This window comes from Falco biarmicus, chromosome W, assembly GCF_023638135.1.
Source record: "Falco biarmicus isolate bFalBia1 chromosome W, bFalBia1.pri, whole genome shotgun sequence".
Classification (NCBI taxonomy): domain Eukaryota; kingdom Metazoa; phylum Chordata; class Aves; order Falconiformes; family Falconidae; genus Falco; species Falco biarmicus.
Window position 1 is genome coordinate 14,557,938 of NC_079310.1, and position 72,089 is coordinate 14,630,026.

Here is a 72,089-nt window from a genome sequence, read left to right on the forward strand (position 1 = left end):
TGAAGTGATGAAATCAGAGATACAAGGTATACTCAGAGTTATGAGGTAATAAGGTAATAATCTAAGTAAGGGTGCTGTCTTTTATGTCTACAAGTGCAATATGCTTTTATGTAGCAGAGAGAAACTTTAACAATAATGTTGCTTGAGCGAGATGTGCATGTGACAACTTGGGAAAAGGGATATCACAACTGGAGTGCAACAGTGTTTCTACGTCTGGCAGAGTGAAATCTTTCAAGACCTGAGTTTAGACAGTCTAAAATAAATTGTTAGTATTCAGAAAACCCATCTTGGGCCTCTTTTGCTTACACAGTGTTATGGAAGTCAACTGCTATTGTAGAGAATTATTGATTTTTTAATACATATTAACAAATACTACTATTTTAACTTGAGGCAGTTGAGCGAGAAATACTCACGTGTAGCATTTGAGGGAATGTCAGCATAAATCGCACTTACAGTAAGACTGCATTTTTAATTACCGTACTCGTTAAGATTTGATGATGCCATAAGGCTAAGGCCTTTTATCACGGACTGGTTCTGAACTAAAAGGTGTGTGCACATGTAGATATGCACATTTGTGTTATTTTCCTTAATTGGCTACAAAATAATATAATTAGGTTGGGGACTAGATCTTGGGAATTTGTCTATTATACTTCTGTTTGTTAAGGAACGTGCATAACATACAGCACCCATGTAGGCTTGGCTTGTGGCATAGTTGTCAAATTTAACATAGACATTCAGACAGATAAGCAACGTACTCTTCCTGTGTGTATCACCTACAAGCCATTATGGCTTAAGTGTGTAAATCTGTATGTAACTATTGAAAAATCCACTTATGAATGTATATAGCTTAGAACTAATTTTTCCCCTTTGTTAATTCTTTGATATCAATGAGGTATTCTTCAGAAAATTTATGGACTGGTTGGTTGCATAAGGGCAGTTGTTATTTGGACAGAAAATTGTTAATGGTCAGGGATTTTCCACTAAAATATTTGCAAATATTCCTAGTCAAACATCAGTTTGGTTTCTTTTTGGGTTTTGAGCTTGCATTAGTCCATGTTCAGAACTTTAAAATTACCTTTGAAGTTTTTAAACTTTTTATATTACTGGAACAGAAAGAGCATCTAAATTAAAGCTTCAAGCTAACTTTATTTTTCAAGTATTTCAGGAATTATACTTCTGAACTGAGATTTTATAAGTTGGCTGTGTATTTTCCTGTGTTAAAATGCTGTTATTGAAAATGGTCAACCAGGCCTATGTCGCCCAAAATAAAAACGGGGGAATTGTGGATAACTGGCTAGCTGAAAAAGGTCACATAGACATAGTCCAGCTGGCTGGACAAAAATGCACATCGCTCTCAGCTTATCTGAAGTAAAGCAAAAATACACTATCCTTGGCTGTTCTTGTTACACAATAACAGGAAGATTTCGGTGGGAAAAGAATGTTGCAGGTGGGAACAGACAACTACAGAAGAGAAACTAGGGGCGGGCTTGGTATTTAGGCAACTAACCAATAATGAGCTTAACTTTTGTAATATGTATGAGCTAATTATAAGAAGGCATAAAAGGTGACTGTAAGAGACAATAAACGAAGTCTGCTGATCACTCATATTGAGTGACTGTGTCTTCCCTCCGTCGCGACATTTTGACACTACATTTTGTTGATCAAGATGCATCCATATTTACTGTTGGTTATGTTTCACTATTTCCTTATCACTTCCATTTCCTGAATAATCTTCTCGGTGGTTTTGTAATAGAGACATTTTCCATCAAGGACCCTACTGAGCTTTCCTCGTCCATTTCTAGTTACTGTGTTTACTAGGTAGAGTCTGCTTATGACATGAGCTGAAGCAGAACCCTACCAAAATTTATCCATATAGAAATTTCTGTCCATAGCTGTACTAGACTTTTTAGTTGCCAGTAAACCTGTTATCTACAACAGTTTTGGATCTGATTCAATACTGAGTTCTGCCTGGAAAATGCAGCAGTAAAATGGTAGCATATTGAATGTAAGTAGTTAATACCTGCCGTAAACTTTGGTTTGCAAAATTTTAAATGACAGTTAGCTTAAGTCAGTAGAGAAGCACGCATACTAAAATTAAGATATATATATCCAGAAATTGCAATATATGCAGATGGTCCAAATAGGTTGACTTTAAGTCTTGAATTTCTTGCATATGATAGCTGATTAAAACCAAACCAAAACAAAAACAATAAAAAACCAAACAACTTTATTTAAAGCATTGAGCGAAAAACAGAATGGCAAAGGATGTAGGAGAGGATATCCAAGCTGACAAATCCTGTCCTCTCATAACAAAGACAATTACAACTTATAATCCACTCTATACATTTATCAGGTCCCATGTTAAAATTAGTCTATTTTCCACCCCCATTCCTTCTATTATTAACAGTATTCCAGAATATTTTTTCCTTATTGTTAAAGGGTTTTATTAGTCAGATTAAAAGTATCCATGGTCAGTAGATTTATTTTGTAAAGATATATATATTTCCCCTAAGCAAAGGAAACGTGATACTTGATTTAGCTAGCAGTTTCAAATTTTGCTCTAGCCATAACAGCCAGTTGACATTTACCTATAGAAAGGTAAATAAACAAATAAAAATGTACACAGGACAGAACAAAAAAAACCCAAACCAAAACCAACATAAAATCCCATATTGTCTCAAAGAATTACAGTAGTCATGGAAAGGACATGAGGTCTATAAATCACAATTTTGGTCATGTGTCATTTCATTCTTTGCATCTGGTTATGTCAAATGACATTTGGCACTGGGATGTTCAGAGTCTGTATGTTTGATTATATATTATGAAGTTAAGATAGCTGCCAAGTAATTAAGAAAATTTTTCTATAGTCCATAAAATATTGAAAGGATATCCAACAATGATATCCAGATCTGGAGGTGCAAGGTGAAGACTAAACCTCATGAGAATGTGAATAGTTGTCTAGTAAACAGACAAAGTTAGCATGCTTGGTAATCAGAACCAAAAATGAAGGGGAGGGAAAAAAAAATAATTGGTCTCAGACCAAATCAGATAGGTATGTCTCAAGTATTTGACCAAACCCAACACAGCCTCAGGAATAAGTTGTATAAGTATAGTTCTGGCTTGGAATACATCTGGCTAGAGCTGTGTCCAGATTTTTAAAACAGTGAGTTTATGTCAGTCACGCAGCTGACAAAAAATATGCTGCACATTTAGAAATATTTACCAGAGATGCCAATTTTGGTAGTTCTGAATTAGGAACTTCATGGGTTAGGTTTTCTCTGTAGTCAACGGAAGAGGACAAGCAGCTCCACAGACTCACTGAGCACACCTGAGATTTGAGAGACCGGCAGCTGGCAGGTATTTCTTTCCATTTTGACCAGAACAGGAAAGAGACTGTTTTAATTTAACCGCCTAAAATTAAGTGAGAGGAAACCAAAGCATACAAGGTCTTTTAATTTACTTTTTGTTTTTTCTAGGACATATTATTTTTTAAAGAAATGTGAGATATAGGTGTGTGAAATGTTTAAGGGCACCCCCAACCACCCCTCCCACTCTACCCCCACCCCACCCCCCCAAATTCAGGCTTATGAATAAATAAAGATACCTTTTTCCTTTTCAATAAAAAATGATCTCCAGCAAAACAGAGGAGGTTAATTTAGAAAAAAGTGAGCCCATACGTAGTTGACACTTTGTAGTAGAAGTGTACAGGAATAATGTGGTTTTCAACTTTGCGTCAGAGAATTCTGTTTCTGATCATGGACTGTAAAGTAAAAAAAATAATAAAAAAAAAAAAAATCAAAGCAATTCAGGGCATTGAAAAATTTCAGAAGTTTACAAAGCGTCAGGTCAAATCAACATTAATTTCCACATATAGTCTGAAAATTCAGGGCACCAGGCAAAAAGGAATGGGATTTTCAGAGGAAGAGATAAGTAAACTAAATCATACAAAAAACCCCCCCAAAAAACTAATCTTCTCTTTCAATATCTTAATAAAAATATCCTGAGGGTTAATTAAAGAACAACTAAGACATAAAGAATTCATATGTAACATCTTCAAGCCTTTTGTGAAGTGCTTTATTATATGAATAATTAATGACAAAGAAAACTGATTTCAGATTCAAAATTTAAGCTTTACCTTGAAGATTACTCACAAGTGGACAATCTATTACAGAGGAAAAAAACCTTACCTGGTTTATGTATACTTGAGAAGTACATTTCAAGGAAGGTTTTAGGACATCCACATATGTGAAGCATAGTATGAACAGAACAAAAAAACACCATTTCTGACTAGAAAATGTAACAAAAAAAATATCTGAGCATAAAGAAAAAATATTTTCTTTTTTATTCATTCTAAACTATCTTAATAAAAATGTCTAACAATCTTAAGATGTGTATAACTGTTGCTAGCATAATGTTATTTTACTGAACAGAAGACAAAAGATGGTTTGTCTTTAAGCATGCTTTCTGATTACAGTCCACAGAAATTTCCTCAGTTCCAAATTTTCCTATATTAAAAATCAGTTATTTTATTTTACATTATGACTAAAAGCAAGCAGGCCATATACTGCCCAGATTTTTACTCTCACTTTGCTAATCTATCATCCATATTTTTGGCTTCAGATAGTTTTAATATTTTCTAATATTGAATAATTGGATATTACTAAATTGGCTTAAAACAAAATGGTGAAGGTGGGGGCATTCCTTTAAGCAGTGTTAAGTCTAGCATAAAATAACAGCATTTGAGAAACAGAGGAATTGTGTGAGTCAAAAAAGATGAATTACAATTTTACATAGGTGGAGGGCATGAAACCCACTGACTTGCATCCTAGTCTAAAAGAAAGGAGGCAGATTTATTTTCTTACTTTTATTGTTGGGTGTTAATGGACAAGCTACTTCACTGCCTCAGTTCACTCTATGTTTGACTATATTCAGACTGGCTTTCTTCAAGGACATGCATCAATTCTGTCTCCTGTACAATGGTACTCTGAAACCAGCCAGGAGCTTTTAGAAATGACTGAAATATAGATAGCAAGTAAAAAGAAGACTTACATCTCAGTTGTAGTGGAGTGGGTTTAGTGTTCTGCAATGCTTGGCTGCCTTATTATTAATTAACAAACAGCAGCACTATGTTCCTTCTTTCTTTTCCCCTCCTTGATATGAGTTGCAGCATGAAGGCAGCTCCTACCAGTACCACTTTTTAACTTCATGGTATAAATTGAAGTTTTTACACTAGTTAGCAATAAATAAACAAAGAATTTCTGAATGATTGAAATGGAATTTCTGAAGGAAAGGGCAACAAATAATTAGACTTCTATATCACTAATTATTATTGGTGGCTTGAACAAAATTATATTTCTGGCCTATAGAATTTCTAATCAGTAAAGTCAGAGCATCATAATATGATCTCTTCAAACAGATTTATTTTTCAGATGACTGATTCCTAATGCCATTTTGGCATTGCACAGTTCTGCTGTTGGTTATATTTGTCTCTTGCCTTTAAATATATTGTTTACTACTACTACCAATTATTATTTGTAGCATGGTAATGACTGGAAACTACAATTGTGGGTTAAGGCTGCACTACACCAGGAATTTTACTGAAATGAAGTCAAAGCCTGCCCCTGATGCAGATGTTGCAATTTAAGAAAAAACACATAATTTTTAGATATACTAAAAGCCCTCACATCTAGTTATGCTCAACTATTGCACTTCTTCCATTTATTTGTAAAAGGCTATGGAAAATAATCAAAGGAAGAAGCCTGTGCCTGGGGACATTTTTGCCTTCAACAATAAGTAAATAAACTGCATCTGGGAGGTGTCTAGTATAGTTAATGGTATAAGCTTGGTTTTATCAGGGTTAACTTTAGATAGTTAAGGCATCTAATTTAAAAGCCTGATTACCACAGGTGATGAATCAACTTTGAGGAGCGTCGTTTCTAAATGTGAGTGATTCAACATTAAAGGAGCATGTAACATTCTCACTTATGTCTTTCACTTAGATGTAAACATAGAAAAAATCAGACATTGATATCAAAAACATCCTTCACATTAAAGATTAAAGGAATTTATAAAGGTCAGTCAAAAAGCTAAATGTGGTTTGTTTCCCTTGATAATGTGGTTCAGCCCATTTAGTTGCAACTGGAAACTCAAAGTTTTCCACCTGGAAATTCAAATTTTTTCCTTGATTCTGCTGAAACAGAAAGCTGTATATCTTGAGTCTGGGTCTCTGTTATGAGTGTGGATATCAGTGCAACCAGAGACCACTGAGACAAACAAATAGGAAACTGAGAAAGCCAGATAATAAATTTTGAGATGGTGAATGATCATATGCCTTGGGATGACAAAGAAAAATATTTAAATTTTATAACTTGTATGCTTAGACATTTATAGAAATTACTGGGCCCCCTTTTATTCACCCCCATTTGGGACTGTTAAAGAAAAGGAGAGTAAAAGTCAAATTAGGGTGAAGTGATGCATGACATATAGGTGGCAAGACATGGGCATGTTAGCAGTTTGTGTCCTTTCAATAACATGAAGAAAGCTGTGGTACTGCTCACTAAAAGACTGTGCAAAGGCAAAAAGGTGACGTGGATTGAAACACTCATTAGGCTAATTGTAGAAAATTTTCATTAAAGGCTATCAACTAAAGGCCATATCTGTGGATGAGAAATTCCCTCAAAATGCTGGAGATCAGGAGACTTTTTGAACAAGTTCTTACCTAAGCATCTGCTTTTGGTCACTCTCAGAGAAAACATGCTGACCAAGCCGGATACTGGTTCAATCCAGCCCTGTTATTTCCATGCTTCTGTGGTTCGGGGCTGCATGGGGTGGAAGAGTGGAGCAGAAGAAAGTTAAAAGTGTGTGTGGTCATGAACTAATAAAGAGGTGCTGGTAAGGAGCTGGAGATGGGGCCACATGTGAGTGCACTGGTATCCCCAACATGGAAGGAATAGCACACAGGGCTTTGTGACTTAGAACCTGTAGCACAGAGGTCCCACCAGGTAGAAAAGCCAGCACTTGGACCAGTGCAGTGCTATAAATACAGATTGCAAACTCAGAAACCTGTCTGAAGAGCCTCCTCAGAATGGGAGAAATGCTGCCAGCCATTCCCATACAAATGACTGTACCTAGCTGGGCTACAGTATACTAAACAACCACAGAAAGCAAGAAATCACCAGTCTGTTTGTGACAGGCCATCCCAGCTAAATCAAGTTGTCATTTATTTTAGACTTGCTCTTGCCCCAGGATCAGTAGCTGTTTCTTTCAGGTTGAGAATGGAGCAATTTGAAAGTGCAAAAGCCTATTAGAAAAAATGGCATGAAGGGTTAGTTATAGCAGTGACGGTTGCACTTTGTCATCTGTAGTTAACCCTTTTGCCCCAGGGCTTCAGAGACTTTCTGTGTGGTTCACAGGTCACTCAGAAGCTTTGCTGCAAGTAAGCATTTAAAGGTGAAACCTGGGAGCAGAGCTGCCACGAAGGCATGGGTGTGTGGGTGTGGGTGGCAGAGGAGAGTTGTTAATCCAGATAATATTTTAAATGCAAAACAGATTCCTAACAGAAAAAAACAAACAAACAAACAAATTTGCTTCTTGGGTTTGGTAATAACAAAATGAAATCAGTTAGGGAAAATATACACTTTCAAACAATATGTTTCAGTTAGATTTCCTGCATTGGTGCTGCTCTTTGTAGTCTTAAAAACGGCAGACCTCTGCTGAATCCTGCACTCAATTATATCAGGGGCTATGATTAAAAATAAAATAAAATAAAATAAAAATTATTAGTATAAAGTTCTCCCCATTTCTTCAGAAACAAGAGAATGCAAGAAGTGAAATGAATTGCTCTGTAAGGAAGCCAAACAACTGTCCTGTTCATCCAGACTCATATCCAGAAAACCAGTCTTTGACATCTGTGTATAAATCCACATGGTTTAGGGAAAGGTTAGTGAAACTGTAGTTGCAGTATTTTGATTTAAACTAAGCTTTTTATAGAAGACACTGTTCATCTGTTATGTTTCTTGTTTTGCTAACTGCTTTTGTCCATACTTTGTAGCTTGACTATATTTGCCTCATACCAATGGCAGTATTAGGAGAAAGATTTTCACCGTTTTCTCATTACTGTACTAAAACGTGGTCAGCCAGACATGCTTGTGCATTTGGATAGGTGTAGGTGAAAAGAGGATTTAGGAAGGAATGAGGTGTTCATGTGGTCTGTTACCTACTGGTCTGGCATAGACCTGTAATGCCAGCTTCAAGAGGAAAAAAAAAAAAAGTCAGCTTTTGTGCTTTTGTTCAGGCTTGTCAAGATGATATGTCTATCTGAGATGCATATTAAGGCTGAATAAAACAGTTCCGACAATTACACTATTTTTTATTCAAACATTCCTGCAAAAGCACATGTCAGAATGTAGGACAAGGCCTCAAGGACAAGAGTCCAAGTACCGATAGCCTGATGAATAGAGACTTGTTAGAACTTGTAGGGCACAAGCCCTGGGAGCAAAGGAACAAGCTAACCGCAGACCCCTGAGCCGTTACAGTTGAGGAGGCAACCAGATGGACAGAGAAACAAGTAGCCAGATAAGGGAACAGATGGCACCAATATGTAATCAAGAAAGCCGCATAGAAAGAAACTCCCTAACCTTGGAATAAAAATTATTGCTAGGTCAAGATAAACTAGTAAGTACCTATTGTTCTAACGGTGTGCCTTAAATATTAACCAATCAGTGTTTTTTACGCTTAAGATTTAACCAATCAGTGTGTAATATGTAGAAGGTAGAAACGTATATATTTGTAAGAAAATCACTAATAAATGGACACTTGCTTGCATCAAGCTGCGTCCCGTCTCTTCATTCGCCGCAAATTGGTGACCCCGACGTGATCCGGTGAAGGATCTGACGTGGAGGGACTCTCGAATCGCCTAACTGAGCGACATGCAGCGAATCCCACAGAACTTTGAATGATCTGCTGAAAGGAAGCAGGAGCCAGTCGGCCATAAATCCCTCCGGAGTTGAGAGGTGAGCTGTGGGAAATCTGTAAAGGGGAATCAGGCTTCATCCCCAGAAAGAGACGTATATGGACTCATGAAGGGTCTTCTAGTCAGATCAGGGAGTCCGTGCCTCAGTCTCCTCAAATGGTGACCCTGATGTGATGTTCCGAAGCCTTGGAAGAATAAGGACGGAAAAAAGACAGCTTGTGGAAGAGGGCTGCGTTCCGGAGGAGACGGCTTGGCTGAACGATCGTCTTGCTGTCTGGACCGGTCAGACAACCTAAACCCCGAGGATAACACCTGTATTCATCGAGACAGGTGAGCAGCCAAGAAACCTTAGAGATTTTAAATATTTGAAGAAATTTTAAGAAGCTTTAGAAACCTGTACTCATTGAGACAGGCGGGCAGTCAAGAAACTTTAGAGACTTTGAAAGAAATTAAAGCGGTCAGCAGACAATTGTATGATGCTGTCGCAGAGGGGAACTCCGTGTCGGGAATGCATTTAACATCTTGGTGGCAAATTCTGACTACTCTTTGCCAAGCGTGGACTAATTCTACTAATGGTGCTAACCAGAGGAAGCTGTAAATTCCACCGACAGCGCGACTCTTCTCAAGACACCGTCAGCGATGGCGATTCCGTCCACACCTCCTCTGCCCCCAAAGCTTCTGTCACTGATTGCAGTGACCCTCACAACACAGGACCAAGCACGGGAACAGGACAACTCGGACAATGATTTTATTGACACTGATAAACCTTTTGATCCAGGTCCTATAGATCTAGAAAAGGAGCTAGACCTTTTCCCCCACCCCCTCGTCTCTCCTGATGCATTGATTGTATTTTTGGGGAGGGTGAAAGGGAGTCTGAGGGATCGGTGGCAGGAATGCAAGTGGGAAACACTTAAGTGATGGGTTTTGGGAGTCGCTATGGCATGTTCAGTATTTTGTCAGACAAATCAACCTGCAGAGTGGCAGCCTGTGCAATACGAGGCTGCTAAAGAGTTAAGCAAAGCAGTGCGGGAAGGGAGGATTCATAATACATTTGCTATGTCCCTTCTTGAAGTGATGGCAGAGCCTTATACACTCACACTGCATGATTGGAAGTTACTGCTTTGTATGGTACTAACTGATACAGTATATGATGTGGTTATTTGATTTTTGTGAGCTATGTGTAGTGGCCTTGACTGAAAACCTTAATCGGGGAATTGCTGTTAACTATGAGCAGTTAGCTGGAGCAAATAACTGTGCCGATTCTGTGACTCAGGCAAGGTATCCCAGGGACAACTGTTTGCAAATGAATGAGATGGCTATTAAGGCAGTCAGGATGCGGGAGTCTTGCCACAGTCTTGCAGGGTCCTAGAGAGTCACTAACTTTAATACTAACTTGATTGATTGGCTTCAGAATATTTTGCAACAAGTCGAACATCAGGAAGCTCAAGGGTTGCTTTTAAAACAACTAGCTGTGATAATGTCAATGAAAACTGTAAACGGGCAACTTTCACAATCGCAACCCCAACATGTGTCAAATGATTGTAACGCAGAACTCACAGCAGACTGTAATTCTCAGGCTGAGTTCTGGAATGCAGCATAACACATTTTTGCTTCTCTAATCTCTTCTGTAAGAATAGTACACGCTCTTAACTTGCTTAGTAAATTAGGCTTCTAGCTCGCTAAACAAAGTAATACTACAAATACTATTTTTTTTTTCTGGCTTATTAACAGATGTTGATTCTGTCCATCATATGTTGCTACAGAACCGAGTTGCTATTGATTGTTATTATTAGCACAGGGACACAAGTGTGAAGACTTTGATAGGATGTGTTACGTGAATCTGAGTGACCACTGTGAATTAATTTACAAAAGTATACAAAACTTAAAAGCCTTAAAACAAAGATCTGCAACAGAGCCAGGGGCAGGATGCCTTTGGTCTCTTCCCACGGCTGGGAAACTTTGGGCCATGACTCAAAAGTATTACAGGTTTTATTATAATTATCTTTAACCACCTTATTGATGTTTGCCTTATGTCTCCCATGCTTTTTTTTTCTGTATTCAGTGTTTAGTTGATTGTAACTTAAAGCAGATCATGGTCACCCAGCTACACACACCCTTTGCCTCCTCGCAATTAACAAGCAAAAAAGGGGAGGATAGAGAATGTCTGAAGAGAGATATAGGAGAGGAAGCTGGAGAATATTTGACCTAACAAGAGATGAGAGAACAGCTGGGTATTGTGAAGGAGACTAGGAAAGATAAACATGGTTATCTAGTGTCTAATAGGTGTCTGCATGCTTGTAGTGATATATAGCTATGTAACTACATGAATGATTTCTGCCCTGAGCCTGGTGGAGCATACAGCTGCGGTTTGTGTCCGGGCTCAGAGATGTAAATAGGGGCTTCTCTGTTATGGTAAAAGTGTTTCTCTTTGCATAAAAAAGAGAAGGAATGAAGGGAATGACCCCAGAGGTATGTTCAGAGAAGGCATGCTATGTTTCGAATTTTTTGACTGAACCAGTTCTTGTTTGGTGTGCCCTTCCACCTATGTATAATGTTAATCCAAAAGAAGCTGATATTCTTTACACTTTGAATGTCAATAATTGTCTTTCTGTAGATACTAATGTAGTAGGAGGCTATGATGGGAACGTGTCGCAGCGGTTCTTCTCTTATCCAGAGTAACAGCAGGGAAAGCATTAAAGAGTTAAATCACCTTGTTTGTTAGGCAGTTAAGAATGTGAGTCAAAATTGCCACTGCTTTTTGTTGTTGGTTCAAGGACACGGCTGTGAGGATTTTGATGGTATGTGCTGCGTGGATTTTAGGCGCCCCATTGCAGCAACATGTTATCAAAATCTGAGAAAATGTCAGCCTTTTTGGCATTCATTCACTCAATTGGCAGTATTGTTTGTTTGCTATTACCTTGGTTGCTGTCATGTTTGCAAGGGCCCTGCAGAACATGGCAAACCTGGTACTAGCTGTTCAAAAACAAAAAGGGGAAATTGTAAAATTGTACGGAACAAAGACAGTGGGTTATTTTGACATTGATAATATGTCTTAGTTGGTTTTTTATTTGTTCTATTACTTGTGCCTTGCTTTTGCTCGATTTCAGGGGTTCTTTTTGTGCAACAGGAAGGGGGAGATGTAGGACAAGGCCTCAAGGACAAGAGTCCAAGTACCGATAGCCTGATGAATAGAGACTTGTTAGAACTTGTAGGGCACAAGCCCTGGGAGCAAAGGAACAAGCTAACCGCAGACCCCTGAGCCGTTACAGTTGAGGAGGCAACCAGATGGACAGAGAAACAAGTAGCCAGATAAGGGAACAGATGGCACCAATATGTAATCAAGAAAGCCGCATAGAAAGAAACTCCCTAACCTTGGAATAAAAATTATTGCTAGGTCAAGATAAACTAGTAAGTACCTATTGTTCTAACGGTGTGCCTTAAATATTAACCAATCAGTGTTTTTTACGCTTAAGATTTAACCAATCAGTGTGTAATATGTAGAAGGTAGAAACGTATATATTTGTAAGAAAATCACTAATAAATGGACACTTGCTTGCATCAAGCTGCGTCCCGTCTCTTCATTCGCCGCAAATTGGTGACCCCGACGTGATCCGGTGAAGGATCTGACGTGGAGGGACTCTCGAATCGCCTAACTGAGCGACATGCAGCGAATCCCACAGAACTTTGAATGATCTGCTGAAAGGAAGCAGGAGCCGGCCGGCCATAAATCCCTCCGGAGATGAGAGGTGAGCTGTGGGAAATCTGTAAAGGGGAATCAGGCTTCATCCCCAGAAAGAGACGTATATGGACTCATGAAGGGTCTTCTAGTCAGATCAGAGAGTCCGTGCCTCAATCTCCTCATCAGAATGGCTTACCTTAACGGTGCTAGTATGCTATTCCCTGTTAAGGGATGTAGCCATTCCAAAAGACTGCATCACAGTAATCACTAACAGCATCAGAATAATTACAAATTTGCCCATGATCGGTGTTACGGGTTTTTTTTCTTTTTCCCCAGGCTTTTTTGGTCTGCATAAGCATGTGCAATACTGCCTCTTACTCTGCTAGTCTGGGATACTGGTAATGTCTTGAATATCCTAATCCAAAGAACTAAAACATTTCCCTTTCTCTTTCCTACTATTCCCAGGAGAACATGAATGCCTATACTGTGACAGTCCAAGTGTCTATACTGTTCCCTTTATAGTCTCTATACAGGTTTGTTATAGCTTTTCTCATCCCTTTAAACTTGGCTTTTCTAAAACTCCTTAGGAATCTTGACTTTACTCTCAAAATAAAACAGGGCTGACAGATTTGGGCTCATCTCTGATATTGTGAGGAAACAGTAGGAGATAGAAAACAACCTTTGACAATTCAGAACAAAGGCATTTTTTGTTGCAATCTTGATAATGGTGAGAGCTCAACTTTAGTCTCTGCTGAATTGTTAAAATGTAAAAAGCAACTTACCTAAATGGGAAGTGAATGAGGGGAGCTGGATGCACCATACAAGTAAAGTGAACACCATCAATCACCATCTCCAGGCTTGGTATTTGAGCAGTCTTTCAGATGTTCTGGAGAGATTTGCTCAGAATAAGTAAATGCCAAAATTGAGTGTCCACACATATCCATCCAGTGTGTCAGTCAAACATAATAAAATTATGATTTATAGACTGACCAGTTTGGTCCCAGCTCTATCAAGGATCCCTCAGACATAAATTTAACCATGTAGGTGAATCTGATGTCTTGGTAAAAAGTTCCTTATGCTTCAAGCAAGTTGTCATGCAGATACAGAATGAAGATATCTGGCTTGGAGATTTGACCTTCTAAACAGGCAAAGTAAATAAGAAGCTATGATGATTTTTTGCAATCATTCTGCAGATTATGTCTTGATTTCTAATACTTCATGGATCACAGGTTGAGAGAGACTGAGTTACCTTAACATGTTCGGTATCATCTATAAGCAAAATGTGAGCCCTGAGCCCATTCTCTGGATTTCACACATGATTAAAGGGGATATTCTCAGGCCATAAAGTCAATTCCTAGCCATTTTACAGAACCCCTTTAGTAAACAATTCCTGCTTTCTCATATTATATTATATTATATTCCAACTTTGAAAAATATTCTGCTTGAGGAAACAGGATCTCCCTTGGGATAAATCATTGCAGTGTTCCAGCTCGACACAAAAGGTTCGTATTCACCCAGTTCCAAAGAACTGAAATGATACCTGATTGCTCTGAGGTCTTCCAAAGCAATGCTTCTTTGGCACACTTATTCAATGAGAGAAGTTCAGCCACTGTAAACACCTAAAAATAAAATGGAGGCAGCATGAAAACTATGAGTTCTCCTATCTTGAGGAAGGTGCAATTGGCACATAGTAGGCAGAGGAGTCACAAAAGGTCAAAGGCAAATGTCACTTGCTAGGGTGTGTTTTCTCATGCTGAAGAGATGCCACGTACAAGCAATCACAGTGACAAGTCTTAGCAGGGAAAATGTCAATGACTAAACAGTACCCCCAGGAGTGCAGGAGAAACCCTCAGGGCTCAGGTGAGATTCACTTCTCATTCTGAAATAGAAGAGAAAGCAGCAGCAGTAGAAGAGAGACCTATCAATTGAAGCAGATGTTGCAAAAACAGTCCTGGAGGCAGAAAGCAGGAGCGATGGCAGTGGAAGCTAAGACCTGAGAGGGTACCAGGGATAGAAGAGTCAAAACATAACAGCAGAAGTGGTAAAGAGTAGGCAGTATCTGCATACTAGCAGAAGAATGACAGTTTTATAGGGAGAGGTGTAAAAGAGGGTGAAGTGAGGTAGACTTATCTATAAGTACTCAAAAGAAAGAAGAGGGGAAATAAAACATAGGAAGCAGCAAGCTGCAGCCATGAAAAAGGGGAAGATTTTATTCCTCAGAAAGAATAGAAGGCATTCTGAGATGTAGAAGATGGAGTAACTGAATCAGAAGAGCAACGCAAGGAAAAAGCAGGAGGCAAAAAGTAGGACCAAGCCTGCACAGGCAGCCACTTCAGGGAATTTTTCATGTTCTTCTTTTTCTCCAAATAATCATAACAACCATGCTCATGATGTGAAGCATGAGTTCATAATTACTATCCAGCAGCTCCTCTAAAGCAATATGTGACAGCTAGAAGAACCCCCAAACTGTAGTTTAGCAACACATGCACTTGAGTCTTTCAGACTTTATCAAACTTCCTTTGCACAAGGCTCTGACATCGTTCATTCCTTTAAAAGGTGGGGTAGTGGAAGTATGAGAAGCACAAATGAAACTTGCTCAAAGCCAGAAGTTTTAGAGAAAAGACAAGAAAAGAAAAATCAGTCCAAGTCCAAAATCTACTGAAAACCTGTATGCATATCACAAGAGAAGAAGCAAAGAACAGAATACAAAGAAAAAAAAAAAAGTGTTCTTTACAATATTGCCTATCCTTGGTTACGGGTTAATAGTTTGCCTAGTTGGCCAGTAATTCCTCACAGTGGGTTTTGTTATTCAAGCCTTCAAAATACAGAACTTTGAAAAGCTAAGGGCAAGCAATGGTAACACAAACATAGCTGTGAGATGTAACCGGAGGGCTGAGGCCATGATGAGGCCAGTCTGTCTGGATATTCACTGCGGTGCAAGAACAATTTGGTGACTTCGTCTTCCATTTCAGGTTGGTCTTATCAACTGAATGTTGACACTTGATAATTACTCTGCATGATTTCTGTACGGCACTGCTATGTGAAATATTCACATTTCATTACCTTCCTCCCAACTACTCTGCATAAATGTTAAGTGTTTTTACCAGGTGAATACCTCTTTAGAGCAGTATCCTTGCCTGCAGGAGGATTTTGGAGTGGTGGGGCTGTGTCGCGACAGAGGGAAGACACAGTCACTCAATATGAGTGATCAGCAGACTTCGTTTATTGTCTTTTACAGTCACCTTTTATGCCTTCTTATAATTAGCTCATACATATTACAAAAGTTAAGCTCATTATTGGTTAGTTGCCTAAATACCAAGCCCGCCCCTAGTTTCTCTTCTGTAGTTGTCTGTTCCCACCTGCAACATTCTTTTCCCACCAAAATCTTCCTGTTATTGTGTAACAAGGACAGCCAAAGACAGTGTATTTTTGCTTTACTTCAGATAAGCTGAGAGCGATGTGCATTTTTGTCCAGCCAGCTGGACTATGTCTATGTGACCTTTTTCAGCTAGCCAGTTATCCACAGGGCTGGGGATAGGTTCCAGGGTAGGTGACTCAGTCCAGATGTGTTGTAAAGACAGAGCTTTCCTTTGTGCCAGGGCAATGTCTTTGTCTTTTCTGCTTTTTCTATTCCATGCCACTGTGATCCCAAAGACTCCAAACTGGTAGTCACATCACACCATATACACGCATAACACAACATGCGTTCTTATATGCACGTGTAGACACACACACACACACACACATTTGCATACATACAAAGTTAAAAAGCATCTGAATCAGCAAGGTGATGAACTGAATGCATAATGTGAGGCAACAAGAAATGAGAGACTATGCTTGCATTAATCTTGCACTACTGAGTCAGCTGCCTTCTGTATTACACTGGTTTTACATTTTTAAATGCTATTGCTCACAATGTAGTTATTACAGTTGACTAGTCAAAATCAGCAGGGAACTAGGCGCATCAGCATTAGAGCTGTTTAAAAAATACAAGGTAATAATTTTTTGAAGGAAAAGTTGAAGTTTTAATAATCTAGAGATTTATATTTAATTTTTTCCCCATTGGTTTTTAATAACTTTTCTCTTTCAGTCTTTTAATATATTTTTCTTTAGTGTTGTTTACACTTCCTGGAAACTGTTTTTCTCCCTGGTGTCACTTGTTTGTTGTTTGTTGACTGCTCTTTAAGAAATCCAAACCCTATTGAGTGGCAAAGACAACCTCGTATTGTCAGCTTGCAGCGTCCTGTGGCTCAAACTCTGTTAAGAGGACTGTACATTAGGGTGTGAAGCTCCCATTTGCCAAGTTTCAGCTGTTATGGTGGTACGTAGAGGAGAAATAACTTATTCCTGAAATCTAATTCATTCTATTAATCTGGAGAAGCTTCTAGAGGACGGGCTAGCCTTGGCAGAAAACCAGAGGGAGCCTTGTGACAGGCAGGATTTGGAGATGAACAGTGAGTAGAGACACAGCCAGGGCTAAGAAGAAACAGAAAGAGACTTTCCTGAGGATCCTGATACAACCATGTAGAGTTTGTTGAAAGCCAATCAGCCACAAACAACTGAAGAAATGAGAGTAAGGATTCCACCCTTCTTGACACTAATTCTGTAAAGAAATAGGTTTGCTGACACTGGTGTTTAAGCTGTCTCACATTGAGGTTTTTTTTTCTAAAACATATTTAACTCTACTATATATCCAGCTAAAACTTATATGAGATTGAAAAAAAGCCTTTCTGTGTTTCTCTGATCACTTTTAAGAGACCCCTTTCCCATAATTTAGATAGGGACACAGGGAGATAGGAACTTCTCACTCAGTCTTGTGCTTCAGGACTCTTTTCTCATGTTTAGATATTTTATTTTTTGCCTATTACTTGGACAAACTGTATTATTTCTCCACCTCTAATTTGTGTGAGGCAGATCTGGAAGGAAATGCAAACATCTTACAGTTCTCAAGAAATCATGTGCACATGGAATCTCTTGGTCAGTTTTACAAGGCAGTGATGTTTGAAAGAGAGACTTCACTCATGCATGCAAATATTTAAAGATTTCTGTGAATAACAGAAAATTAAATTGTTTTGGGAGTCCCTACACACATATTAATCCCTACATAGTCTCTTTCTTTGTCTCAAGCATGTGTGAGTGTATGCATGTCATACATATGTAAATCTAATTGTGGACACAAAGGGGCACAGACTCATACGCGGTTTCTTTGGCAAACACATAGACACTATGCACAAATGCCATAGAATACAGGACGTGACAATGGTTCTAGCTGAATGCAAGCCAGAATTTACTTATTTTTATAATCTGTGGCAACTGTAAACATATGAAAAGAGGGTCTTATCCCAGATAAGGAAAATGGGATATTTTTTTTAAAATGGGATGTCAGTTCCAATTCTTTTCCAATTAATTTTTAAGATATGTTCTAATGCATTAGCTTACATCCTGAAAGGCAAACCACTTAAACCAGCTTCCCCAACTTGAGATTTTTGTTCTGTGTTGGCTTTTTTTCTTTATTTGTTTGGTTTGAAAAGCAACATATAATGTTTTGGCAGTTTTCTGCATTTCAGTTTTCAAGCTGAGAGGTTTCTGTGCTTGGAAAAAACCCTTTTTTATGGACAACTTTAGTTATGACAAACTGCTATTTCCAGAAAAAAACTTTTTGAAATTGACAGTTCTCTGAGCTTTACTTCTAACTGACAATTTTCAGGACTCTATTCATAGAGTCCTGAACTTTATTCATAAAGTTAAATAACTTTTATTATTATATTTACAGCTAAGAATATCAGAATATTTGTTTTCTAATATGCAGCTAGTCTAGGAAGACACAATATTTTGTGACCATATTTCCAAATTTAAGAGATGCAAATGCCTAAATTAGATTGCTTTCAAACTGATAGAAGGTGAGCAAAGATCTTCAGGACAGAATTAACCAGTTGAGACAAATGGAAATCTTTCCAGTAAATTTCTCTGTAATGGAAAACACTGATTTGTCCACAACAAAACTTACGATGGAAACACTTCAACAGAACTTCAGCCTGGTCCAGGGTGGGATGTGCAACAGTGGATGACAGCTCCTTGCATAAGTGGATTCATGAAGTCCCTGCTCAATCATATGCCAACACAGACTGGAATATATCTCCCTTTCTTCTCAGGCAGACACACTACCTGTTATGACATAGAGTCTCTTTGCCACAATAAGTTATAATGTATTCTGAAGCCTCAAAAAATCAGAGATATAGCCGGGATGTAGAATACCGTTCTTTCAGGAGGTGAGCTGGATGCCCCACTGCCAGCCTACAGGCTGCAAAAGGCAGGCATCTAGCCTGTGCTAGTTCCCCAGGCTCCCTCTGGCATCAAGTGGGAGGTTCAGAACCCTGCCTAACGGAGGGACTAAAAGTGCTAGCCTGCTTGAGAAGAGATGCCTCACTTAGCTAATGACAGCTAAGATTAATCCCAACCTCTGCTTTCTGTCTTCTGAAGAAAGTCACCCCCAGTCCTTGGTTGGAGGTTCAGAAGGTTATGGGTCTTTCTTCCTCATCTTCTTCTTATCATGTATCACCTCATTTTCCAGCAGGAGTGGATATACAGAAAAGCTTAGTGCACCAGAAAGTGCGGCTCAGTGCCTCTTGCTCCTCAGCACCCATCATGTCACCCTATGAGATATAAATATGTGACCTCATTTTGAAAGGAAAATCCTTCCTAGCTGCTTTGCAGCTCCATCACTTATGCATTATAGACTTTCTACTCAATTGCAGCATAATCTCATAGGAATTTATTATGCATCCTGTATATAAAACAGTATGTACCCTCTACAGAGAACATCAAAAGGTAGTTAATAGAGATGTTAAATTATTATTGGTTGAAAGGAGCTGATGCCCTAGAGTAATCAGATTCTCTCTTTCTCCCTCTTGCTTCATATACTATATATAATATATACAATTAATAGTGCACATATATCAGTCTCTATATATAGATCTCTATAAAGTCTGCTTGAATGTTGGAGGAACTGATGTATAAAACATGTGGAACCAAGCAAAGATGTCACAGTAGGGCACGTTACAAATACTAGCAAAAGAGTTGATGGATAAGGCAAAGGATACACTGCAAGTCCTAAGAAAAAAAAAAAAAAGAAAAAAAAAAGAAGCTTTTTGTTATTTCCTGTTCTCACCATTTATTTGTGGGGGAAGACAGTCAAGGTGCTACTGACTGGAATGAATAGCTGCACTATTTTTCATTAATGGCCAGAAGAAAATATCAGATGCTGATACTGAACTAATTACTTATTGCTAATGATCAGGAACAGGTGTAATATGTAAGTTACTACCCAACGGTTAGATTGAGATGGGATTGAGTTAGAATTGTGGTCTTTCAGATAAGGTTCTGAACAGGGAACTAGGAATTTTTTTCCCTGCTGTGGGTCTATTATGAAATGTTGCCAAAGTCCATTCATCCCAATTTATGACATCCTCCTCAGAGTCTAGTCTCTTCTTTTAGAGAGTTGACTTTTTCCATGTGTTTATTCAAAAAACAGTGACAACTCAATCAAGGCTAGTACCCTAAAATAATATTTTCATGAGTAGTAAATATCAGTAGTAATGATAATTAAACTCAGAGCAACCAGTGAAATCTAAATACTAAACATAGATTTTTAAATGTTTCCCTAGGAGGTAGTTTAAAATTTAAGAAAGAGATTAGCTTAATCAAAAATGTAAAATGTGGGACAGTAGGAGATGGAAGACAATATATTAAATACATATATACCTATATATGCTTAATATGGAGAAAATACTGTGACCCAGTGAAACTTGGGTATCTGGCTCCCCTAATCATGCACTGGTCTACAGTGAGATGTACATTTGCCTCAGGCATTGTGTTGTTCCCTTCTAAATTATCCAGGGCTATACAACACCTGAAGGCTCATTCCCATGTAAATCACATTGCATGAAGAACCATGCCAACAAGAAGAAAAACAATCTTGCAAAAGATTTCCTACCTGCTTCACTCAGGAGTTCCAGAAGGGAAACCCAAAATGTGTCCAAACTCAAACAGCAAGCTTGGACTCAAGCAAGACCTCTGTGTTAACACGGCCCACCACAGGATATCTGGATTAATGACCAGAGACTGTGTCCTACATCAAGACTTGAAGCACAAAAGTGTGGTTGAGGGCTACCATCTTAGCTGACAAAGTGCTTCACTCTCAACAAGTCTCCAAAGCAGAAGACATTGAATATTAGAAGATGAGCAGAAAACGGCTCACAATACATGCAATGCCTCTTCTACCTAAGAGAGTACAGCAATACGATTTCACTTTTGACTTAGACTGATGACCCCAATTCAAACCTTATTAATAATCCATGCTGAAGACTGATAGAAAGTGGATTGATCTCATCTAGCTTGAGGCTTGAGACAATGCAGAGATCTCCATTTGACTGCATAAAAATAAGTAAGCATTTCAGGTAATGACATGTATTCTTTTTTTTCTTTTATTTTTGACATCTGGATTAAAATAAAACATGAAGTAAAAGCTTTTCTCCAGCTTTTACTTCATCCAGAGGATGGATAGTAAGGTTAGACAATAAATTCAGTTGCAGATGTCTATCTTGCAAACTTCTGAATGAATCCTACCTTCTGTACCAAATGAGACCTTGTCCAAACAGCTTTGTCCAAAAGCAACTGAAATATGTTTAGTTGGTGTTAGTTCCACCAAACTTCACCAAACTTCATTTTGTGTCATATTGATTTAAAAAGCAAAACAAGACCAACTCTTGAAGATCTGAGAATTGCTAAGAATTCTAAATCATATTAGAGTTGTGTTTTGTTGTGGTTTTTCTCTTGTATATGTAACATATGTTTGGTGTCTTTAAACACAATTACTTTTGTATAATATAAGTGTTAATTTGATGATGCAACATTTTCTGCAAGTGTGTTTAAGACAGTTTATGTTTTCATAAGTTTCAATGAAACTCAATTATGTATGTGTAATAAGGCTCTTGATTGTTACACTTCTACTTTTCTGTATAATGAAGCCAGCAATTAGAATTTGGTTGCTCTATGGCATAGGAAAACATACCTGTTTTGTAGACAAAAGATCTTAATGAGAATCTTTAAAAGAAAAACAAAAAGTGTTAAAAAAAAAGTCAATAACTCACACCTTTAACATGTAATCAGATTTCTTAACAAAAAGGATTTGTTTCCTGACAATACAATAACATAACTTCAAGGGACAAACAGTCCAGATTACATAAATGTACTTTTTTACTATGGACAGAGAAATGGATAAGAAAATATTTCACCATTAAGTTTATGGTCTTTACATTGTTAAATTACATCTGTAAATTTGTCTTCTTCAATTCAAAAATACGTCTTCTTCACTGCAGGTAACTTCACACAGCTTGTATAGTCATAAGCCCTAATGACACTTATTAGCAGATGCATCTACATCAGTGTTTTACTTGGTACCAGAAGTGTGCTTCTGAAGCAAATTTCCCAATTGTCCTCATTTACCATGCCTTGGTTTGCATTACGTGACACTCTTGGAGTGTGCAAACTGTATTCCTTTTAGATTAAATTAAACTAGAAGATATAGTCCAGGAGTTCTTCAGATGCATTACATCTGCTAATGGGACTGCAGTCTGTGGGTTCAGACTATGGCTAGTCCCAAGCAAATACTCTTCAAGTGTCTATAGTGTGGCCATCAAATGCTTAGCACCAGCTGTTTTGCTTATACAGTTACATTTCTTTCATACAGCCCTCCTAGACAGTATAGATAAAGATAATGCCTCATCAGGGAGCAGGTTTACAATTTACCAGTAACAATCCCCAACAGAGTTTTATTTTTAATTCTTAGCATTTTAGGTGTAGGGCTATGAAGTTGGACTGAGTCCAAACCAACCTGCTGAAATCATGGTTTTCTTGTACCGTGAGCTAGACCTGTACCCATGTTTTGATGCTGACATGAACATGAACACTGAACGCAGAGCGGGTTTCAGTCACTTCTGGCTGGCTCAGGTGAGACAGGGCTGGGAGAAGAGACCAGTCATCCTGGAGTGCAGCGGCTGAGACAGCGGAGAAGGCAGGACTCACCGAGCATAATTATAGTTATCTGAAACTGGTAAACAAACACCAATCCAATTGCCCTAGAGTCTTTTAGAGTGAAGCAGAGAAATAGGCAATTTTAGGGTATGGTTCATCTGACAGATTTTAGACAGTTACCTCAGGATGAGATAGACTGTGACCAAAGAGTTTCTCTTTCTGTCTGTTGACTACAAGGGAGCATAGATGACTAGCTCAGATGGAAATGTACATGTTTAACCCTACGAATGATGTCCAAATTGTCTGGTCCTTAGAGGATTTCCACCCTCTGGTGAAAGAAAGGGAACCCTAAACTGAGGAGTTTTACAGGTGACTTTCCACTCAGAAGACTGAAGGCAGAAAGAGCCCATGGTAAATCTTCCTTTGATTTTAAAGGAAACCTTGGTTTACTATTAAAATTAACAAAACATACAGGTAAGATGCTGTCAACGCACATCATTACAGCATCAGTGTGACACACAGCAGCCAATGTAAATTCAGATGAACCTACAGCAACAGGGTCTCAACCGTTACACAGTTGTTTGGATCCACTCATTGCAGTTTGAAGTGACTAGGCATGTTACAAGTGGAATGCTTATGTCAAAAACTGCTTTAAAATGTTTTTTTTTCCTTCAAATAAATAAAAAAGTTCGTTGCTGATATCATAGGAGTTTGTTTGATTACTTTGATATCCATACTTTCAAAGAAAAAAAAAATACACTATTGTAAATATATTTCACTACAGCTTAATTTCTCTTTGAAATACAACTTTTTTTAGAGCTTAATAAAAATACCTATATAAATATACCCCATCTTAGGATTGTCTTTGGGGCTTTTTTTCAGTCTGTGAAATGCAAATTACTTCCAAATCCTGAATTAACTGGTTTTAAGTAATTTTCCTTATTTTTAAGTAGTTTTATAATTGTGCTTGCATTTAATTATAGTCCAAGAGGAACAAGCTTTTTTAATTATCTTATTTTTCTTAAAAACATTGCTGAACCCACTCTTTTTCTGTAAAGGCCAAGTGCTTTGATCTTTTCTTTTATTTATTTTTTTTTTTACTATTTTTTTTTCATATCATACTGCAGTGCCTGACATAGCCACCCAGGATGGGAGCGTGGCATCACACTCTGGTTCCTTTGTGCTTGGTAAAAGACCCAAAATAGTACAAAGGAAACTCAAAGCCTGTAAATTGTGATGTTCTTATTCTTCCTTTCCAGGTTTTTATCAACATGCATGTGAGATTACATGAACATGGGAAGGAGGTAGAGGTGAGGCTGGAGGACCGGAACGTGAGTTTTGTGCACCCTATGTTGCTGAAATTTGTGGCAGCACGAGACAGCCCTTGGGTATTTTCACAAAGTAAGATGTTCCTACATCATGGGCAGCTAGCCCAAAATAGCTGTAGGCTGGCTACCTCAGGGTAGCATAGCTGTGAATCTTACAGATCTCATGCACCAAAACCACGCTCTGGGTCCTGGGTAGATGTCTAGGTTATTATTACTTGAACTGACCAAATAAACCTGACCATGTCTGCATGTGTACAGCAAGTGACCCACCATATGGCAGTGTCATCACAGCCTTAAACAGGTGTTCGGCCCTGACTAAATTTAATTTGGGTCCAATCCAAAAGATATTTTGGAAGCATAAGCATCTGTTAAACTGCTTAGTCCCTTTACACGCATCCACACACATGAAGAATGCTGTTTTTTTTGCTGTGGCTTTTACATGATAAGCACAGAACGTTATGCACTGATTTTAAGTACAGTGCCTGCCTGCTCTTTCTCAAATAAATGCAATGCATGTATTTTAGCTGTTGTTGTTTTGTTTTTAGTTTCCTCTTCATTTTTTTTCTTCCCCCCCCCCCTCCCCTGCAATCTGGGTTTCCACAATTAGAGATAGGATTCATCTCAACTAACCTTCGCTGTCTGAAAGGTGAATGGCCTAAAATAATCACCTAGGGTCTCTCTGCAGTCAGCAGAGAAAAACAGACAACTCCAGATAGTGATTTGTCACAACTTGAGCCTGATGTCTGACACAGGCAGGACAAATCAGTCTCTGAGGGTGCCCATTCCTCTCAGCTGAATATAAAGAGTCCAGCTATCTAGCTTAGACCAAGTACCTAATTTTCAGGCAACCAAAGGTAGGTGAGATAAATCCTGTCCTTAGCATCTTATGATACTATTACAGGTTATTCTTTATACACCGGAGTAAAGTACTTACATGAAAGGTACTACTTATATAGGGACTGTTCTAAGAAGGAAATATAACATTCAGTAATAGAGAAAATGGAACAGTAAATGCAGAGATCTAGAATTAAATTGCAAGATTAATTATCAATGACTGTAAGATTGCCTGTTTGGCTTGGCAATACAATTACACAGCTGCAGGTTAATACAGTTAAGTACTTTATACCTGGAAACATACATACTTTTTGTCAGCTTACAGAAAAATTCCATTTTCCATTTCTGTGCTCTTATCCAATTAGATATATAATGATAGTAACATACAGTATAATGAGGTTCAACCAGGCTCAGTGCCGGGTCCTCCCCTTGGATCACAACAACCCCATGCAGCGCTATGGACTGGGGGAAGAGCTGGCAAAAAAGGACCAGTGGATCCTGGTTGTGGCCAGCTGAACACAAGCCAGTGATGTCCCCAGGTGGCCAAGAAGGCTAACAGCATCCTGGCTTGTGCCAGGAACAGCGTGGCCAGCAGGGCCAGGGCAGTGCTGTCCCCCTGCACTGGGCACTGGTGAGGCTGCCCCTCGAATCCTGTGTTCAGGTTGGGCCCCTCACTGCCAGGGGGACGCAGAGGGGCTGCAGCATGTCCAGAGATGGGCAGGGGGCTGGTGCCGGGGCTGGGGCACAAGGCTGATAGGGAGCGGCTGAGGAAATCAGGGTTGTTTAGACTGGAGAGGAGGATGCTCAGGGGGACCTTAATGCTCTCTACAACTACCTGGAAGGAGGATGTAGACACATGGAGGTAGGTTTCTCTTCCCAGATAGCAAGCAACACGAAAATAGGAGATGGCCTCAAGTTACACCAGGGGAGGTTTAGGTTGGATATTAGGAAAAATTTCTTTACTGAAAGGGTGATGAAGAATTGGAACAGGCTGCCCAGGGAGGTGGTGGAATCACCATTCCTGGAGGTGTTTAAAAAATATGTAGATGTGGTGCTGGGGGGCATGGTTTAGTGATGGACTTGGCAGTCCTGGGTTAACGGTTGGACTTGATGAACTTAAAGGTCTTCTCCAACCTAAATGATTCTTACGATTCTATGATTTATGCATGTCTGTGCTTTAGTGTTCTTTAGCACCTTCCTTCTTGTGCTGTTTTAATTAGTATCTTATTTTCAAGAGCACTGAATTTATTGAAAAGAATTGTAAAGAAGAAAGCTGGGAAAATAGTGCTGAGAACACCAACAGCAGAAATTACATCTCACTTAAGGATATAATGGCCACAGGGAACATTATTTTATAATTATTTCAGACTACTGTTAATGTTTAAAAGTTAGTATTTTAATTGAAATGTTTGATCCTGATGAAGAACAGGAACTGGCTGTGGCTTTTAAGTTGCCTTGCTCATACACCTCACATACAGACAGTAGACAGGCAGCATAATCCTCTCTGGGGCTTCAGGTACAAAACAAATCATTATAGTTTTCCCATGTATGCCAAGGTTAAATAAACACCTGTAATGCTCAGTAGCTTCAGCTCCTCCATACACTGTATTAGTGGCAGCTTTCCTTAAGGATCTGACTAAGTATATGTCTACCCAGCAAAACGGAGACATGATTTCAGAACAGATTGCCTTTAGCCTACTTGATACAGGTAAAGAGAATAGCAATGATATATTGACACAGGCTAGAAAAACTCATATGCACCCACCAAAGGCCCTGGGTAAATATCCAGACTTCCAATCCTCACAAATGGACAGGATGCCGATCAGCGACAACTGACAGAGAACAACTGACACAGTTTAGTGAATGGCCACCTAGTGAGTCCTGCGTTATAGGACTATGAAAGTTTGTGACTGAGTCAGGACAGCGTGAATCAGCAGCTTTGCCACGGACTTACGCTTGTTCCTCAGTTTGGCCACATAATCCCCTGGTATCTTTTAACCCTTTCACCTGATCTGTCTAGTAGACTGCAAAATCTCCAGCCCAGTCTACTGAGCTCTTACGGTGCAGGGTCATTTTCACTTTGCAGCCATCATTAACAGGTCAGATCTATCTCAGAAATTAGCAGTAAAATTTGATATATTTATTGACAATACTGCCTGTAAGACTTTCCTGCTATACAAGATCTGATATAATCTTATCTATTTTTATGATTTTCTCTTCATTGCAGTAGTATCCAAGGGCCCTCTAATCACTTTCCAGACACACCATCCTACAACAGGTTGTCTGATTAGAGAGGCTAAAAAATTATCAGCAGGCCTGCTTGGACTGTCATTCTCCCATTCATATCAATAGCAAACTTTCTGTTCATTTCCAGGAATCACCACCTCCGAGTCACTGCCTTTTTCTTTGTATTTAATTCTTTCCCGTTACACGTGTTAGCCCCGTGTAGCCATTTGTAACGCCTACACCGAGCTGCCCTGCAGACTGATCTGATGTTTCAAGGCTGGCAAAAAACATTTGAGCGTGAAGGCTGATCTCTTGCATAGCACTGGTGGAATATTTTTACATCTGTGTACATCCAACACTTTTGACTTTTTTTTTTTTTAAAAACACAAAATTAATTGGGGAAAGAAGGAAAAGAGCACTATTACATAAGTAAGAACTAAACATCAGTTCTTTGCTTGCCTTTAGAGCACCTGTCACAGTAGGGTCCTGATGGGGGTAGGTAGCAGTAGCAGTTATCATCAGCTTACAAAGGAGCTAATATTGTATAAAGAAAGAGTGACAACACAATTTTTGCACCAGGTATTTACTTTAGAAGAACAGATACAGCTCCAGTGACTTCATTAAAGCAATAATTATTTACATCACCTAAAGGTCTAGTCCCCCAGGAGACTGACCTATTTATTATGCAATGGTGTCTTTTCAGTCTCTCACCATTTTAGCCTGCAAAGATCAGCCTGTACAGTTTATCTCCTTTTTATTTACCTTGGTTCTGGTAGTGTTGCCTAATTTAATGATCGAGTTGTTAAATTTTCATGGTTGGGCTGTATCTTCCCCTGATTTAGTGACGCCCTTCTTGAATGCAGTTGTTGCACACTTTGCTGATTGAGGGGCATAATTGAATTTAATAAATTGAGAAAGTTTACTATCGTTTTTGCATATTTTATTATTAGGGAAGATTCATATTTTTCAGTGCCGGTTTATTCATTCCCCTTATTTATTTATTTTTGGCAAAGCCAGCTGCACAGACAACACTTGTTCAGCTGCAAAACTCTGCTGACCAAGCTGTACAATTCAGGCATTGAACTTTTGAATCTTTTCCTTATTAAGGTGCATATTCTAGCAGTAGAAATTCCAGATGCTTTTTGCTTCAGCAGTCTAGGCTTATGTGCTAAGTTGTCGAAAAATCTGTTGGGGATATCATTTGTTTTAAGACCACTAAAGTGCATTTTCTATAGTTTCAGCTATGGTTTTAGATTATTTGATAAAGCAAATAAAGATGTAATCAGTTTCTTTGTAAATCTCCCTATTTTGCATACAGTAAGTGGCACAAGCTTTCCATAACCTTCAGCTTCAATGTTTGGAGAAACATTTATCCTACTATTTGAAAGAAAACCTAAGCGTTTTGCTATCTTAGATTCTGAAGACACAGCAGGTTGGAAATACTGTAATTCCTGTTCAGTTTATTTTGCATAATATACTGGGGGAAAAACAAGCTTGCAACTGGACTGGGAAACGCAGAATGTAATAGCTATATAAACAGTGATAATAGGCGGCTCAATCAGCAAAGAATGCAGCTTGATTATGTATAAAATTTCATCCACTAAAGTTCACAGCGTGATCAGGAAAGGAGGCAGCCAATCAACAGAGCATAGAGCTCTACTGGGAATGAATATGTTTTGAAAACTCAGCTACCCAGAATATTCAATGGGATCAGCAAAGTTCTAAAAGGGACATTTGAAGATAATAATGGATATGGCATTATTAGTGAGTAGAATGATACCCCTTAGCTTGTCCTGTTTCCAGTACTGTGTTCAAAAGAGTTTGTGTTAGGTTCCTGGGAATGCAAGTTAATGTTGTGCACATCGTTCACGGTGAGAGTCCTTGCTAGGACTGGTATAAAAATCCGTTACTGCTACATACTGAAGAATTTGCTTCATTAGATCCCTACTGTGTTTTTCTTCTGTTCATATTTGCAAAGGCTGCCATCTTGACCAGCGCCCTGAGAATCAAGTGAAGAACTAAAAGAGGAGTATATGAGACCTAAATTTTCCTCTGTGAAGCAATAGCAAGTTCATTGACCTTGAGGAAAGGGCACTCAGTTATCTGTATGTTACATAAGGTACATCAGTCCCACAGAATGCTCAAAGCCTCAGTTGGCTCACAAAGCACATTTCTCACAGCATCAAAATTGCCATCTATGTCTTCCTAACCTTTAGTGTATGTAGTTTGTTCAGCATACGTGCCCAGGTGATCTGGAGATGAACTGTTGGGACTACCAATCAGGATGTCAGCTTGGATGCATACCCCGATATCCTAAAAAATAGTTGAGTAACACGCTCCATATGGACCACTCACTGACCACTAAACTCAGCTTTAAGATACCACGAGATTGAAAATCTCATTCTGTTCTGGGTTTCTGAGACCCTAACCTTTCATGTTTCTCTTTTTAATGTAAAAAGCAGGTATTAGAAACAAGTTTCTGAGTACCCCAGGACACTGCTAGTCAGTGCCATCAGGTTTTAATCTGGAAGAAAAACTTCACACCCTCTACATGTGTGTCTTCATGCATGAGATGAATGGAAGTATCCAGATTCCTGCCTGTGACATGGCAAAGGTGAAGGCATTAAAGAGCTGAAGGTAGAAAGCTACCACAGCAAAAAAATCCAGCTTTCATTTATTGATGAGATAATTATTCAGACTGTAGATAAACCATGCCCTGTGGCTGACTTCAAAGCAGGTTCCTCCCAGTGCAGGCTGAGACCAACAAAGCCAATTGGCTTGTAGATAAAGCTAAAGGAGTGCTTCTGGAGTGGAGCTGACTCTCACTGTTTGCAGAGCAGTTACTTAGCCTCAGAGCCATGCACAGGGTGGGGTGATGTGGTGATAGCTGAGGATGCATTTACATTAACAAGCAGGGTGATGCAACTTTAGTAGATATGCAGAATCAGCTGCTGCCCTAAGCCCAGTACCAACACCATACACCTTTTGGGTTTTGTTGTGTTTTTTTTTTTATTCAGACTAGCCCTAGGCTACTTTCATAAACACAAGCTACAGGAGGCACATTACCTGTTCTATTACAGTTTATGACTGGGATCAGTTTTGTCTAAAAAAAGATCCGGGTCACACCCTCAAAACTCACTCTGTGCAAAGTGTAGTCATTGAGAAAGATTCAGGTCACTTCAGAAATACACTCCTGTTCCAAACTAAATTGTCAAGGTAGACGCACCCTGAGCCATGTCAAGTCCTGAGGCTTTTCAGTCACCTAAAGCATGGAGAACACTAGCTCTCCAGAATACAGGAATTGTAATGGAGAAGATTATTTTTTTTTTCAAAAGAAATTTAAGACTGAATAAATTTAAATCTCCTGGGATGACATAACCAAAAAGCCCAGTACAAGCTAGGATCTGTGTGGCTGCGGAGCAACCTTGATGAAAGGCATCTGGGGGTCCTGGTGGACAACAAGCGGAATATGAATCAGCAGTGCACTGCTGCAGCAACAAAGGAAAATTGAATCCTGGGCTGTATCCACAGGTCCATTACTAGCAGATATAAAGATGTGATCATCCCACTCTACTCAGCACTTCTAAGGCGGCACTTCTGGTTGTGGTTCCCATAGTTCAACAAAGATATGGACAGACCAGAGGGGATACAAAGGAGGGCCACAAAGATGACCAAAAGAACTGGAGAAGCTGTCCTATGAGGAAAGACTGAAAGAGTTAGGTCCTTTCACCCTGGCGAAAAGAAAACTCAGGGGGGGACCTCATCACTGTATTCCTGTACCTAAAGGGTAGCTACAAAAAGGACAGAGGCTCTTTCTTCACAAGGAGCCACAGGGAGAAGACAAAGGCAAATGGGAGCAAGCTGCACCTGGAATAGATTCCTCTGGATATAGGAAAGAAATTTTTTACAGTAGGAGCAATTGTTCACTGGAACAGCCCCCGCCGCCAGGGACATGGTGGAGTCCCCTTCACTTGAGTTTTTCAAGATGCAATTGGACAGTTTGGTGGAACCAGATGATCTTTGTAGATTCCTTCCAACCTGCACTGTTCTGTAGTTCCATGATTCTATGATTCTATGTTTTAAATATATATATATATATGCATATATATATATACCCCCTCACACACACTTATATATCTGTAAAGGAGTATGAAAGGTTCTACCTTCCCTTATGAAAGATATGCTAAACTATATGTTATTTCACAGCTATTTCCACAGCCACCCCCAAGTTACCCCCAAACTGATGCTGAAAACAGCTGACTCTCATGTAGGCAGCACCAAAGAAGTCCAACACTTGCTGTAGTAATAGGCTGTTATGCATCACAAGATATTGAGCCCAAGGCAAGAGTTACTGTCTAAAATTCCACAACAGGCACTATGCAAGAGGTCAGAGCACATAATCATAATGTTCCCTTCTGGCCTTAAAATCTATTAATCTGAGGTTTTCATTCTACTGGGTATTGAGCACAATTTGCTACAACAAATACTGAATTCAATTTACCCAGGTCACACAGAAAAACTGTTGTCTCTAAGATCATAGTTAGACAGATTTTCACATGGTAGCAGATGAGTTCATGTACCAAAAGCAGGACTGCAGCAATCTTCTCTTACCTTTGTCTTGGATCAGCCTACTTTCTGAAATCTCTGACGAGTTCCAATGACTTCAAAAGCTTGATGTTTTAGAAAGAAAAGCCAGTCATTAAAGCAAATAAATGTAGGTGGAATCTCTTGTGTTGATTTTTTTTCCCTGGATAGCTGAAAGGGTCAATAAAACATAAGACTTCTCTCATCCTATCCTTTTTTACAATATTTTTGGCTATATCCAACTTAGTACTGAAAAACAGTCTAATTTAAAAATTATCACCATACAATATGAATAAATCATATGCTAAATGGATTAAGAACTGGCTAACTGTCAGATCTCAAAATGCAGCACTCAGTGTTGTATGATCCCAGGATTTAGGAGGGAGCTGTTTCTAATGTGGTTTGGTAATTGGTGCAGCATTATTCAATATTTTCATCAATAAGTAAATAAGAAATTGCTACAGCTTAAACCTGCAGATGACGCAGAGATTGATAGGATGGTAAGTAATGATGGGGACAGGGAAATCATTTGGCTGTCTCAAAAAACGGCAACCATATAAACATAAGCTTCATTGCAACAGATGCCAAGGTCATACCTTGAAAAGGAAGGTCCAAAACCTCTTTGCCTTCTTTCGAAAGAAGACCCTGAACACTTTTGAAAACCAGAAACTCATCGTGGATTCTCACGTTGATTTTTTAAAAACATGTGTGTAATATGCCTATGTAAACTTTCATTCAGTGTCTAAACTGGAGAATGAGGAGTAGGGATTAGGAAATGGTATTTTCTGTAAATGATACTGTTGAGATTAGAGTCGTGACAGTCCTGAGAAATGAAGGTGCTGACATAAAGCAATGGATAAAGAAGTCTTAAAAATTATCATATGGATTCAAAAATGTTCTTAATGAAGGATTAAAGATACTCAATTCACTTAATTTTCTGAAAGGAAAACCAGGAGGTGACTTGATTACAACATAGGTAGGACAAGGTAGGATATGTAGTTTAATCTAAAGCAATATGACAGAAGAAGCACAAATGACTTGACACGTTCATACTGCCAGACAATCAAATTTGGAGGGAGGCACAACTTTTTAATAGTAAGGGTCATAAACTATCAGAACAATTTACCCAAGTAAGTAATAGATTCCTTGTGTTTTCATGTCTTCAGAAGTGGTAGGGATGCCTTTTGGGAAGGTACGTAATCAAATACATTGAATCCAATGCTGAGCAGCTTGGTGACATTTAATAAATTGTGATATGGAACTACCCACAGGAAGAGTGAATGTGAGTGTCCCTTCTGGCTTTATCATCTCTGCATTTATTATTTCAGATTATAATGGGCTTCCCACAGGATTATTGGCTGGAATCCTACTTTCCTTTTAATGACAGGACATGCTGAAGACTAACTTAAAAATAATAACAACAATAAAAGGAATCTAAGTTCTAGGATTCCTTTTATTTCCAGTTCCTCCATCCCCATCCTTCACAGCCATAATGGGACACATCTAGGTGTGTGTTACCACAAGATAACTCTCATCTTGGGTCACTGAAGGCGCTTGTCTTTACCTTGTGTTTCACACTTCCCCAAAGGCATGTGTTATCTCAGCATAACACACACCTTGTTGTGTCTTATTTTTCAGCTCCAGAAGAGACCTCAAAAATAAATAAATAAGTCACCAAACAGTACAGGAAGAATTGAAGTGTGTTTTTCCCCTAGTGTTTCTTTGCATTTGTGTGTGCATGTGTGCCCATGTATGCGTGTGTGCATGTGCATATGTAGTATATGCCTCTTGGACTTCTTCAGGGGAGAGGAAGGGAGAGAGAAATGTCTGGGAGAAAGAGAGAGAATTAAGAAATGAAAGAAGCACAGAGATAAAGCAAGAAAAACGATGTCAAAACAGCAGCACAGCTTCGTTACATAGCAACAACATAGGTTTGGGATAATAGGTTCTGATGAAAGAGTCCCGAGAAAATTATAAATGCATTTGCACATGCACACAAACTAACAAAAAATTGTCTAAGATAACAAAACATACATAAAGAAGAAGACAAAAAAAAAAAAAAAAAAGAAAGCAAAGTGAGGACAAACAATACCTACATAGAAGAACAGTGTTTATAAAACCTGGAAGTAGAAGAAAACAGAGGTTTCAGAAAAAAAACCAGGATTAAGCAAAGCAAGCAGAGAATACTGGTGTCACATATTCAAGGAATACCTTCTTTCCTCCTCTTTTCATATGCTGTGTTTCAGTTGTGACAATGAGGCAGACTGGATCATACAGGTGAGTGAGAGCAGGAGAGAGCGAGGTACTGCAGTGACAGATTCATTTACATGGTTAAAAAAATGAAGGCCAGAACTGTACTGCACTTCATTTCTTCACAATCCTTATTTCTTAAACTAGTTAGAGATACCTTCAAAGGTCCTGATAAGCAAAGCATAGTTGGCAGAGACAACTGCTATCTATGAAGAAACTGTCTATCAAAATCATTAATTGGCTTCGCAAATACCAGTACTGTTTTCACAGTTGGTTTTTGTGGGATTCTTACATCTTTGACTCAGCCAATAACACACTTCAGGCCACTAAATCAAGTTCTCCACATCACAGGGCTCATCAGCACTTGCCAATAGGGTGTGATGAGGAGAGCCTTGGGCTGATGTTGGCCACGTCAGCTGCAGAGCTGAGATGAATCTGTATGTATGAACAGAGGTCTGCATTTAAAATGCAAAGCTGAGCAGCAGGACACGTGAATTGTGATGCAAAGCCACACTGACACAGAGAGCCTGTTTCTGGATCCAGTTGTGCATCTGCACAAGTTCCTAGGTTGCACAATGTGAAGAAATCCATTTGAAGGAGAATGCTAGTTTTGCTCTGAATGGACAGTTGCACCAGCTACTAAACTCTTGGGAGCTACAAAAGGCAGAATTTCTATGGAGGAGTGGAACCTGCTTTTTCTGTCCTATCAAGATACAGTCCTATCTGTACAATCAGGTTTGAAAGGTCACCAAGTTGGATCTTTGAGTGCACAGTCCTGACGTGCAGAATTAGACTCTATAACTCGAAAGTTATAAAGTAGGTATGTTTATTGCGTGCAGATGCACGGGGGATCGCTCCTCCACAAGCATGCATACCCGAAGTGACTGAACCATCTCACATTTATACAATGAAACAAATGAATATTCAATTAACGCCTATACATATTCGTTACCTAAACCCCGCTTCGTATGTTAATTAGCTTATCAGTCCTTTGCCTGGAATGTGGTGGTCTTGCAGGTTTGTAGGTGATTCATGTTCTTGTGACCATCCGATCTTCTTCAGCAAGGAAAGGTGATTCATGTCCTTGTGACCATCCAATCTTCTCCAGCAATGAGACTTAGCACTCCCTCCCTCTAGATAGCATTGGAATATCTCTCATCCTTTTCTCATTCTTTTTTAAACAGCCCCTTTGTTAGAGGAAGAAGGGCAGGCGCCTCCTCAAAACTAGTCGTCTCCTCAAAGCTGTGTGCCTATGTGACCATACACTGCACCCATGAGCAGTCACCATACCCACATTCCTTGAGCAGACACAAACAATCACAATCGATGTCCATTGTCCCCATTTCACACTATTTCTCCATATCAATCCCCCCTTTTCTATCAAACTAAGTAAATTCTTTTACTTAAGCAGTCTTCCCGAATGATATAAAGCATCATACATAAGCGTTACCCTTTTAAACATTCTCCAAACCCACAAATATAACATAATGGTTAATATTAAGGAAATTCCTAAACTGATCAATAAGATCACAATGGGGTGTACCATAGTGTTAAGAATTCCTGTTGCAGAAGGTGACCAGCCAAAGAGAGTATTCCACCAATTATGGTTTCCATCCTGTTCTACCTTTTTAAAACTTTCTTGATCCCCTCTACATCATGATGGATCATAAGAAGAGTTTTGTGTCCCTTTTCTTTGGTTTCTTCCAGTATACGTTGTAAATCTGCATGTTTTAATAGTTCTTTTATACTGCTTATATTTAGTCCTATGGGGGTAGGAATTATCATCTGTGATAGGGTAAAGTTGGATTTTAAGAATGGATGAGACACTACTGGGGCTGAGTAACTAAAATCGCATCCTGTGATAGTAGTAAAATTACAAATACAGTAATTTGAATATTGTGCAGGCTCTTTTACCTCCCCATCTATGGTTATCGTGTTACACTTAGTTCTCAAACACGCACATCCCTTCCCTGCATATATAATTACTGTTTTCAAGTTTGCATTTGGTCGGGCCTCGAAATGACATATTTTCTGATCTGTACCTAAACAAGTATCCTGAGCCATTATAGTATTGCTTTCACAGAGGAAGCCCTGCTGTTCTCGCATAATACAAGATTCTAAATCTACTGTTTGCCACTTGTTGCCTGTCTTTCTGGCCCATGTTCTATGTTCAAAAGGGTATAGGAGCACCCCATTATGGTTAATTCCAAGGGCTACAATGGGGTGTATGGTAATTATTACTGCATTATGTATGGTTAACACAAAAGCTGTGATTGTGTGTGTGTTGGGGTCGTAGGTAAAGTTCACCATACTCCACCATGACTGGAGTTTTCTTTCTACCTCCGTAGCACTGTCCCAAACCATCTTTCGAATTTCTGTAGGAAATATGCCTTCCTCTCCTTCTCTTATTATGGATGCAGCTATTGATTGCATCCACATTTGGGCTTGGATACAACTTAGAGCCAGGGCGACGTCGTCCTGTAAACCACCTAATGCCTTAGTGATGAGTTGATGATCTTCCATGTTTATTTGTTCCCACCTGGGGAGTACCTTCAATATCAGCCATTGGTGCGCCCTTAATGCCAATAATGAAGATTTTAGTGGTTGTTGTAGTTTTGATAGATCGGCCGTGGTGGCGGCTAGTTTATTCATTATCACCTCTGAGTCTATGGAATTTAATACTCCGAGTCCTGTTCCCAACATTCCAGTTACATCTCTCACTATTCTGTTTCGATAAATATTTCCCCTTTTTCTTAACCAAGTTGTCCATCCCTCATAAGAGGCTCGTAAGAAGGGGGAACAGGATGGCTTAGCATCAGAAACATTGACTTGTATTTTTAACTCTATTCTTTTAAGAGACCATTCTGGGTTAAACAACATTTGTTGCTGACCTGTATTTCTGATTACATATGGTCCAATTGTATAAATTTTTGGATTTGGTTTAGTTAATTTAAGATCAAGCGTTAATGGGGTTGTTGTAACTGTGGTGGTGGTAGGAACAGTGGTTAGCATGATTGTTATTTTGATCTTGTAAGTCAGAGCTGTTCTTGGGGATTCCTTTCCTAGGCATATTATAAAATTGTGCCAACATTCCTGTGAATTAAAGCACATGGTTGTATTTAGAAGGGTAAATTCCTTGTCTACCTTTCTGACATTAATCAGGGTGTCTCCCGAAATCTTGGTGTTATCCTTTTCATTATATGTTTGACACCCTACTTTTATCCTATCTCCTAATTTTCCCCATAATCGGTCGACTTTGTGTACATCCTCCCGATCCCATTGATTCCTTTGGTATACCTCATTTTCAGAAAAAAACACCATAGCTAGTTTCGTCTTTGAGTGCACCTTTCCCATTATTCCAGTGTGTTTTTTCTGGGCATGATTCCAAGGCCAGTTATCAGGCTCTTGGCTGTAGGCAAGAGAGAGGGTACAAAAAGCCACAAATGGTTTAAACCCACTATTGATCATTTTAAGAATCTAAACGTTCCTCATATATACATATAAAATCTGTTTTGATCAAAAATATCTTTGTTTGAGTTGGGGCTTACTGATAACAAGTTGGGCAAGACTGGCCACTGGCTCAGTCCCAGACTCTTTTGTTCTATATTGTTTGCTGTGGTGCCCTTCCCATATGGTGGATCCGCAACCGCTCAGGTTCACTTACTTGCCACCCACATTGTTCCCATTTGTCCGAGTAAATTTGAGTTTCAGTTCTTTTTTATCTGGGGTTACTTTCCACGAAGTTGCAGGGGCTTTCTTGATCCGGGTATGGTGAATCCAAGAATTCTGTCCCTCAACCTTGATTGCAGTGTAGGTGGTGAGTAGGACTCGAAAAGGTCCGGTCCACTGTGGTTCCAGGGTTTTATCTGCAAAACACTTAACGTATACATAGTCCCCTGGTCGTATATCGTGAACAGGTCCATCCAGACCCCTACTGCGTGTTCCCATCACATGCTTCTCAATTCTTATTAATTGTTTGTTTAGTGCCACCATATAGGAAGTCATGTTTCTTCACCAATCTGTGAAGACGTCCCCTTTTGTACCCCATAGGGTCGTCCATATAAAATTTCAAATGGGCTAAGCCCCTCTTTTGCTCTTGGTCTAGTTCGAATTCATGAAAGAGCTAATGGCAAAGACTGGGGCCAAGTTAGATTTGTTTCTTGACCTAACTTGACAATCTGTTGTTTGATTAGATGATTCATCTTTTCCACCTGGCCACTCGATTGTGGTCGGTATGGGGTATGTAATTGCCAATCTATTCCTAGATGGTGGCCGATCTGTTGTACTATTCTGGACACAAAATGTGGTCCTCTATCCGAGGACATTACCACTGGGACTCCAAACCTAGGTATTATCTCTTGGAGTAGTATTTTGGTCACTTCCCGGGCTTTAGCAGTTCTGCACGGGAAGGCTTCTGGCCAACCTGAAAAGGTGTCTGCTAGTACCAATAAATATCGATACCCCCCTTTTCTAGGAAGTTCCAAGAAAACAATCTGCCAATGTTGCCCTAGAACATTCCCTCTGCTAATGTTCCCTAGTTTTATTTTATTTGCTGTATTGGGATTATTGCGTAAACACATTTCACATTGATGAGTCACCTGTTTTATTACAGTATACAAGTTTCACCCTATCAATTTCTGATTTAGACTTTTATATAAAGTATCAGCTCCCCAATGCGTCTTATTAATAATAGGGCTGTGGTCCATATTAAATTGGATGGTACCACTATACGACCATCCCTCAAATAAGTCCACTTACTTAATTTTATTTTATCATTCATGTCCTGAATTACCTTTAAGTTTTCTTTAGAATAGTTTGGCTCTTGATCTGTACTTACAGTTTGGATTTTATCATCTGGTATTAAGGATGATTCCTCCTTTCCTACCTCCTCTGTTACTCATTTGGCCTCATGGTCGGCCAGGCGGTTTCCAATTTCCAAATCAGTGCCTCAATGGGCCATCTTATGTTCTTTCTTCCAGGATGACCCTCTTATAACAGAGGGTGCCATTCCTCACATCAAGGTCTGGCATGGCATTTGTTCCCACCGCTCAACGCCTACTGGGTTGCAGCCAACAGTGGAGCTCAAGATTCTTCTTGGTGGCAAACACAGAGGCCAACCCCGACTTGCCCTTGACTATGGTAGGAGGCACCTGACCAACCTTATTCCTTGTACTTCGTTGTCAATGCAGAGTTTCATCTGCACATCCCATAACAAGTCACTGTTATGGCAAAACACACAGATTTACATTAGTAGATCTACTACAGAGTGTATTTTATTTCACTTTTTCTGCCAATATCCCCACAGCCTTGCTGACCAAAGGATATTGTTTTTATCTGAACTGAGCAAGCCTCCCCCTTATCATTTTACTGTAACAGGTAAAGCATTTTTCACCTTTCCTGGAATTTATTTTCAGATACACCTGGTTAAAAATTTCTCTTACTTCAGGGAGGTCCTCTTTTCCTCTTTTCTGTTGAATTAAAGATAAGCTCAATATTTCAATTACTTGATCATTTTTAACTTTTAGTTTCATTTCTCCTTCTTTAAAGTCTAGATGTTCTAATAAATCTCATCCCAACAAAGATTTTGGTGAATTTGGCATTCTTATTTTTTTTCTTAGTTTGTACTTTAAAGGTTTCAGGATGTTTTCCTGGTGGCCGGCAGCTCCCACAACTGTAACAAATTTATTTATTTATTTATTTTGTACTGAAGTTTAACAAATAAGTTGGTTTTGTATTCACTAAAATTCCACCTCATACCCATTCCCTGCCCTAAAGGGGCCGTTACAGGTCCTGTTGTACTGCAAATGCTGCAGCAATTGGGGTGACATTGTCAGGTCCTTCTGCTCAATTGTCAGCAATAGCAACCCCCTCCTCCTTACCAGCAGAAGGGTTCAAGGCAGGAGATGCTCTTCCTGCTCTGCAGGTTACACAAGCCTGCCTCTGCAACAGCACTTGTTTTAACTCTTTCTTACCCTGAATGCAAATCTGCTACTTGTTGCTTTAAGTCTGTATTCTTACTTATCATGCCTTTGCAGGCAAACAGAAAACATCCTGCCATGCATCCCAGCATGATTCAGTCGCACCTTCGAGGGGGTACAGGGGTTTGTACAAACTCACCCCAACACTTTCACAAGGTCTTTGATTCTCCACACACACACACACCCGCCTCAGGTTTTACATACATTAGTACAAGTTTTTATATCTTACAACGTGTTTCATTCTGGTTGCTCCCCAGAAGGAACCGCAACCTGAGCTTTTTAACACAAAAATTTCAACAAGAACATCTTTCTAGTTTGGGTCTTAGTTTTTTTTCCTATCCTTTTCTAGAGCCATATGTGAGACGCACGGAGATGTCCGGCGCGCAGCGTAGTCCCCAGGAGAAAAAGGTACCTTGGGAGGGGGTTTGCTGACCAAGGGGTGGCCGCTAGCGATCTTGAGGGCAGATCGAGCAAACCCGAGGTTACTGCCATTCCTAAAAGCCCGGAGGCCTCCTGACGGAAAGCGGGGGGCGGGACGGAATGAGGCGGAATCTCACAGGAACAAGAGGGACCTCACAGCAAAAGTAAAAGGGAAACTTTTGCGTAGGAAAAAGAGGAAGCTAAAAACTTCCTTTAGGTTGTCTTAAGAATTGGGGAATTCCTAGAATGTAACAACTGAAATAGCGCTCTGTGTCTTGTTTGTTCTATGTGTTGTCTTGTTACATGTTCAAAACTTGGAGTTATGAAATGTATGTTGAAAAATAATAATATTCTGGTAATTCGTGGCAAATACCGGAAAACTTAACACTCTGCTTAAGACCAGGAAAAATTTGGGTTTGTTGTTTGTTGTTTGTTTTTTGACAATTGTTCATTGAAATGCATACTTTGTGAACTGTTAGTGTTCCTAAAAGTTGTACGTAAGTGCACGGTACCGTATAACATACTGCTTGTGTGACTGCGGGCTGCCCGGAGAGTGTGAATGGTGTGACTGAGATGCGCATTTTGATTTTCCGTGTATAGCTTAATTATTTTGACTGAGTGTGAGTGCAAGAGTGCTTGAGACACGCGTTTGAGTGCAAAATGAGTAAGGAGCTCTATCCGTGTTTCCGACCTTGGGTGGCTACGGCGGCCGGAGAAAAACAAAGTAATTAAAATTGCAAAATGGGAAATGGAAGGAGTAAGCCCTGTGAAAAATCGCCCTTGGGTTGTATATTAAAACATTGGAGGGATATCGTAGGACAGGGTGATACCGAAAATAGAAGGAAATTGACTAAATATTGTAATCAGTGGTGGCCTTTGTATAAATTGGGGAGTGATGCGAAATGGCCTCAGGAGGGAGGAACGTTAGATTATAACAGTCTCCTGCAATTAATGTTGTTTCTGAGAAGAGAAGGAAATGGGGCGAAGTATCATATGCAGACATGTTCTTCGTCCTCCAGGACAAACCTGAGTGGCAAAAGGACTGTGGATTAGGACCCCCTCGGGATCCTATGGTACTAGCACTAGAAAGAGTGCAGGATTAACATCACCTGATCTTTGATTATGGCTCTAGAAAAGGATAGGAAAAAAAACTAAGACCCAAACTAGAAAGATGTTCTTGTTGAAATTTTTGTGTTAAAAAGCTCAGGTTGCGGTTCCTTCTGGGGAGCAACCAGAATGAAACACGTTGTAAGATATAAAAACTTGTACTAATGTATGTAAAACCTGAGGCGGGTGTGTGTGTGTGTGGAGAATCAAAGACCTTGTGAAAGTGTTGGGGTGAGTTTGTACAAACCCCTGTACCCCCTCGAAGGTGCGACTGAATCATGCTGGGATGCATGGCAGGATGTTTTCTGTTTGCCTGCAAAGGCATGATAAGTAAGAATACAGACTTAAAGCAACAAGTAGCAGATTTGCATTCAGGGTAAGAAAGAGTTAAAACAAGTGCTGTTGCAGAGGCAGGCTTGTGTAACCTGCAGAGCAGGAAGAGCATCTCCTGCCTTGAACCCTTCTGCTGGTAAGGAGGAGGGGGTTGCTATTGCTGACAATTGAGCAGAAGGACCTGACAATGTCACCCCAATTGCTGCAGCATTTGCAGTACAACAGGACCTGTAACGGCCCCTTTAGGGCAGGGAATGGGTATGAGGTGGAATTTTAGTGAATACAAAACCAACTTATTTGTTAAACTTCAGTACAAAATAAATAAATAAATAAATTTGTTACAGTTGTGGGAGCTGCCGGCCACCAGGAAAACATCCTGAAACCTTTAAAGTACAAACTAAGAAAAAAAATAAGAATGCCAAATTCACCAAAATCTTTGTTGGGATGAGATTTATTAGAACATCTAGACTTTAAAGAAGGAGAAATGAAACTAAAAGTTAAAAATGATCAAGTAATTGAAATATTGAGCTTATCTTTAATTCAACAGAAAAGAGGAAAAGAGGACCTCCCTGAAGTAAGAGAAATTTTTAACCAGGTGTATCTGAAAATAAATTCCAGGAAAGGTGAAAAATGCTTTACCTGTTACAGTAAAATGATAAGGGGGAGGCTTGCTCAGTTCAGATAAAAACAATATCCTTTGGTCAGCAAGGCTGTGGGGATATTGGCAGAAAAAGTGAAATAAAATACACTCTGTAGTAGATCTACTAATGTAAATCTGTGTGTTTTGCCATAACAGTGACTTGTTATGGGATGTGCAGATGAAACTCTGCATTGACAACGAAGTACAAGGAATAAGGTTGGTCAGGTGCCTCCTACCATAGTCAAGGGCAAGTCGGGGTTGGCCTCTGTGTTTGCCACCAAGAAGAATCTTGAGCTCCACTGTTGGCTGCAACCCAGTAGGCGTTGAGCGGTGGGAACAAATGCCATGCCAGACCTTGATGTGAGGAATGGCACCCTCTGTTATAAGAGGGTCATCCTGGAAGAAAGAACATAAGATGGCCCATTGAGGCACTGATTTGGAAATTGGAAACCGCCTGGCCGACCATGAGGCCAAATGAGTAACAGAGGAGGTAGGAAAGGAGGAATCATCCTTAATACCAGATGATAAAATCCAAACTGTAAGTACAGATCAAGAGCCAAACTATTCTAAAGAAAACTTAAAGGTAATTCAGGACATGAATGATAAAATAAAATTAAGTAAGTGGACTTATTTGAGGGATGGTCGTATAGTGGTACCATCCAATTTAATATGGACCACAGCCCTATTATTAATAAGACGCATTGGGGAGCTGATACTTTATATAAAAGTCTAAATCAGAAATTGATAGGGTGAAACTTGTATACTGTAATAAAACAGGTGACTCATCAATGTGAAATGTGTTTACGCAATAATCCCAATACAGCAAATAAAATAAAACTAGGGAACATTAGCAGAGGGAATGTTCTAGGGCAACATTGGCAGATTGTTTTCTTGGAACTTCCTAGAAAAGGGGGGTATCGATATTTATTGGTACTAGCAGACACCTTTTCAGGTTGGCCAGAAGCCTTCCCGTGCAGAACTGCTAAAGCCCGGGAAGTGACCAAAATACTACTCCAAGAGATAATACCTAGGTTTGGAGTCCCAGTGGTAATGTCCTCGGATAGAGGACCACATTTTGTGTCCAGAATAGTACAACAGATCGGCCACCATCTAGGAATAGATTGGCAATTACATACCCCATACCGACCACAATCGAGTGGCCAGGTGGAAAAGATGAATCATCTAATCAAACAACAGATTGTCAAGTTAGGTCAAGAAACAAATCTAACTTGGCCCCAGTCTTTGCCATTAGCTCTTTCATGAATTCGAACTAGACCAAGAGCAAAAGAGGGGCTTAGCCCATTTGAAATTTTATATGGACGACCCTATGGGGTACAAAAGGGGACGTCTTCACAGATTGGTGAAGAAACATGACTTCCTATATGGTGGCACTAAACAAACAATTAATAAGAATTGAGAAGCATGTGATGGGAACACGCAGTAGGGGTCTGGATGGACCTGTTCACGATATACGACCAGGGGACTATGTATACGTTAAGTGTTTTGCAGATAAAACCCTGGAACCACAGTGGACCGGACCTTTTCGAGTCCTACTCACCACCTACACTGCAATCAAGGTTGAGGGACAGAATTCTTGGATTCACCATACCCGGATCAAGAAAGCCCCTGCAACTTCGTGGAAAGTAACCCCAGATAAAAAAGAACTGAAACTCAAATTTACTCGGACAAATGGGAACAATGTGGGTGGCAAGTAAGTGAACCTGAGCGGTTGCGGATCCACCATATGGGAAGGGCACCACAGCAAACAATATAGAACAAAAGAGTCTGGGACTGAGCCAGTGGCCAGTCTTGCCCAACTTGTTATCAGTAAGCCCCAACTCAAACAAAGATATTTTTGATCAAAACAGATTTTATATGTATATATGAGGAACGTTTAGATTCTTAAAATGATCAATAGTGGGTTTAAACCATTTGTGGCTTTTTGTACCCTCTCTCTTGCCTACAGCCAAGAGCCTGATAACTGGCCTTGGAATCATGCCCAGAAAAAACACACTGGAATAATGGGAAAGGTGCACTCAAAGACGAAACTAGCTATGGTGTTTTTTTCTGAAAATGAGGTATACCAAAGGAATCAATGGGATCGGGAGGATGTACACAAAGTCGACCGATTATGGGGAAAATTAGGAGATAGGATAAAAGTAGGGTGTCAAACATATAATGAAAAGGATAACACCAAGATTTCGGGAGACACCCTGATTAATGTCAGAAAGGTAGACAAGGAATTTACCCTTCTAAATACAACCATGTGCTTTAATTCACAGGAATGTTGGCACAATTTTATAATATGCCTAGGAAAGGAATCCCCAAGAACAGCTCTGACTTACAAGATCAAAATAACAATCATGCTAACCACTGTTCCTACCACCACCACAGTTACAACAACCCCATTAACGCTTGATCTTAAATTAACTAAACCAAATCCAAAAATTTATACAATTGGACCATATGTAATCAGAAATACAGGTCAGCAACAAATGTTGTTTAACCCAGAATGGTCTCTTAAAAGAATAGAGTTAAAAATACAAGTCAATGTTTCTGATGCTAAGCCATCCTGTTCCCCCTTCTTACGAGCCTCTTATGAGGGATGGACAACTTGGTTAAGAAAAAGGGGAAATATTTATCGAAACAGAATAATGAGAGATGTAACTGGGATGTTGGGAACAGGACTCGGAGTATTAAATTCCATAGACTCAGAGGTGATAATGAATAAACTAGCCGCCACCACGGCCGATCTATCAAAACTACAACAACCACTAAAATCTTCATTATTGGCATTAAGGGCGCACCAATGGTTGATATCGAAGGTACTCCCCAGGTGGGAACAAATAAACATGGAAGATCATCAACTCATCACTAAGGCATTAGGTGGTTTACAGGATGACGTCGCCCTGGCTCTAAGTTGTATCCAAGCCCAAATGTGGATGCAATCAATAGCTGCATCCATAATAAGAGAAGGAGAGGAAGGCATATTTCCTACGGAGATTCGAAAGATGGTTTGGGACAATGCTACGGAGGTAGAAGGAAAACTCCAGTCATGGTGGAATATGGTGAACTTTACCTACGACCCCAACACACACACAATCACAGCTTTTGTGTTAACCATACATAATGCAGTAATAATTACCATACACCCCATTGTAGCCCTTGGAATTAACCATAATGGGGTGCTCCTATACCCTTTTGAACATAGAACATGGGCCAGAAAGACAGGCAACAAGTGGCAAACAGTAGATTTAGAATCTTGTATTATGCGAGAACAGCAGGGCTTCCTCTGTGAAAGCAATACTGTAATGGCTCAGGATACTTGTTTAGGTACAGATCAGAAAATATGTCATTTCGAGGCCCGACCAAATGCAAACTTGAAAACAGTAATTATATATGCAGGGAAGGGATGTGCGTGTTTGAGAACTAAGTGTAACACGATAACCATAGATGGGGAGGTAAAAGAGCCTGCACAATATTCAAATTACTGTATTTGTAATTTTACTACTATCACAGGATGCGATTTTAGTTACTCAGCCCCAGTAGTGTCTCATCCATTCTTTAAAATCCAACTTTACCCTATCACAGATAATAATTCCTACCCCCATAGGACTAAATATAAGCAGTATAAAAGAACTATTAAAACATGCAGATTTACAACGTATACTGGAAGAAACCAAAGAAAAGGGACACGAAACTCTTCTTATGACCCATCATGATGTAGAGGGGATCAAGAAAGTTTTAAAAAAGGTAGAACAGGATGGAAACCATAATTGGTGGGATACTCTCTTTGGCTGGTGACCTTCTGCAACAGGAATTCTTAACACTATGGTACACCCCATTGTGATCTTATTGATCAGTTTAGGAATTACCTTAATATTAACCATTATGTTATATTTGTGGGTTTGGAGAATGTTTAAAAGGGTAACACTTATGTATGATGCTTTAATTCATTCGGGAAGACTGCTTAAGTAAAAGAATTTACTTAATTTAATAGAAAAGGGGGGATTGATATGGAGAAATAGTGTGAAATGGGGACAATGGACATCGATTGTGATTGTATATGTCTGCTCAAGGAATGTGGGTATGGTGACTGGTCATGGGTGCGGTGTCTGGTCACATAGGCACACAGCTCTGAGGAGACAACTACAGTAGTTATAGAGTTATAGAGTCTAATTCCGCACGTCACCGGGTGAACAGCTGAGAAGAGGAGGCTCCTCCAAGGAAATCTCCCGGGGCGTGCCTAGGAGCGTCCGCTCAGCAGCTGGTCCCTCAGCCGAGCAGAAATCCTGCTGCCTGGCTCGCCAAAGTGACGTACGGAATTAGACTCTGTAACTCGAAAGTTATAAAGTAGGTATGTTTATTGCACGCAGATGCACGGGGGATCGCTCCTCCACAAGCGTGCATACCCGAAGTGACGAACCATCTCACATTTATACAATAAAACAAATGAATATTCAATTAACGCCTATACATATTCGTTACCTAAACCCCGCTTCGTATGGTAATTAGCTTATCAGTCCGTTTTCTGGAATGTGGTGGTCTTGCAGGTTTGTAGGTGATTCATGTTCTTGTGACTATCTGTGACCATCCTATCTTCTCCAGCAAGGAGACTTAGCACTCCCTCCCTCTAGATAGCCTTGGAATGTCTCTCATCCTTTTCTCATTCTTTTTTAAATAGCCCCTTTGTTAGAGGAAGAAGGGCAGGTGTCTCCCCGTCTCCTCAGAACTGTAGGAGTCTCCTCAAAGCTGTGTGCCTATGTGACCAGACACCGCACCCATGACTAGTCACCATACCCACATTCCTTGAGTAGACATATACAATCGCGATTGATGTCCATTGTCCCCATTTCACACTATTTCTCCATATCAGTGAGATCCAATGCAAAGCTCACTAGAGATAATACAGTGTCTTTCCACACATCTCTGTTGGCTTTTATTGTGAGCAAGCATATCCCCTGCGGATTAACTGTTCTTTTCTAACTAGCATGGAGTGATACAGATCAGCTCACCAGTGTAAGAAACTATGGACTAGGGTATTGTTTATTAAGATTTATGTTAAGCCTAATGTAAAGATTAGGCAACAAAAGATAAGATAACCGCCAGGTGTCCAGGATGCCACTTGTGAAAGAGAAGATAACCGCCAGGTGTCCAGGATGCCGCTTGTGCATATGAATGAAGGGTCAACACCTCCACTACTTCATGAACACGAAAGTAAAAAAAAAAGTATAAAAAGGGACTGTTTGAACTGCTCAGTACGGCAGTTGGCGGAGCGCAGACTCCCCTGCCGTCCAGCGCTGTCTTTGCTCGTATTCTACTTGCTGTAATTAATAAAAATTTTAATTGGATTATGATCCATTGTGGTCTCAATTTATAACAATTCTGGTGCCGTGACTCGGATAAGGAACGGTGGGCTTTGGTCCTCCGGGGAGGCGCCCCGCGACATTTCGCGGCCCCCGCGACCAACAGCTTACTCCAACCTTACCGACGAACCTAAATTCTAGAATAATGAGCAAAGGAGAAACCGGTAAAATCCCATAAAATTCTGTGCACGGGAGTCCGGACGAAGACGCAGGACGCGTAAGTATATTGCGAATTTGTTCGCGGGTTTGCCGTTCGGGCGGGATTGGGTTTCCTGGAATATAACGAGTGAGAGGTTCGATATACTGAACCAAGCGAGTGCGGACTCTTAAGTACTGCGTTTCCCATCTCCCGCGAGGGACTGGGCCAGGAACAAGGGGAGCGAGTGAGTGTATGTTTGTGGATATTCCAGAAGATGGGGGCGAAGGGCAGCAAGCCTTCGACTCCCATGGGAAGGGTACCCATTGTACCTAAGAATACCCCTCTGGCATATATCTTAGACAATTGGAGATATTTCCCTGGAACTCTAGGGAAAGATAAGCAGAAGATGATAGAATATTGTACTAAGATATGGGGAGGGAAGAAGATTTCTAAAAATGTCTTTTGGCCAGTCTATGGGTCAGAAGAAGATTGGGTAAGACAGCAATTAAACCTCTGGGTTAATAATAAAAAAAAAACCCAAACAAACAAAAAAAAAAACCTTGACCCGGAGGAGAGTCAATATGCAGAAGTGTGGCTAGAAAGACCGGGAGCTAGACTTTACCCGCTGAATGAAATAAAAATTAAACAAAGAAAAAAGAAGGAAGAGTTAGACGAAACCCTTCTAACCCCCCCTCCTTACATTCCTCCTCCTGCTCCCGCAGCCCCTCCAGAGGTCCCCAGAGCGCCCACTCCCCCACCAGAGTCGGAACAAGGGTCTCCCCCTCTTCCTAGACGCGTAACTAGAAGTCAAAAAGGGGCAGCTCAGATGTACCCCCTAAGGGAAATACCCATGGGGGGACCTCGACCTGTGATCGGATATATTTCCGTACCCCTAAACTCGGCTGACCTACGAGATTTTAAAAGAACCGAGGTGGGAAACTTAATTGAGGACCCACTCGGAGTGGCAGAAAGATTAAATCAATTTTTGGGACCAAACCTTTATACTTGGGATGAGATGCAATCTATCCTTGGTCAATTATTTACTACCGAGGAAAGAGATATGATTAGACGAGCAGGAATGAGACTGTGGGATGCTCAGCATGCCCAGGGACCCCAAGCAGATATTAAATGGCCACTCCAAAGACCTAATTGGGATAATCAGGATCCAGTGCATAGAACTCATATGCAGGACCTGAGAACTATAGTAATTCAGGGGATTAGGGAAGCAGTACCCCGTGGCCAGAATATCAATAAAGCATTTAATGAAATGCAAAAGAAAGATGAAAGCCCTACTGAGTGGCTGGAACGACTGAGGAAAGCCCTTCAGCTGTACTCTGGGGTAAATCCAGACGACCCTTTAGGGCAAGCGCTCCTCAAAACTCAGTTTGTGGCAAAATCATGGGAAGATATCAGAAAGAAGATTGAAAAGTTAGAAGACTGGCAGAATAGAGGGTTGGATGAATTATTGAGGGAAGCTCAGAAAGTCTACGTAAGGCAGGAAGAAGAGAGCAGCAAGCGACAAGTAAAAATGATGGTAGCAGCAGTCAGAGAGGATCGCAAAGGGCAAACTGGTGAACACAGATCTGCTGGAACGAAACAAGGGAACGTAGTAGTAAAGAAGGAACAGAGATGTTGTTTTTACTGTGGAAAGAAGGGACATATAAAGAAGAATTGCAGAGAAAGGATCAGGGATGAGGAAATATTGAAAACGGAATAGGAGAGTCAGGGGCTCTATATCTTAGGGGACCGGAGTCATCATGAGCCCTTGATAAAATTAAAAATAGGTCCCCATAAACAAGGGTTCACCCTTTTAGTAGACACTGGAGCTGAGAAATCGACTATTAGGCAAATACCTGAGGGATGTAAAGCTTCCCCTGGAAAAAAAAAAAAAAAAAAAAAAAGTACAAGTAATTGGGGCAAAAGGAGAACCCTTTAAAGTAAGCAAAATCAAAAATGTGGTATTCGAAACTGAAAATAAATTTGGAATGGGTGAACTCTTGCTCGTCCCTGAAGCAGAATTTAATCTGTTAGGACGAGATTTAATTGTTGAATTGCAATTAGAAATTAAAATAAAAATTCAAGAGCTAACAGTGTCTGCTTATCCTTTGACCGTGGATGATCAAAAACAAATTAACCCCGATGTCTGGTACTCTCCGGACACAATTAGTAGACTGGAAATCCCACCGATTAAAATCCAAATTTCCGAACCCCACATACCTGTGAGGGTAAGGCACCAAGATAACCCTGAATGATAGAGACTTTGTTTGATTATTTTGCCGCATTACCTTTTGGTATAAAGTGTGTATTGTTGTTTATATTTGCTATAATTATTTCTTTTTTTATCTATTATATATGGAAGAGTAAGAAGTGTAATTGCTAAGCTCATGCAGCCACACGATATTGAATATAGAAAATATGCTGATGTGAATGATATATGCATTTTGGATATACGAATTAGGTGTAATAATTTGAACTGCAATTGTTATCCATTTGCTTGTTTTAAATGTAAGGTATGCCAGGATAAATGGTGGACACACTGTGAATTCGGATACCCTCCGACAGGAGTTTGCACACAGTGTTGGAAAAATCCAAAGAACTCTCACTGAGTGGAGACTAAAACAATTAGAGTCTAAACAAGAAATTATTCGGGAATCCCAAGAGTGGTGGGAAATTTTTGCTAAAGGAATAAACCCTCAATATTATTGTTACCACTCCAACGAACCAGTCCCCTTTGTAGCTGAAATTTTAGTTATAAAGTGCAGGAGGGGAGTACTAACCGTGTCTTGCTTGGCCCCATTAATTAAAGCTGCGAAGTGGGAAGCCTATGTAAACAGGCAGAAAGCCCGAAACAGCTATTCTCCTGAAGAATTCCCTTGCTGCCGAGAAGATGGTACACCCCGTGGCTCAAAGCAACCGAGTCGACGGGCGAGGCAGAGGAGAAACAAACCGTGGAGAAAAGAGCCAGAAAAATGGGATGCAAAAGCAGCCATGGCCGAACTTCCCCAGGACTGGTAAAAATATACTTAAATTGGCAAAATTAACAAACACCCTTTTTCCTGGTATACCGTTAATTGTGCTATTGATAATAACCCAGGCAAAAGGGGGAAACCCACATGAACCATTTAAGTGGGAACTAATATCTTGGGAAGGAACGAAAACAATAGCCACTTTTAGCAACCCAGGGCCACCTGAATTCGTAGTGAAACTTTGTGATTTAGTACCAATACCTTGTGAAAAAGGACCTCCATTTTATTTATGCCCGGCCTCTGGACAGCCTTACTGTAATTATCCTGGACACTATTATTGTGGTTATTGGGGATGTGAGACAATAGCCTCGGGCTGGACAGTAAAGGCTCCTGATAAATATATAAAAGCAACCTGGACTCCTAACGGATGTGTACCTGAACAAACGGGTGTAGATCTTACAGGTCTGCGCGACGTGGATTATGTAGCTCCACGTAACAAGAAAGTCTGTACCCACATCAAATTTCAAGTATTGCATCCCCTAGAAGACGAGTGGTTAGTAAGACGAACATGGGGAATACGTGTCTATGCAGGAATTCCTAAAGATTGGGGAGGGCACTTTCTCATAAGAAAAATTAAAATACCATATGATTCACTCCCTGTTGGGCCGAATAAAGTATTGAATTCACCCACTTTCCCTAAGAAAAAGATTGTCCCCACAAGTGTTACAACCACTCGTCCAAACTCCCTATCAGTAACAGATAGAACAAGTAATGACACGGTGACTGAGTCCTCTTTAGTTAGGGATTCAGGAGTGTCAGAGTCTAAAGACCCCTTATGGGATTTAATGCAAGCCTCTTATCGTACCCTTAATGAAAGCAAACCAAATTTAACTAAGGAATGCTGGTTATGTTACAATGTTAGACCACCATATTTTGAGGCAATCGGAATACCAGATAGGATTCAATGGTCTAGTGGTTCAAACCCACAAGAATGCCCATGGGATGACCAGAAGAACCATACGCAAGGAATTACTATTCAATTGGTAACAGGTCAAGGAAAATGTATACATACAGTGCCCGAAAAATATCAGCCCTTGTGTAATCAAACAATCACTAAAGCTAACATAAAGAAACATAAGAATCAAGCTGACAAATGGGCTATCCCGACACCAGGAGCTAAATGGGTTTGTTCAGACATCGGAGTAACGCCTTGCCTATCCCTAAACGTGTTTAATCAATCTCAGTTTTGTGTACAGGTGATTATTGTTCCTTGTCTGATCTATCACACCTCTGAGGAGGTGTTACGCCACTTTGAAGGAGACCTGAATAGACAAAAATGAGAGCCAATTACAGTGGTAACCCTAGCTACACTGCTGATAGCGGGCGGAGTTGGAGCAGGTACAGGCATAGCCTCCCTAGTAAAAGGTCAGGAATTACAAAGTTTGCAGATGGCTGTAGATGAGGATTTAGCAAAAATAGAACAATCTATCCAAAATTTAGCCACTTCAGTAAAGTCTCTATCAGAAGTAGTGCTGCAAAATAGAAGAGGATTAGATCTATTGTTCTTAAAGGAAGGAGGGTTATGTGTAGCTCTCAATGAAGAATGTTGTTCTTTTGCTGACCATACAGGAGTAGTCCAGGACACCATGTCTGAACTCCGGAAAAGGTTAGATCAACGTAAGGAAGATCGTGAGGCGGGCAGGTCATGGTATGAAAACTGGTTTAATATCTCACCTTGGCTAACCACTTTGTTGTCTGCTTTAGCAGGACCACTTATTATGTTGATTCTGGGACTTATATTTGGGCCTTGTATATTACGCTATATTTTACACTTTATTAGAGAACGGTTTGACATAGCTCAATTGCTTATTTTAACTACGAGGTCTAGGGCAAAATATAAGAGTGTATCTATTAATGAGGATGAAGATTGTTGCGAATGCGTTATGCCACGTGAAAACTATGCCTATTGTAATTGTGAGGTATTACCTTGTGAGTGTTATGATAAATGTTGGGATTGTGGAAAAAGGTTTGTTCGCAGTGCCGAGAATGAAAGCAACGTCTAATAAACAATAATAGGATAAAAAGAAAAAGGGGGGATTGTAAGAAACTATGGACTAGGGTATTGTTTATTAAGATTTATGTTAAGCCCAATGTAAAGATTAGGCAACAAAAGATAAGATAACCGCCAGGTGTCCAGGATGCCGCTTGTGAAAGAGAAGATAACTGCCAGGTGTCCAGGATGCCGCTTGTGCATATGAATGAAGGGTCAACACCTCCACTACTTCATGAACACGAAAGTAAAAAAAAAAGTATAAAAAGGGACTGTTTGAACTGCTCAGTACAGCAGTTGGCGGAGCGCAGACTCCCCTGCCGTCCAGCGCTGTCTTTGCTCATATTCTACTTGCTGTAATTAATAAAAATTTTAATTGGATTATGATCCATTGTGGTCTCAATTTATAACACCAGTAAGTTCATTTTCTGGGTCTTGGCATCAGGTACAGTATTTCTGGGTACAAATCACGTGGTTCCTGCAGAGACAGTTCAGATGTGAAGGCTGTAGAGGAAAATGTCATCAGTTTCAGGCTCCTCACAAGTCGCCATAAGTGAAAGAACTGGAGGCTTTGGAAAAAAAAAAAGAAAAATTACTTGCAGTCTGGGAGATTTCCTGGCATTGGTGGAAAAGCCTTCGCTTCGGGCCATTGTAGACCAATAAACAGTTCATTTTTTCATTGTTCTAATTAATTTAATTAAGTTAACTTCCAAGGTGTGTTAAGAAGCAATGCCTTGGGTGATTAACTGTTCCCATATCAAGGTGTTTTCACAAACACAATTACCTTGATTAGTGTACACATTATTATGTAATTAAATACCTCACACAGAGGAATTTATTAGTGCCTCCTTGTCTCCTAACAAATAAAGCAGCCCTTGAAATTCTCTCGAAAAGAGCTCTCCTAAGCTAGGTGAGAAGGACAAGCAGGAATGTGTGGAGAGAAAGATAATCATGGATTCATCGTGCAAGCAAGTCCCTCATTGTCTCAGCAAGACTCTGCTTCTCTGTTGTTGTGAGGACTGTGAATGTCTGCCTGGGTCCCCTGGAAACTTGCTGGATAATTAAACCACTTCTTAAAGATCTAATGTGCATTTCTTTGGCCAGCAGAACCTCCTGATAGCTTGCCTATCATCACTGTCCCAGTTCTGTGGGACAAATTTTCTCTTCAAAACTTAGTGCAGCCAAATGGAAAACCTTAATTTAAAACATACGCTTCAGAACATTTCGAATCTGAAAAAAAAATTCTTACAAAGGTGACTCAGTGTTTAAGAGCACTTGCTATGGGGCTTAGTAAAAGGAGTGAAATGGGCCGTTTCATTGAGTTTCATTGAGAGTTTGCTCCTACTTTGTCTCATTTGTAGCCTGTAGTTACTGTAACTACAGTTCTGCACTTAAGCATGTGCTTAAATATTTTGTTGAACCGAGGCTAAGGTTACTCCCATTGGCTTCAGCAAAGATTAGTGCATGAACCTGAGATTAGTCTTTGACCTATCTGTAGACTGTACCTGCTATTTTATTAGGCATGACCAAAATATTTCAGCATTCTCTGTTGGGTTTGTCAGTAGATCATAAATTGCACTCACCATCTGATGAAGCAATAAGATTTGCTTTATGCCTCATTGGTCACTTTCCCAAGCATTAAAGCTTAGAATGAACAAAACTCAGCTGGTTTGAAGGTTCGGGTTAGAGCCTTGTCAAAACTTCATATAAATTTATTTTGAAACTCATGTCTGTAAAGATAAACCAGAATTTTTCATTAAACTCTGGTATTACTAATTATTTATTCCAGATCAGCAAAGCAGATGGAACAAAAATTCTTCTAGGCCAGTGAGATGTGATTATAAATTCCCTGTAGACCAGGAATTTAGTGCTGGAATAACAAGGTGCAAATTCACCATCGTTGCCCCAGTTTATCTGTGAGAAGGGAATTTCAGACCTATAAGAACATCCCAAACAATTTTTGCATACTAAGAAACTCCCACTTAAGTTAATTTTGAAGGCCATATTGCTGCCATTATATTGCTTAGATGAATTTCAGCTAGAGTGAATGTGATCTCTTTAATCTCACCACCACCACCCCAAAAAAAGATTCTAGCTCCACTTCACTGTATCTTACCCTGTTAAATGACAGCAACAGAATCTGGGTTCTTTCCAATGGTTAAACACTCAAACTGATTATTATTGATTTTACTTATTCCCCATAATTCCTTTAAATATTAAAAGGGAAAAATAAAGGGGGGGGGGAGAGGGAAGAAAAGAAAGGAAAAGAGAGGGATAGAGAGAAGAAAATAAACAGATTTTCCACTTTGTGGAAAATGGAAGAAAGTTAAGAAATGAGGAACAGGGTTAGACATCTGTCCAACTCTCCAGGAAGTGGAGGAAAGAACAATTTGGATGACAGTCTAAAAAAACTTTAGATTGCTTTGTAGTTCCAGCAGTGTTTGAAGTTGTCAAGACCTCTGATCCCTCCCACATCCTCTTACACAACCTGCTTCTAAACACACGAATTTGCCAGTCTTGATTACACAGTAACTCAAGTGTAGGCACTGCCATTTTATGACCTAATGCAGGTTGTGCTTGAAAGACGTCAGCCATTCTTCCCCTCCATCCCCATTCCTGACCTCATGTCCGATTTAGCACGTTGGTGACTACAAAGTGAGTCTCATCAGTTTGCTTCTCTGACTGAAAATCAAACATTTAGGGCTTTGGAATTTTTTTTTTTCCCTGACTTCATTTTCAACTAGAGCATTGAATTACATCATCCCACTGCATGGTTGCATAATTTCTGGAACTCATGTAAGGTAGCAGCAGGAGATCACAGTCAGGAGCAGGGGATGGTTGAGATGATAAACCTTTTCACCTGTAGCACAATGTTAGATCAGTTCAGGCCAAGTGGAAAGCCACATGTGAGGAGAGGAATGTAACCTCCTGAAGCACTGCATGCACTGGTGACTGAGACCTGTTTTCGTGGTGCAGGAGATGTGAGTCCCTACTCCCCACAGCATGGAAGGAACATTGAAGCCTTTTGTCTTCCATTTTTTGGAAAAGTGCTCTCCCTAGCAGGTTTTGAGTACCAGCTCTGCTTCTAACAAGAAAAATGTGATGCAGATTCCTAATTATTGGAGCATTTCTAAGCTCCAAACACCATCTTTCAAGAGGTCCCAAATTATAATAAGGACCTATGCAGAAGAGAACACTGTAAATGCACTCCTCTCTTTCACACATAATTAGCTAGTTACACATTCTGGTGCTTGGGAGCTGACTACTCTGACTCCCTGTCTAGGATTAAGAATAATTTAAGGGGAGAAAAAAAGAAGAAATAATAATAAAAATTTTTCCCCTTGTCAATGATTACAGCAACTATGCTCCTGAGTCAGCAATCCAAATTCCTTGAATTCAGTGGGCTTACTTACCTTGCTGTTTTTCAAGACATTTTGGCTCAGAAAAAAAAAAGAGAAAGGAAAAAAAAGAAAAGGAAGGAAATTATCAAATCTAAAAGTTAAAGTATAAGCTTTAAGCAGGCAGGGCGCAGCTTTCATTCTCTGGTTAATATAGGTCCTGGCTGCAATGATGTCGTAGTCTGGAATGATACCTTTCAGTTGCCATTGGAATACAAATAATAAGGCTTACTGATTAACCTGCCTGCTGACAGGCACAAAAAGCCTGACTGAGTTAAAAGCACTCCAAAGCTTTTAACAGCCCTCCTTGTGTGCCTACCATTCCACTTTCTCAAATCACATGCACAAAAGGCAATATGGGAACAAACAGGATCTTGTTTTCCATTCAGCTCTTAGAGTGTAATATACTACTGGGAAAACAAGTATTAGGATACTCTAACATACAAGCATCACCACCCCTTTGAGAGAGAATGAATTAGGTGACATTTTCTGGGAATCTGGAAAATACTTCTGAATGCCAAGTGAATCAGTGTTGAAATAAGAACAAATACACTCCCTACAAATGGGACAAGAGCTATCAGGTCTGTGGCAGTGAGAGAGAATTATGTTTGCCTGGGGCCAGCTCCTCAGGGAGTGAAGATTGATTCTTTATGATTGATGACTTGGCACTTGAATGCCAAGTCATCAATTCCCTCTGTTCATGGCATTGAATGCATCAAGATAACTTTTCCCTTGTACCTAAGCATGGATATGGTCCTTGCCTGGAGTGCAGCCTCAGAAGACTCAGGTACAGAACCTGAGTCAGTTGCTTTAAATAAGAGACAGACAGAAACTCCAAGTGCCTGGCTGCAAGGAATAGACAGTGTTGAAAAATGAAGTGGGAATGGTGCATGGAGGGTTTGGCTTCCCCCTTGCTCTAGCAGGTTTCTATTACATATGCCGACATGAATGGGCTTATGTTATGCAGTTATGTACTCTGAAATACAAAGTAAGTAATTTTGGTTTTGTTGACTGTATCTTATCAAGCCTTTTTCTGGGAGAAGTGGGTGACAACTCAACACTCACATCGCTGTGACTCTGTAAGCTGTGCAGCTCAGAGCATAGGAGGAAGTGGCAGCCATGAATATGTACCTTTACCTGTGTGCCTGATGGAGCGTTGTTAAAATGCACTTCTATGGGTCTTGACACCTACTGACAAGCTTTGAAAAACATGCACAAAATAACCAACTGCTGATAAAGGAGGGACTCTAATTTTCTTGTCAAAAGAATCTAAAAAAGAAAAACACAGTTCATGTTTGGAAGGAAGTCCATTCCACATCCCATTTTCTCTGTCCCTAAAGTCCAAGCAAGTCAGCCAAATAAGTTTTCTAAGTAAAATTAGGACAGCCTTGATTAACCACCACTTTCTGACTGCCTTAGTGTTTTAAAGCATATCTCCAGCTGCTTTAAACTGGCCACTAAGGATTTCCTCATCAGGGAAGGATCCCCAGCTGATACCAAGTCATTGTGTGTCATCCCACCCCCAAGGCTGGGGGACATGTCAGTAGTGTAGGAAGGAGGGGGAAGTAGAGCAGGACTGTGATGCCTCTCAGGTGAATACAGGCTGACAGAAATGTTCAATCAGTGTATTTTAGAGAGGCTGTGTGGCTGTTCTTTCACAGGCTGCAAAATGTTTAAGTCTGGATAAGTCACCACCAGCTCAGGGGAAAGAGCTCTTGCTACAAAGTCACCCTTTAGTCTTTTTTTCAGGAGGAACCACCCCACTTTTCTCTTCCTCTCTTTTTTTCTCTTCTTTTTTTCTTTTTTTACTTGCCTACCTTTAATCCTGAAGAAACATAATGCATTTTCACTAGGTGCATGAAAAGTGGCTGCCTCTTTTTTTTTTTTTTTTTAATTAAATAAACCAAAGAGATTGCTGAAGTCAAACTTTGAAAACACTTATTCCAAGTTCAGATTAAGTTTCACAAAAGATAACATGAAAAAATAGGAAAACATCTTTATTCAGAACATTCTTCCATCCCTTTTCATTCTTCTAGCAGGACTAATATGTGATGCTTTTAAAGAAGGTGTTAATAATTTTGTAAGAAACAATTATAAACTTCTAAGCCTCACAAATTTTACTAGTAATATTTGCATTTCACAAAAATAAAAACCAAAATTTGAAGAAAAAACTCCCAGAATGCCTAGTGAGACTGTTACCGAAATCTCGGAATGAAGAATTTATCGACACCAATGTGATGTAGATAAGCAGACACTTCTTTATTAACGGCCGGGTGCATGAGCGAGTCCTCTCACGATCAACGCACGCCAGGTCTCAAAATCAGACACCATATATAGAACTTATACATATTCATTAAGTATTCATGCATAACCATGATATTTCCCGTAAATCATTAACATATTCTCCTCCTATATCCGATTCTGCGCAGTAGAGCTTAGAAAGGTCTAGAAATGGGTCTGGGGTATGATTTGGGTAGGTGGTATATGAGTCGGTGGTCGCGATCTCCCCCTGCCGGAATTACCTTTTACTAAAGTTCACGATTTCTTGGCAGGCATCTACAAGCTGTTCCAGTCGACTCTCCCCAATTCCCATTAATCTCATATTCTGACATTTCAATACACCTCTGCATACAAAAGACTGGTTAAATACAAAGAAACCTTTCAACCCTAAAGTTATTACCTATGTTTTAACAATAGTTCCAGCCCCTTCTTCTAGCCTTGGTACAGGACGTACAGAAGATCTCATAACAACTTTCACTGTGTAGCTATAAGTTTCTTATAAAAAATTTTTTTCTTATCCTTCTATATTTTAATTTTATTAAATGATTTTATAAAATCAATTAATCAATCAAATAAAGTCAATCAATCTTAACTTATTAACAAATCGATAACATTTCCCCCCTTTGAAAGTGTTGAAAATCATTATTTCAATACTTTCACATTATTCATATATCTTTTGTTTCAACATATTTTGGTGATGGATCATGTCTTGATAAAATAGTTGGTACTTCTCTCATAATCATACGATTGACTGCAATTCTATTGGTAAACTGTTTCTTCAAACATGCATATACTAGCATGCTCATCAAAAAGACAATTAATAACAGAAACAAAGTTTTAATTATAGATTGTATCCAAGAGCTCAAATTCCATCCCAGTTTGTTAAAAATTTTCCCAAGCCAATGTTCTGACATATCCTTTTGAATTGCTTCAGTTTCTTTTTCAATTTTTCCTAATAGGTCTAGGTCATGTTCCACATCCTGAGTGACATTTGGAATGTGGATACAACAGTGGTCCAATTTATCCTTGAGATATCCACATACTCCATGTTCTTTAAGTAGGAGCATATCTAGTGCCATTCTAATTGTAAAGTCATTCTGGAGGTCGCCTGTAATTATATATTCAATTCCTTAAACCCCTTTTTGTTAACGTTTGCTAATTTTTCCACTTGACCAGTTAACTGATAGAGCCATGCTCTGTTTCTATATGAAGCTATAGGATTTAAAAAGTGATTCAAGTGCCCAACCAGTTTTCACTCCTGTAAATGGTTCATTCCAAATATCATCATTTATCTCAGATCTCTTTATTCGTTTCAATTCTAAATTCTCTAAGGATCCTTTAAATGGTGATTTCTTTCAAATTGGACACAATGTTGGCATGCCTAAAGTAATTTGTTTCACCTTACCATCTAATGGTAAATGTGTGGTCCAGGTTCCATCACTTAATGCCCAAACTAAATGTCCTGGACGTCAAATAGTAAATTTTCTACAACTAAATAAAGTTCCTTTCCTAACTGTAAAAGTGCTGGTTAAATTGAGAGTGTTCTTAAGACCTCGACAAAAACAACCATATTTTAAAACAGTGGCCTACGGAGGAATTCTTTGGATTACTAAGTCTGCATTACTGCAATCATACACTTTTTCACATTTCCACCATGGCACTATTTTATTTTCCTTCTCTCCCGATGAAGTTGACCTATCATTGACCCAGGGTAATACTGAAAAAAACTTTTCCATCCCAGTTAAAACACCAAGAAGTTCTTGCCATATACTGAAAATGAGAAAATATGGACATAGACCATAGAGAGTCCCATTGTTCTACTAATTGGGTACCTTGGCCAGTTTTATTACGCTTCCATTTCATGATACTTCTGCTCACATTGGTTTTAAGTTGTTCATCATAAGAACACCATCCTAACTGGAGATTTGGACCCCAAGGAAGAAGAACTCAAGCTATGGCACTAGGTCGGGATCCTGTTATAAAATCATAATTCAATAGTTTGGGGGTTTTTTGTTGTTTTTTGGTTGGTTTTTTTTACAATCTGTTTCTTTACCTGGTGACTTCCACTGTTTTCTAATAACCTTTACTTGTTCATACCATTGAGTTACTGGCCTTTGTTCACAATAGGTGGTTTCATTTTTATGTTCCAGATTAGTCAGATTCATAGTTAAAATTCCCCATGGAATAGATTCACCTACTGCCCTCGGTATTGGCAAACAAGCAGTGATCTGCATGACGTTTTGTAAATTGTCAAATTCTTTAATCAATCCTACCATCAAATTTTCCTTAGCCATTTGTTTGGGAATGTCAATCACTTGTTCTGTTTCTATTTGTCTTTTGTTCCTGTCCACCAAGTCAGCCCATGATCCCACCAACACTACCAACCAAAAGAAAATCCAAAAACCAATCATAACCTGATATGAAAAATTAGACATGTTTCAAAGTCAATTTTAAAGTCTCTGGGTCACGATTAACAATCTTCCACGGAGTAGATGCTTTCTTCATGGTGCTTTCTTCACTCGAGTATAATGTATCCAAGCATCCGATTCTGCAGTTTTGATAGCTGTAAAAGTGGTTAACAGTATCTGGAAAGGTCCTCTCCAGTGCTCCTGCAAGGGTTCGGAGGTCCAAGTCTTCACATAGACATAGTCTCCTGGTTGGAAATCATGCACTGAATTTTCCAGGGGTAAAGGTCTATTCCAAATTACTACACTCCAAATCACAGCCAAAGTTTTCCTTAGAAAAAGCAAATAGTTATACACATCTTGTTTTCCTTTTACATGTATGTTTAGATTTGGTTCTAGAGACTCATGGTTTTCCATATAATAATTCATAAGGACTGACTGAGGTTCCACTCTTTGGCTTTACCCTGATTCATAATAATGCCAATGAAAGTGCCTGAGGCCACTTTAGACTGGTTTCTTGACAAATTTTACTTATTTGTCGTTTCAAAGTTTGATTCATCCTCTCCACTTTTCCACTAAATTGTGGTCTCCAAGACGCATGCAAATCCCAATTAATACCCAATACTTTGCTAACACTTTGGACTACTTCAGCCACAAAGTGTGGACCTCTACAGAGGATTTCCAATAGTAACTCCATATCTCGGAATTATTTCTTGTAATAACCACTTACAACCTCTTTTGCTTGTGTGGTGCGACAGGGAAGGGCTTCTGGCCATCCTGTAAAAGTATCAACCCTTACCAGGATGTACCGGTACCCATTTTGTCTAGATAACTCTGAAAAATCTACTTGCCCATAATCTGCAGGTTCTGTACCAGATTTCAGTCTACCCATTTAAACCTTTTTCATAATCACTGGATTATTTTTCAAACATACTTCACACTTTGCAGTTACCATTTTAGCTATTCCTAACATCTTAACTGGTATTACTTGCTTTCGTAAAAATGTTACTAAGGCTTCTGCCCCCCAATGACATTCTTGGTGTCTCATTTGAATTATCACTCTCATCAAAAGAGGTGGAATTACTACTTGCCCGTTAGGAGTTATGCACCATCCAGCTAAGTTTTTCTTAGCATTTAATAACTGACCCAATTTGTCATCTTCCTCTGAATATCTCGGTTTTTCCCTAGGAAGGGTTACTGTTTGAGAAGGAATTATTGCCATTTGCAATTCTTGTTTCTTTGCTACCTTTTTTTTTTTTTTTCTTTTTTTTTTTTTGATGTTCTATCAGCTAAATTATACCCAGCTATTATTTTTGTATTCCCAATCTGGTGTGCCTTACAGTGCATGATTGCTACTTGATCTGGCTTTTGAACCGCTTGCAATAATCATAAAATTTCTGTTTGATGCTTATTATTTGATCCTTGAGAGGACAATAACCCCCTCTCTTTCCACAAAGCTCCATGGACATGCACTACCCCAAAGGCATATTTTGAATCAGTCCAGATATTTACTCTCTTGTCTTTGCTTATCTCTAAGGCTCGAATTAAAGCGATGAGTTCCGCCTTTTGGGCTGATGTGGTACTTGCCAATGCTCCTGCTTCTATAACTGTAGTCTCTGTTGTTACCGCATATCCGGCGTATCGAACTCCTTGTTCCATAAAGCTGCTTCCATCAGTATACAATTCCCAGTCTGGTCACTCCAATGGCACATCCTTCAGATCTTCACGACTGGAATAAACATACTCGATGGTAGCCAAGCAATCATGTTCCAGTCATCCTTCTTCCCGTATGGAACTTAAAAATACTGCAGGATCTACCAGGTTAGTTGTCTTTAGAATCACATCATCTTGTTCAGTCAATACCACCTGGTATTTCATCATTCGGCTGGGGGACAGCCAATGTCCCCCCTTCTGTTCTAAGACAGTTATCACCATGTGTGGAACATAGACTGTTATTGTTCTTCCCAAAGTCAATTTCCGAGCTTCTTGTATGAGCATCACTATTGCGGCCACTTCTCGAAGGCAGTTTGGCCACCCTTTACTCACTGTGTCCAGTTGTTTAGAGAAATATCCGACTGGTCGTTTCCAGCTTCCTATCCTCTGGATTAACACGCCCAGTGCAAGGTGTTGTCTTTCAAGTAGAAACAGCTGGAAATCTTTGGTTAGATCCGGCAGTCCCAAGGCAGGTGCAGACATTAAGGCACGTTTCAACTCTACAAAAGCCTTTTGTTGTTGTGGGCCCCATACAAAGGGAGAATTCTTTTGGGCCTCATACAGCGGTTTAGCTATTAGCCCATAGTTCATGATCCAAAGGCGACACCACCCAGTCATTCCCAAAAAATGCTCTGAGTTCATGAATATTTCTCGGCTCAGGTATACCACAAATAGCTTCTTTGCGATTTTTTCCTAATTGTCGTTGTCCTTTTAAAATCTCAAAGCCGAGATATATCACAGTCTGGCAGGCTATTTGGGCTTTCTTCCTGGATACCTTATACCCATTTAGTCCCAGGAAATTCAAAAGGTCAATAGTCACCTGTATACAAATAAATCTTTCTTCTGTAGCAATCAATATATCATCCACATATTGTAAAAATAAATGTCCAGGTCTTGGTTTGTCCTGTTTCCAGATTTCAAATTCCTTTGCTAAATGATTTCCAAAAATAGTTGGGCTGTTTTTAAATCCTTGGGGTAATCTAGTCCATGTCAGCTGCATCTTTTGCCCGGTTTGAGGATTTTCCCATTCAAAAGCAAACAGTTTTCTGGTTTCCTTTTCCAAAGGTATACAAAAGAAAGCATCTTTTAAATCAAGCACTGTAAACCACTGATAAGTCTCCCTCAATGCTGTTAGCAATGTATAAGGGTTTGCTACTACAGGATAAATATCCTTAACTATTTGATTTACTGCTCTCAAGTCTTGTACCAGTCTATATTCACCCGAAGGTTTTCTGACTGGTAAAATAGGAGTATTATACTCAGATTCACATTCTTCCAAAATTTTATACTCCAAAAATTTATCAATCAATTTCTTCAATTCCTGTCTCACTTCTGGTTTGATTGGATATTGTTTAATTCTCACTGTTCCTGCGCCTTCCTTCAAATCTATTTTAACAGGTTCAGCTAGTTTCAATTTACCAGGAATATTTGTTTCCCATACAGTAGGGATCACTGCCAAATCCACCTCCGGTGGAATTTCTTGTTCCTTTACCTTTTCTTGTATCATCAGGATTTCTCCCGTTTTTGACTCAGGTATTTTCAAGAAAAGTTCTCCTTCGTCAAAAACAATCTGTGCATTTAATTTGGATAACAAATCTCTTCCTAAGAAGGGTATCGGACATTCTGGTACATACAAAAATTCATATGTAATTATCTTATTTCCAAATTTCCAATCCAGGGGTTGCAGCAATGGCCTGTTTTTGTTCCAGTTTTTCCTTTACAGGTATTTAATAAAAAAAATGTTGCTCCTGTATCCACTCCCAACCTCACAATTTAAACAACATTTTTTTTCCACTTTCTTATTATCAGAAGTTATAGCTATTACCAAATTATCTCTAATAGTTAGCTTACAATCATCCTGCCAATCCTTTCTTTGTCTTAAGTAAAAAAAAAACAAATCCACATCTGGCATTTTATTCCATTTCCCTTCTCTTTTACAATACAGCATTAACTGCAGAATAGTGTTATAATTCCGTGTCCCATTCGTGGGCCACTTTTCCTGATCATCCAATATATACAAAGGCCACCAATTATTACAATACTCAAATTATTACAATACTCAATCATCTGGCTCTTTTGCAGATCATCCTGTAAATTTCCCCAATGTGCCAATAAACATCCCAACAAAGAATTTTTCGGGATTTTGTCATTTACAGCAAGATTACCCATGCTTTTACTTTTAAGCAACCGAGTTAACTTAGTTGCCATGGTGTAATTACTCACAGTACAATACACAATTATTCAACTCTGTCACTGCAATCCGCGGATCCACACTCCACACTCGCTTTCGTTCTCAATTACACGTCTCACCCTTACAGCCACACTCACACTTTCCCACAGTTACTTTAAACAAACATATAACACAATATTATACCTCTTAATTTTCTTCTTAATACACAAACTCACAAAACAAGAAAAAAACCAAAAACAACTTCTATCTTCTTGTTAGAGGCACTACCTTAGAGAACACTATAGCATGTAGTTTCTCTTGTCTACACTTTTGTCCAACCCTGCAATAGCTTTCGCTTATGTCTTACGGGCAGACGCCTAGGCTTCCACTTCCACAAGGATCCTTTTAGTCCAACCCTGCAATAGCTTTCGCTTATGTCTTACGGGCAGACTCCTAGTCCTACCCTGTGCAGCTCTTTCACCGTGTCTGACAGATAGACTTACTCAGTGGGACTCCAACCCACTGGTGGGACTCCATCCCACTCCTTACCATACACTTATTATAGTGGGACTCCTACCCACTCCCTCTAGTGCACTTACTTACTACAATTAAAAAAGAAGTGTCTTACCCAAAAATCCAGGGAATGTCGCGAAGAACCTTACGGATCGGGGATCGATGGGTATCCCCGAGAAATCCTCGGTGCCGGCTGGAACCGATCAGGTCCCCGACTCCTCCGGTCTCCTTCAGCGAGGTCCCATCTGGGACGCCAAAACTGTTTCCGAAATCTCGGAATGAAGAACTTATCGACACCAATGTGATGTAGATAAGCAGACACTTCTTTATTAACGGCCGGGTGCGTGAGCGTGTCCTCTCACGATCAACGCACACCAGGTCTCAAAATCAGACACCATATATAGGACTTATTCATACATATTCATTAAGTATTCATGCATAACCATGATATTTCCCGTAAATCATTAACATATTCTCCTCCTATATCCGATTCTGCGCAGTAGAGCTTAGAAAGGTCTAGAAATGGGTCTGGGGTACGATTTGGGTAGGTGGTATATGAGTCGGTGGTCGCGATCTCCCCCTGCCGGAATTACCTTTTACTAAAGTTCACGATTTCTTGGCAGGCATCTACAAGCTGTTCCAGTCGACTCTCCCCAGTTCCCATTAATCTCATATTCTGACATTTCAATACACCTCTGCATACAAAAGACTGGTTAAATACAAAGAAACCTTTCAACCCTAAAGTTATTACCTATGTTTTAACAATAGTTCCAGCCCCTTCTTCTAGCCTTGGTACAGGACGTACAGAAGATCTCATAACAACTTTTACTGTGTAGCTATAAGTTTCTTATAAAAAAATTTTTTTCTTATCCTTCTATATTTTAATTTTATTAAATGATTTTATAAAATCAATTAATCAATCAAATAAAGTCAATCAATCTTAACTTATTAACAAATCGATAACAAGACAACCTAGGAAGAGAGGCAGAGAAATGTAACAACAAAGAAACATGATGCAGATGCCAGCTCTAGCCACGTGTGAGAACACGTTGTTTCTTCCTGTGTTTACTAACACTCCATGATCACTATTGCTTAATGTTTATCTAGTGATTCCCCTTCCTTGATTAACATTTAATAATGCTGATGTCAAAACTGGTTACCTGGGAGCATTTGTAATTCCAGCTTATTAATGTTTCGGGACATACAATATTACAATCATCCTTTTAATCACATCACGTTGCATTTGTCCTACTCAAAAGCAAGGACTTATTTCACACTGCACACTAGAATCTTTTTGACTCAGAGGTTTATGTGCCATATGCAAAAGGATCTATCTATAGAAATAGATGTGGGTTATTTCCAGCCTTCCCTCAAGCCTAGGCTGTTTCATTTCTGCTCCTAGCTTATAAATATATGATGTGTTGTACATTTAAGTTGCTTTCAAACTTGTTTTTAAGTGGCAAATACTTGAGGATGAAAGGCTGAGAGTTACAGTGTGTTTTCCTCTACAGGGGAATAAAAGGGGTGATACCTTTTGAAGGTTGTGAAACTGCTGCTAATGATTTTCCATGAACTTTTGATGTAACGATAGAAGGGAAAAATATAACATTATACCAAGAAGAGATGACCTGGTTCAGAAAAATTGCAGCCAGACAACCAGTTCTCCTGTACAGCCATCCTTAGCTATGCCTGGCATGCTAACCAAACCCAGTTCCATTCCTTGTGAAATCTACCAGTTCCATAGTTTCCCTGGGTTGGACCCTTGCTGCAAATAAATCACCACAGATTTTTATTTTTTTTTTAATTGAATTACACTATTTTACAGAGCCTCTAAAAGACTTTGAGATCCCTTCCACTACCATTGCATGAATGCAATTTTTATCTTATATGTGCACAATGTTGATTTTACACATCGGATCTTCTGTTTGCTAAAGCGAGCTATGTACATAACAAGATTTGTATGGGTAGAATGAGATAAGGTGGTACTTAGATATGTATACAAACATACACGCAGGTTTTTCAGCCCAGAGAAAGTTCCGTTTCTTTGTAGGTCTAAAAATACGCAGAAGGTTTTGAAGCTTGGACACCTGCACAAAGTCTTGATCAGCAAGTCCCGAAACTGCGTATTGCCAGGGGGAAAGAGGCAAAGAGTCACTGTGCTTGCCTGACTTCTTACACGCTTTCACAAAACAGATGCAGTTGGCCTCAGGTAGACTTCACGTTTAGGCTAAAAGGACATTTACCTTGAACCTATATATGGGAAATTCCCTAAGGAAAAGGTCATCCTGAAAGGAGGCAATGTTTCAGCTAGTGGCCTTAGTGAATGCACAGATGGTCCCAGCTCCAGTTTCCTAGCAGTTTTAGTACAAGTCACTAAAAGTCTATGTCAATTTGTTGACAATTTTAATTACAAGACCTGATTATAACTACTTTGCAGAGTCTATTCAGTGCTTCTCTTCATTAACATCTTATCAGCGGTATAATTGCAGGCTGGAGGAAACTCACATTGCTTTTTACCTTCTTCAAAGCTTCATTCAAAATGTGGATACCACTTCCAATTCAGCCTTGTGAGGCTCAAGCAGTTGCATTCCTTCAAACATTTCTTCAGTCTGCTGTCAAAGCAACAAAACCAGAGCAAGCACCCTTCGAACAGCCAAGATCATGTAAGAGATACCAGGGAAAGCACTGCACTGATTTAAAGAATAAGAATTTTGCCAGCACTTTAACAACTGCATTTGCAATGGGAAATTAGACCGAGGTCTCTGTTTCCTTGAAGACAACAAAATTCAAAATTTTGTTGCTGCAGTTGGAGTAGAGACCAAATACAGCAAAACTTACAAATCAAAAAGTTTATTTTATTTTGTGAAAATCAATAATAATAGTAAAAATATAAAAAATCCTGTGGACCAACCAGATCCTTTTTTTCTCCATTTAAAGCAAATTGTTTTGCTCTTAATGACAATATGTGTTACCCTGGTCTCCTTGGAGCAAACACATCTTGTTCTTTATATCTCTATTGGAAGATACCACGTCTAGCTTGGCCTAAGTGCATAGTACGGTTCTTCTCTAAATACCGTGATGGATAGCGACAGGACAATCTCTAGCCCTAGTACGTAACCATCGTGGTGGAAACATCTCTGCCTGTGTCTAGAGGTATGGGCCATCCTGAAGGCTGTGGAAGAAGACAGTCCCTTTAGTTTCTATTAGGCACAGGGAAGGTCCCAGGGAGAGATGGAATCTCCCCTATCACAGCTTCCCTGAGAAGAGATACAGGCCCATCCTGATGAGTACCCAGATGCTGTCTCAAAACAGTTCAGCCTGCTTGACTAGGAGAGACATGCCATGACGGTGACAATATAATAATAAATACTTAAGTTATAAACTGGAATTCTTCTATTCAAATGCAAAGAGTTCTAGTTAGAGAAGGAGCCAAGCCACACTCTCCCATCTCCTTCATTGCTTCAACCACTTTGACTACCCAGGTCTGCTGCTCCTCTACCAAGAAGTCAGATTCTGATTCAGGTTATTTATTTATCATGTAGTAATTAAGTATATGCCTAGATAACTGCACTTTAAGTCACTTCTTAGCCATTTAATTACAAAAGAAAGTTAATCAGATTTAGGCAAGCTCTCCCAAGCTTCTGCCCCACCCCCACCCCCTTTTTTTTTTTCTTAAATATTTTTTCCTCTGTGTTCAAAATTAATTAGTGGTAATAAAAAAAAAAAAGGTACTAGTTTGACATGACAAAGCGTTATTCTTCCTCTGTTCATTGGACAGGCACAGTGTGAGCAAGACAAACTTTTTCACCATGGTGTTCATTGTTACTGACTTTCTTTTTAGAAGATTATTTGTAAGAATATATTGTATCTGTCCACATTTTGAGGCCATTAGATGTTACTGTGCTTACCCACACTGCTCCCAGATTCAGGAATATCAATACCAAATCCCAGCCCTTCCTCCTAGAAGATCATGAAACATGTGTAAAAATTGTAAGGGTGTGCTGACAGAAACTGCCCTGGTTCTCACTGTTCGTTTCGGGGAGGGGGGGAGGTTGCGGGGAGGGTTTTAGGATTCTTTTCATACTATATCCATATACTTCATTTTGCGGACTTGGGACTACAAGTTATTTAAATGACAGACATAAACCCAGACATTTTCCAAAACATGTACCTCCAGAAAGTAGGTGTTTAAAGAGAAATAATTTTCATGGGAAACAAACTGAAATCATGGGAGTTGGCAATCAATTTGCAGAGTACAGCCAGGGGAACTTCACCCAGTAATTCATGTACAACACCCAATAACCTGTGGTAAACATGTCTTCAAAGACAAATGCCTTATTGTGACTGAACAGCAGGTTTGCCTGCAGATAAATCCGCTGGAATCTGTAGACCTGATTCATGCCGGTGTGGGACCGGGGGGACCAGACCTTTCAGATCACTGCCATTTTTCACAGTTTCTGGGATCGTTGCTGAGGGTGCCAGTCAAGAAAGGTTTTGATTCTTGTTTCTGCTTGGGATGCCTTCCCCTCTAGAAGGACAGGCACTTACAATCTGTTTCAATGCATGTGCCCCTTTTAAAGGGCAAGGTACCCAGCAAGGTACCTCTGTTTTCCATTTCTTGCAGGGATTTTTCTAAATTTTTGGGTTATATATCAGCCATTTTAAATTCATGTCAGAGTTCTCATGTTAATTCACAGATGTTTGAGTCAAAGCCTTTTTTTTCCCTTCTTTTATTCTTTTTCATCTTTTTTTTTTCCCCTCAATGGATAGGAAGAATGTAAAAATATTGTTGAAAATCCATTTAGAAAATCTTACTCCCCTCCTCCCCAGAAAGCTGCTCTAAGTCTTTTCCTCCACTACAGACCATTGTGTGTGAAGGTGAGAAAACACCACTTTTAAGTCTTCCCTCCAGGGTCCTTTTGTCTTTTATGTTCAAACAATAAAAAACATAGAAGAAAAAAATATAGGGGAAAAGCAAAGATGAATAAGAAAAAAAAACAAAACAAAACAGTGCACTTAGAAAACTCTCTAAAAAGCATTTGTATTGCATAAGGAGCTTCAGTTTCAGATAAACTGTTTTGACACGGGTACACTGCAAAGTCACTGATACCTTTTAAACACCCCACCTTTGTTAAGTAGATAAATTGTTCTGGTCAGTATTGTCACACCTGTCAATTATTTCGGCAACAAAATAACAGACTAACATTCACATCTACATTTTTCATTAGTGCAATAACTTGACCAATTGTTAGTTCCCTATTAGTCAGATAACAACAATATTATGAACAACCTTATTAAATGTTCTACACAGTTATGTCAATTCTGAATAAAATAGCTAAGGAAAAAAAAATCTGATGAAAGGAAGGACAAAAGAAACCCCAGCTGCCAAATCCCGAGCTATGACTGTGTGTGTGCAAAAAGCAACAGGCATGGATCCAGAAAAAAAATAAAAATTATATATATATATAAAAGCTATAAGAAATATCAAAGGACACTTTTGTTGTTGGAAGATTTTTCATTATATCTTGACATTAAAGAAGGCAGGATGGTGATCAGTAAAAATGAGTACAAGTATTAAACAAATAGAAAAGTTAATGAACACACAGAATGCATCAGGTATATTCAATAGATCATCAGCAAAGGAAATCAAAATGCATTCCAGAGTATTTTCAACTCTCTTTCAGTCCATTTATGTTTATATCTATTTATCCAAACATTATTCAACCAGAACAGGAAGGTCAAGAAGCCCAACAGATTTAAAAGGAAACCTGTTGGATGTACAGGGGTACGTTAGTCACACGTCTGTCAGCAGTGGCACTCAGTGAATTAGCTGGTCCCCTTCATCTCCTTTTCCCTGTTTCCCATGGTACATATAGGATCCTGAGAAATACCTGATAACACTAAACTCATTTTGCTCAAGAGATCCAAATGCATTAGTCCATATCAGGATGTAACATCCAATCACTACTAGCAATAATTACTTTCTTAGACTGTAGGCTCTTAAATGATCAAACACACCATTGATTGTAGAATTAACTAAAGGGAAAAAATCCCAATGAATTCCCAAATGTTTCAAAAAAAAAAAAAAGAAAAAAAGAAAAAAAGAAAAAGTGTTCTAAAGTAGAAGAAAAGAATTAATTTGCAAATTGTTTGAAAGCAAATGGGAAAACAAGTCTGTACTCTAAACAAAGGTCCTCAGATCCCCACAATGAATGTTGATTTTAGTAGATTAACTATTTCAAATTGGGAAATGTTTCATTAGAAATCTTCCAGTTTACTCTGCTCTTTTATATTTGTGCCACAGACAGCATAACAAATGGTGTAGGGTCTTAACCAACAGACAAGGGGTGAATAAAGTCTCCTGAGATAACCATTCATTTCTGAAAGCCATTCTTAATGATTAATGTCTGCAAAGTGCACTGTAACAGGATAATTGGTCATATAATCTCCACCCCTGCTTTAGACAACATTCTTGTTCATGGTAACAATAGATAGTAGGGGAAATTGAAATGCATGGAGAACTTGAAAGTCTTTGTCAAGGTTCCTCAAATGTTTGCTGCATTGCTTTGGCTTACTCTTTGCCTATTACTACACAACTGGTAAAAAGGGTAAAGAAATGTGGTTACTTTCTCCTTTTCTAAAGTATTAAGAAAATGTCCTGTCCTTAAGATGAAAGAAAGAACTTTTAATATAGTCTGCAGTCATAG

General features: G+C 39.4%; 2 long non-coding RNA genes across 2 annotated transcripts; one reads left to right on the top strand and one right to left on the bottom strand.

Annotated features, from left to right (window-relative positions):
• Positions 1-8,400: 8,400 nt before the first annotated feature.
• On the top strand, positions 8,401-12,791 carry LOC130142047 (uncharacterized). The gene is made up of 3 exons (XR_008819275.1): positions 8,401-8,673; positions 8,829-9,301; positions 12,535-12,791. It is a non-coding gene; the product is annotated as an uncharacterized LOC130142047 (long non-coding RNA).
• A 14,846-nt stretch (positions 12,792-27,637) lies between these two features.
• On the bottom strand, positions 27,638-56,464 carry LOC130142069 (uncharacterized). Its single transcript, XR_008819285.1, has 4 exons — positions 56,317-56,464; positions 53,317-53,472; positions 31,682-31,731; positions 27,638-29,069 (listed from the first exon to the last, which is right to left on the bottom strand). It is a non-coding gene; the product is annotated as an uncharacterized LOC130142069 (long non-coding RNA).
• Between the last annotated feature and the right edge of the window lie 15,625 nt (positions 56,465-72,089).